Source organism: Balaenoptera ricei, chromosome X (genome assembly GCF_028023285.1).
Source record: "Balaenoptera ricei isolate mBalRic1 chromosome X, mBalRic1.hap2, whole genome shotgun sequence".
Lineage (NCBI taxonomy): Eukaryota > Metazoa > Chordata > Mammalia > Artiodactyla > Balaenopteridae > Balaenoptera > Balaenoptera ricei.
Genome location: NC_082660.1, coordinates 132,959,900 through 133,031,988, shown reverse-complemented (window position 1 = coordinate 133,031,988; position 72,089 = coordinate 132,959,900). Strand labels below are relative to the sequence as shown.

Genomic DNA, 72,089 nt, shown 5'->3' with positions numbered 1-72,089 from the left:
TCAGTGGATCAGAAAATGTCTCCTCATATTGGACCAAAATCTACCTTCCCTGACCCATTTACACAACCCAGGACACGGAGATGCTGGTTATCAATACTGTTATCAGGAAAACTTGTCAAAGAGGTAAGCAAGGGAAAGTTTTCTTTGTTTGTGTGTTTGTTTTCCTTGTTCTTTCTTTTCCTTTCTGTATATCTCACATTTAAATTACTTGCTGGGGGAGGAATATAAATAAGACTCAGTCAGACCTCATGAGTCATCGTTTCAGTGGGAAACAAAGCAGCCTTGCTTCAAAAAGCAATTTAATTAATTTTCTTACGTGCTGTGGAAATAAGCTTTTAGAGATGATTCAAACCACGTGAAATTGTCTAAAAATAAGCGAACAACGCAATTACTGTCTGTTTTTTTTGGTGTGGGAATATTAAAATAATAGGAAGATATTTTAAAGTGTAAAATAACAAGGTTTTCATGTAATATTAAAAGAGGAAAAAACCAAAGTGGATTCTTAGCTGGGTGCATGTCAAAGGTAAACAAAAGCAAACATGTCACCCATGAAAGACAAGGGTCAGTTTTAACAGCCCTGTTCTGACCTAGGAAGAGAGGACACACCTTCTATTCCAGCCTTTGGACTTCCCCTCTCTGCATCCCAGTTTCCTCTCCTGGAAAATGAGGATGAATCCTGTCGTACCAACTTCCAGAGGTGAGAGTCAGATGGAAAAGTGGATACGAAAGCACTTTGTAAACTGCAAAATGCTGGACCCGTATATGACATTGTTCCACTTACTCATGAATGACTCTGAACCTGTGGGTAATCGTTAGTCAAATCCATTTCACTTGCCTTCACTAATCAAGGTCGTTTTGTTGCTACAAAAGATTTGCAGGTCCTCCAACTGGCAGGCAGCCTAAACAATAAGATGTTTGCTCAAGTTGTTTTCCAGGAACTTGGAGTCAACTGTGTCTAGTTGGAGCTGAGCCGGTTAAGACTGGGCAGGGGTCTTCCCTGGTGGCGCAGTGGTTGAGAATCTGCCTGCCAATGCAGGGCACACGGGTTCGAGCCCTGGTCTGGGAAGATCCCACATGCCACGGAGCAACTGGGCCCGTGAGCCACAATTACTGAGCCTGCGCGTCTGGAGCCTGTTCTCCACAACAAGAGAGGCCGCGACAGTGAGAGGCCCGCGCACCGCGATGAAGAGTGACCCCTGCTTGCCGCAACTAGAGAAAACCCTCGCACAGAAACGAAGACCCAACACAGCCAAACATACATACATACATACATACATACATACATACATACATACATACATACATAAATAAATAAATAAATAAATAAATAAATAAATAAAAATACTGGGCAGGACCACTGACCCTCCAGCTGGGACCTTTTGTCATCAGAGGGCTGAAAATTCTACCCTTAGACCCTACTAAGTGCCTCCATCTTTGAACATGCAGAGGCCTGGAGCTTAGTTAAACCTGCACAGAAGGACAATTTCCACACTTTTTTCCAATCACCTTTCCCCTTGCTCCCCATGCCTCAGACCACCCTGCTTCTTTATTCTGCGTCCCAGAAATACCGCAAGCCCCTTGCCTTCAGGGAGGTGGATCTGAGACTTGCTCTCCCATCTCCTCGCTTGGCTTCCTTGCGAATAAACCCTGTCTTTGCTGCAAACCTCGGTGTCAGCGTTTTGGCTTGCTGCGTGTCTGGGCAAAATGAACCTGTTTTGGTAACAGCTCTATTTCTTCAGAGTAGAAAAACATCACTCTGAGTTATAGCTCTTTTAAGCAAAAACAGTCTCTGCTTTATTTTCTCACCTCTCTTACTTGAAAATATGGTGAAACAAGACATTGAGGCTTGCTCCTCACCTCTACATCAAAACTGCATCTGCCCCATCTCCTGGAATGACACCCAGTTGTCCCAGCCAGAAACCTTGGGATCCTGCTTAATTCAATTATTTCCCCCAATATCCAGTCCATTGGCTTGTCCTTCAAAATATATCCAGAATCCAACCACCTTCATTCTGTGAAAGGTCCCTGGGTCCGAGGCCCCATCATTTTATCATTTCTCTCCTGGACGATGGCACTGGCCACTGGCCTCCTAAGTGGTCTCCCCACATCCCCTCTTGCCCCTTCGAATCCAATCTTTTCAATTTTAACTTTATACTTGGAGCAGGTACTGTTGCCTGTTTGCTGCTCTATCCCTTCCCCCCTCCTAACTGAAGCCTTCTCCACACTCAGAAGATCTGACTACTTCTTCCCTCAGCCCCAGGATAGCCATGTGACCCACTTCTGACCAGTGGGATTTAAGGTGGAATCTGCTAGAAAGTTTCTGGGAAAGAATACCCTCCCTGTTAAAAAAGTGAGAGACACATGAGGCAATACCGCCACCCCTCCCAACCAACCCACCTCAACCTTTGGACGTTGTCATGTGATACGTGATGCTTGGACCATTTCATTAAATGGCAGGGGTCAGCAAACTCTTAAAGGGCCAGACAGTAGATAGTTTAGGCTTTGCAGTCTATCTCTGTCTCAACTCAGCTCTGCCCTTGGTATGCAAGAGCAGCCACAACCAATACGTAAACGAATGGGCATGGCTGTGTGCCAATAAAACTTTATTAATAGACATTGAAGTTGGAATTTCTTACAATTTTCACACAACCCAGAAATTCTTCTTTTGAATTTTTTCAACCACTTAAAAAAGTAAAAAATATTCTCAGCTCATGGGTCATATAAAAACAAGAGCAGGGACTTCCCTGGTGGTGCAGTTGTTAAGAATCTGTCTGCGAATGCAGGGGACACAGGTTCGAGCCCTGGTCTGGGAAGATCCCACATGCCGCGGAGCAACTAAGCCCATGCGCCACAACTACTGAGCCTGCGCTCTAGAGCCCGTGAGCCACAACTACTGAGCCCGCATGCCACAACTACTGAAGCCCACATGCCTAGAGCCCATGCTCTGCAACAAGAGAAGCCACCACAATGAGAAGCCCTCGTACTGCAACAAAGAGTAGCCCCCACTCGCCACAACTAGAGAAAGCCCAAATGCAGCAACGAAGACCCAATGCAGCCAAACATTAATTAATTAATTATTTTTTTAAAAAAGTGATGATATCATTAGATGTTTAAAAAAACAAACAAACAAAAAAGAGCAGGCCAGATTTGGCCCACAGCAGGCTGTAGTTTGTCAATGCTTAATGGGATAATTAAAAATCTATTCTTAGGTCTCTTTCTTATTCTCTTACTTGCAGCCAAGAGTACAATAGTTGATACAATAGTATTTTTCTTTTCTTTGTTCTACTATAAATTTGAATTTTGACATATTTCAAACACAGAAAATAATACAACAGACACCTATGTCCCCACTACCCAGATTTCACTGATGTTAACATTTTACTTTTAATTTTTATTTATTTTTATAATTTTTTTGTTATTATCTAACTTTAACAAAAATTTTATTGGAGTATAGTTGATTTACAATGTTGTGTTAGTTTCAGGTGGATAGCAAAGTGAATCAGTTATACATATACATATATCCACACTTTTTTTAGATTCTTTTCCCATATAGATCATTACAGAGTATTGAGTAGCGTTCCCTGTGCTATACAGCAGGTCCTTATTAGTTATCTATTTTATATATAGTAGTGTGTATATAACAAATATCATATGATATCGCTTATATGTGGAATCTAAAAAATGGTACAAATGAACTTATTTACAAGACAGAAATAGAGTCACAGACATAGAAAACAAACTTATGGTTGCCAAGAGGGAAAGGGGGGGAGGGCTAAATTGGGAAATTGGGATTGACATATACTTTTTTAAAAATAAATAAAGCCTTACCAAACAGCTGAAGGCCAAACCCTGCTCCCTTCCCCTCCCACTACAGAGGCACCCAGTAGCTGAGGTAGGTGTGTACTCTTCTATTCACCCTATGCACTTGCTTATCCACAAACAATACGCCTTATTGTGTGTTTTTAAACTTCACATAAGCGGTATTGCACTGCACGTAGCCTATTTTCAACTTCCCTTCTTCCCCTCAATATTATCCATGTTGATACATGTGGAGTTGGTTCATTCACTTTTGCCATTCTATGAATAAGTCACAATTCATCCAGTGGTTCCCCAGCTTGGGGGGAAGTTGGTCATTCGTCTATGATTTTCCTTGCACTCAAGGAGACTTATATGGGGGTGTTCACTGTAGCAGAGTTGTATCAGCAAAATAATGGAAACTAGCAAAGTATCCCGACACTTCTCCCCACTGTTGGTAAGGGAGCTTTCTAACAGCACGGGTTTGATCATGTCCTTCTCCTGCCAAAAAAACCTTTCGCTGGTTCCCTGTTGCCCAATCTCATGACCCTTAGACCTGTGCTTCTGCCCCTACTCTCTGCCCTTGAAGATCTGCAGCTCTGTTCCAGCCATATTGAACTCCCTTCCACCCCGGGGCCTTGGCACATGCTTTTCCTTTGGGCAAGCATGGCGCTCACGAGGCCCTCTGTGTCCTGAGCCTGCCACCTCCCCAAACCCCACACCCTCTTCCCCTTTCCCACCCTGGTACCCCACCTCCTGCTCTGCACTGTCCCTGACATGCCCTCCTCCCAGCACCTCTAAACATGGAGTACCCCTACTTCCTTGCCACTTCCCCTCTCCAATCTGGGAGCTACTCACATTCAGGAACCATGTCCTTCATGCCTCTCTGGACCTCGCCCCTGATTTGGCAAATGGAAGTTACTCACTAAATATATTTGATGAATTAATATCTGAATGAATGAATAAAAAGTCTGATCTCTATGGCATTAGCCCCCAGAAAAATGAATTCAAGAATTACACAGACTAGGATGTGTATGACAGAATCCAATCTAACTGACTCTTCCCCATGGATATTTAAAACCAGTAAATACTGCTATTTATAGCCTTTGAAGCTTCACTTTGCTTGATGATTCAACCAATTACTGAATTGCCCTAAGTTTCCTTAAAATTCATTTAAAACGATTTGGAAACATAAACAATTGACTCAGTTATCTACTTTCAGTTCAGGCAGGCTTCTTGTGAAAGTATGTAAATTTTTAGGAAGAAGAAAATCCATATCTACTAGGAAATGAATTTATAAAAAGGATGACCAGAGACTAACTAGTAACCTAACCCCGGGATAAAAGAGTTAATATAGCCTCCAAAAGGTGATAATCGGCCCCTTATTCACCAGAAGGATCTGTTCCAATGATTACACATTAGTGATTTTATTTCCACTACTTTGAGGAAAAGATTTTCTTAGTACCTTATGCCAAAGCAGAAGTCTATACATGGTGTTCCGTGAAGTTATGACACTAAATTTCTTGTGTCTCTCGTGGAAATCAATCTAACTGACTTACAAGCACAACATGAATCTAAAAGCATCTTGCTTACTAGAGACCAAGAGGCACCACAGAAAGGAATTTTTAAAATATCTTAATTTACCCTCTTTGAATCCCAGACCTTATATGCTGGGACCACTTGGAAAAGCAATGTTTCTAAATATACTATAGACTTCTCAAGCAGATGGCACAGAATATCATTTAACACTCTCCTGAACACTCAACATTATCCCCAGGGGTTCTGATTCAGAGGGCCTACTGAGATACTAAGGGGCTGGCCTGGGAGCTGGAGAATTAAAGTGTTGCCTCAGCTTTTCCACGGCTTGCTGTGTGACCTTCAGCAAGCTACTTCCCCTTTCTGGGCCTCAAATGCACAATGAAGAGTGAGACTAGATGATCGATCGTGAGATGGTTGCTTCCAGTTGTGTGAGGTATTTATCAAATTTTCAAGTACGCGCAATTTTCTGTTAGTATTTTACAAAAGGAATATAAGCAGTTACGTCCAATGCCTTCCAGAATTTGGTAGGCTAGAGAAGTGTGGATTAAATTAAGCACAAATGATAATTATTATACTTATTAAATATTGCCTTGACATATAATTGAATAAGACCAGGGTATGTTGAAATAATAAGCAAACTGTGTCTAATGACAAGGCCTTATTTTTAATACCCAAACTCCTGATGTGCTCATTTCGTTAAGTGGAAAACAATAATTTCAACACTCTTGCCATCGAGTATCCACTTCTACAAGTGCAGACACACAATTAACATACATGCATAAAGGGCTTTGCATCCACAAACTATGTATGAAAACTAGTCCAGAGTGCAAAACAAGCCCCCTAAGCCCCTTCAAATTACAAAGGCAATGACAATTAACAACTGATTCGGTGAAAAATTATTTCGTGCATTCAAAGCCTAAATTACAGACAGAAGGGGAGAGCATCAACAAAATAATATGGTTGGGCGAGATTGAATCCACAGGACATATTATACAAGAGGCCCTTAACCAGCCAGGCAAAGGATGGGCTTTCTCACCAGGTGAAGTTAATAAAAAGGCCCTTTGACCAAGATTTCCATGACAAAGCTCTGCTAATTTTCTCAAGAAGAATCTGCTCCAGTGGTGAGTCACTGCCCTTTTACTGGCATTATTCTAATGATATGAAGTAGAAGAAAAGGTCATAATTTAGATCAATGCCATCTTTGGATGACAAAGTGGGTGAGTCACCAAATGAAATTAATGCTGAAGCGTGGTTACCATTTTTGCTGTATATACTCTCCCCTGATACACTCTATGTACAACACATTCAATGAGGTATTTCAGGAGAGCTGGTTGCTAGGTTTCAGCCTCATTCAAAGCTCTTCATTTCAGCACAGAACAGAAATATGGAAAAATTTCAAGATGATTATATAAAATTTACCATGAGGCAATCAAGGGGCTCAGATGTCTCTATATTGACAGGGGCCATTATAGTGACTGACTTAAAATACAAAAGAAAAAGAAAGCCGTAGTTGAATCTTAGACATCACCCTTACTTTACAGAAGACACTGAGATTCAGAAAGGGAAGTGACTTGCTTAAATTGAAACATTTGGTGGCAAGAAGGAACCAGAACTCAGATCTTCTGTCTCCTTGACCAATGCACCTCCCCCAAATCGGGCATTCTTAATTTACACAGTTGACCCTTGAACGACGCACGTTTGAACTGCACAGGTCCACTTACGCACAAATATTCTTCACTAGTAGACATTACATTACTGCATGGTCCATGGGTTAACCCTCATCACGTTGTTCAAGAGTCAACTGTATATATTTAGTTAGTAGACTTTAGATTTTACAAACTGTTTCTTATTACTGGTAATGTGAAGCAACAACGAAACGAACAAGATGACTTTAAAAAAAGGGTTTGAAAAGTTTGTCAGGTTTTTTATCTTTATTAAAGCATTTGTTATAAAGATGTGCTTTAACACCTCACTAAAGAAGATATACAAGCAAAAAACAAACACATGGAAAGCTCAATATCATATGTCATTAGGGAATTGCAAACTAAAACAACAACGAGGTACCACAGCACACTTATTAGAAGGGCCAAAATCTAAAACACGGACAACACCAAATGCTGGTGAGAATGTGGAGGAACAGGAATTTTCATTCATTGCTGGTGGAAGTGCAAAATGGTACAGCCACTCTGGAAGACAGTTTCTTACAAAACTAAGCATACTCTTACCATACAATCCAGCAATCACACACCTTTGTATTTACCCAAAGGCGCTGAAAACTGAACTCCACGCAAAACACGCACACACATGTTTATAGCAGCCTTATTCATAATTGGCAAAACTTGGAAGCAACCAGGATGTCCTTCAGTGGGTGAATGCACAAGCTGTGGTCCATCCAGACAATGGAATATTATTTAGCATTAAAAAAAATGAGTTTTCAAGCCATGAAAAGACATGCAGGACCCTTCAATGCATGTTGCTAAGTGAAAGAAGCCAATTTGAAAAGGCTATATAATGTACCATTCCAACTATATAACATTCTGGAAAAGGCAAAACTATGCAGATAGTTAAAAGATCAGTGGTTGCCAGGGGTTGGGGTCAGGGGGGCAGAGGGAGGAAGGATGAATAGGTAGAGTACAGGGGCGGTTTTAAGGCAGTGAAGCTATTCTGTACGATAATAGTGGATACTCGTCATTATACGTTTGTCCAAAACGATAGAATGTACAACACCAAGAGTGAACCCTAATGTAAACTACGGACTTTGGGTGTGGGTTCATTGCTTACACCGAGTGTACCATTGGGCCAGTTTACAAGGGGCAGTCGGATAGATTCTCAGAAAATTCACTAAACATTCTTTGGAACATGAAAGATCATGACTTTACCCCAAAGAAGTTGATATTTAGTACAGAGAGAAGGTCTCTTCAAGCATCCACAACCGCATGGCATATTCATAATGCAAATAATTAAAGATTCAACATACCAATGCTTATTTTGTTAAAACAATTAAATACATTTTAATGTGTGATCAGGATTCAGGAAGCTTGTTCCTTGAGCTGAATGTGATGATTAAAACATCTGTCATTTCTGGTTAGAGGGGTCATGCCGTAACAGCATTATCACTTATCGTTATGGAACTGCCACAAATTAAACTTTTAAAGCCCACTGCGATAACAGAAAGCACACACACCTTCTAGAATGAAAACTATATCTCTGACATACGAAGAACCATGTGTTCAAATGATATCAAATATGAATAATGTGCATTCTGTAGCAAACACTGTGTTGAGGGCAGATTTGAGGCCTAATTCTTCGCAGGGCTGCACCTGCCCCCAGGACTCTCCCTCCATGGCAGATCCAGATGCCTCAGGGACTCAAGGAAACGGAAAGCACACATAAAAGTCAAACTCAGTGGAAAGAATTCTTACAAGGCACATAATACGGAATGACATTCATTCACCCAACATACGCACTGGACAACTATTCTGTGTCAGGCATAGGGGAGGGCACTGGGCAAACAGAGTGTGAGCAAAATTGGTTGCTGTGGTATCTGCCTGCGTGGAAATGCATGGAACACTAGAGCTCGCCCAGGCAGACACTGGGGGTGGGAGTCAGGCCCGTTGAGAAGCAAATAGTGAAGCTCCCCTTGAACTCTCTTAAGCTCGCCACTGGGCGGTTGGTGTTTTGAGAAGCCTCTTCCAGCTTCTGGTGGCTGCAGGCTTCCTTGGCTTGTGGCCTCATCACTCCAGTCTCTGCCTCTGTCTTCACATGGCTTTCTCCCCTGTGTGGGTCTGTTTCAAACTCCCTCTGCCTCCCTCTTATAAGGATACATGAGATTGCATTTAGGTTATCAGGGATTAGCAAAGATTATCCCACCAGGATAAATCCAGATAAACTCCCCCTCTCAAGATCCTAAATTTAATCACATCTTTCCTCATACAAGGTAAGATCCACTCTTTTGCCATTCACAGATTCTAGGAATTAGTAAGTGAATATATCTTTGGGGTGCCTGTGTGATAGCATTGGGCCCACCCAGATAATCCACGATACTCTCCTCCTCTTAAGGTCAGCTAAATAGCAACCTTCGTTTCATCTTCACCTTTAACTCACCATTGCCAGGTCTGGTAACATACTCACAGGTTCCAGGGATAAACGTGTGAACATTTTGGGGGAGTCATTATTCTGCCCACCACAGATACAGCATAATTGTTACGGGCTGAAATGTGTTCCCCCAAAATTCAAATGTTGAAGTCTTAACCCCCAGTACCTCAGAATGTGACTGTATTTGGAGATAGGGTTTTTAAAGAGATAATTAAGTTAAAATGAGGTCAATAGGACAGGCTCTAATCCAATATGGCTGGTGTCCTTGTAAGAAGAGACCGGGACACAGACACCCACCGAGGGAAGACCATGTGAAGACAGCCATCTATAAGTCAAGGAGAGAGATCTCAGAAGGAACCAACCCTGCCAACACCTGGATCTCTGCCTTCTAGCCTCCAGAACTGCGAAAAGATACATTTCCAATTGTTTAAGCTGCCCAGTCTGTGGTACCTTGTTATGGTAGCCTGAGCAAACTAATACAGTAACCAAATCAAGGGAGCTACTCTCCCATCATATTCACAGGTTTCATCCATATTCAAGGGGAAGGGACTGTACAAGCATGTATATAGGGAATGGGGCTCTTGGGGGTATCTTACAATTCTGCCTTCCACGGGGGCCTTACCCACCAGCCCTTTTTGCCAAGTCAGTCAGAAGAACTCATTTAACTTCTCTTGCTCATTCCATTTTACCGAGCTTTCTATTCCTTTCCCACTCACCTTTTTTGTTTTTAATTTATTTTCTTGATCACTCGACTTTATTAATCTTAAATTCTAGTTGGTTCAAGGCGGGCTGGGAGGGAAGAGTGAGCAAAGAGTGGAGGATGAGAAATGTGTCTCTAGCTATAAGAGAAGCAGAAATACTAGGAAAAAAAGGCACAGCGCTCTCAATCTGTCCTACATCCAATTTTCTTCGGAAATAAATGGAATATAGAAATGTGAACAGACTTCATTTTTCACAGCCCCAAAACATTTTCATTTTCTATTGTGAGTCTTTTTAAAATAACAAAGTCTGGCTATGCCACATACGTTTTTCTTTAAAATACATATTTGTATAGTTTGCACATAGCTGAGAAAATCAGATTCTGTTTCTACTCTCATTCTTTCTGCTTTTGTGCATGTTAACGGGCCAGAGCTGAACTTGATGATGTTACCGATAATTGCAGAATCACAGAGTACAGCACTGGAGAGTATTCCTGCACCGGGATGTCTGGCCACCTCTCGCCACTGTTGTCTTTGGGACATGTCTTCAGCGGGATCCCAGCTGAACAATTGCAATTGCTACCTTCCATGAGAATTCGTTGAACAGGAAAATCCTGGTGCCATAGCCACGAAGAGCACATCCAGCACACCCACACACTTTGCTCGTGTGCAGGCATAAAGCACGCCCCCTACGTGTACCTGTGTTTCCGAAGAAACACAGACGCAGTGCTGAAGGGTGGGAGTGGGGAGTGATTGAGAAAGAGGGTGTGTTTTAGGGCTTCAGAGCAGAGTGCAGACCCTGGGAACAGAGAGCCACAGATACCGATGGGAGAAAGAATTTGATGACCCTCCAACTGTTTCAGCCTTCTTCCCGAGGCAGAGCTGACCAAATTTCGTAGAGGGACTGTATTGGTATCTTGCCACCTACTAGGGCCAAGCCCTCATGCAGTTGTAAAGTCCTCTGGAAGATGGTCCCACCCCAGGCCCTGCCCTGCCCTGACCCCCAAGTGCATGCCTCTCACACCTCCATTCATATCTATGTGTACGTCCGTATCCACAGCCATATCCACATCCACGCCCGCAGCCATATCCGAATCTATTGTACATATACGTGTGTATACTGCACATTGCCTCATCCAGTTAACGAATCAGTTGAGCCCTGCAGCAAACATTGCTGGGAGCCTTACCAGCATCTAACCCCTCCCCCAGGGGTGGGCATTGAGTGCCCTGAGTTAACCAGTATAACCCCCAAGTGATTGGTTTGGGACTGGGCACTTGTCCAGGCATAAACCCACCAATGCTTGGCACTGCGTGGCCAAAGTGATTGTTTCACTGGTGGGCACATCAACTGAGTTACTCCAGAGTAAAGGCCAGGGGGGTTGTTCGGTGGTTGGATGACTGTCTGTGGTGTGCTGATGAAGCCCAGGAAGGGCTGCAGTCACTTTGTCCTCATGAGGGAGGGAAGCCTGAGGATGTTACCAACACACTGAGAAGGACATGCAGAGAGAATCGCAGAGAAATGGAGCAGGCACCCTGATTAACTGTGCCAATGGATTAGCCCCATCTCTGGCCTTTTGCATCGTTTGAACAGCATTTTCTGTTACTTGCAGTTAACCAAGAACATCCTTATTAAAACCAGTGCTAGACCCTGGGGATTCAGTGGTGAATAAGACAGTGCCTACTCTCCTGAGCTTATGCTTTCATGGAGGGAGGGAGATAATAAACAAATAAGATCATTTCAATCAACGTTCTGTGTTATGAGAGTGATGTGGGACTTGCGACTTTCGATTAGGCGGCCTCTCTGGGGAGGTGACTTGAGAGTTGAGACCTGAAGGGTGAGAAGGAGCCAGGGGAGAGGGAAGATCTAAGGGAGAGGGAAGAGCCGATGCAAAGCTGTGCGGCGGGAGTGGGCATGGGAGATCTGGGGAAGGGAGAGCCGGCTGCCCAGTGCTGAGCAAGGGGGAGCGAATGAAACAAAGGGAGGAGGCCTCGCTTGCAGGCTGTGCGTGGAGCCGGGATACCACTCTGAGGGAGACTGGGAGCTATTTGGAGGATTCTGAGCAGAGGTATGGCATGCCCGATCGATCGAAGATTCTTAAAGGAAGAAACCTTCTAGCTGCTTTGTGGCGAAATGACTACAGGAGCAGTTAGAGGAGTGAAGCTGGTCCAGACCCAGGCAGGGAAGATGGTGAGAAGCAAAAGGATACAGGGAGTTTCATCTCTAGCATGCATTCCCTCAGGGTAGCGCGATGCTCCTTTGAAGGGACGCAGCAACTGAGTCGCCAGGATGTGAGCTGCTCTCCACCCAAATCCTGTATTTTCTACGAGGATTAACCTAAATGCATCTTTAATGGGCAAAACAGCAGGGTGTGCGTGAAATGAAGTGGAAAGATGTCAGCGATGCGAGGAAAACTATTTGGGGGCAGGGGAGTCATACTATTAATGGAGCAGATATGCCTAGGAAACCCTCCTGGTTTTCTCCACTACTTCCTTTACTGTTCAGACCAAATTCACTTGAACTCCTGGGTTAGGTTTTGCCTCTCTCCAAAGACCACAGCGGTGAGGATTCCAAATAAGGTGAAGGCATCAGAGGAGCAGCAGTGGCCATTTCTTGGCACACCTAAGCTGTCTCCAAGTGGGCTGTTTCCTGTACTACAGTTTTCGGTTAACATAGTTCATTAATAGTGAAGCAAAGTCAATATGGATGGTCAAGGAGCCCGTAAATTTTGATTTTAAACTAAACCTTCAATATAGCATTACACAGGATTCTACCTTTGCCTAATAAAGTGCCTGCCATTTCAGGCCTGCTTTATACAAACATCTTCAAGTCCAGCATTAAAAATATCCATGTATAATTCTCCATCTCTAGCAGTGGTTCTCAAACCGGCTGCATCAGAGCACAACCTGTTATAAGTATATATTTCCAGGCCCCACCACCCCGAGGTTCTGACTCAGGTTTGGGTCAGGTCTGGGCACTCAATCCCACAAGGTGACTCCAGTGGTTTCTGCATTGTCATTACCTGTCTCCTGAGTTCCCTGGACATTTTACAATCTGTACTTTTGTATATAAATACAATTGTACGTAACCTGTACATTTTGATACTAAGATGTCTCAAATCTTTTTTTGGAGTGGATATTATTTATTAATGAGAACTAGCTGGAACCCTCCAAAGTGCAGCAAGGAGCTGGAATGAGTACAGCTGACCCTTGAACCAGCGGGGATTAGGGACACCGACCCTCCCCACAGTGGGAAATCCTCTAACTCCACACTCCCCATCTGCAGCTTCAACCGACCAGATTGTGTAGCACTGTAGTATTCACTACTGAGAAAATCCGTAAATAAGTGGACCCATGCAGTTCAAACCCGTGCTGTTCAAGGGTCAACTGTACAATCCACAAGTGGCCTAGAGGACAGAGGAAACAGGGCACTGCCATGAGGGAGTGGCGTGCTGGACACTGCCAGGAACTGACTATCCCTGTCTTTAATTAGCCACAGGTATTTCCCACCCTCACTCCTTCAGTGGTATTTGAAGCCCATTCGCCCCCAAATGATTTTTTTTTTTTTAAGGCACAAGGCAAGGAGCTGCTTTCTTTTCCCCACTGCTACCTATACCAATTCTGTCGGGCCCAGCACGGCCCTTCCAGTCTCAACATCCCTCACAGCCCCCACCCATTTGAGCATCTCTGGCCTACATTTACTGCATAAAAGCTTACCCTTGACAGCTCTATTCAGATTCTATACGGTATAAACAGAGAGGCAAACAAATGTAAAAACAATGAGGAGGTTAATAAACTTAACTATTAATTTAACCAGGAGACATCAAAGTGTAATTACGAACACTTTTTTAATGACAACAGACGGTAAATTTATACAAGTTACAGGTTAGAATATAATGAATACAAAATCCATCCAGATAACAGTTAGAAAAACATCACTCACAAAAGTAAATCTGATTCAAGTGGGTAAAGAACTCAAGCCCCCCATTTTGATAATTACACGCAGCTTTCAAGGTAGCGCATCTAAAATCTGCCCCTTGTCAGGGCGCTATTCAAGACTACAGCATATTCAGTGACTCTAGCGACTTCAAAGATTCTAACACTTTTAGCATCAAGGTCAAGAGAAATCTCATAACAGGTTCACTATGCAAAAAAAACGAGAAAATGTGAACGTTTTCTGCAAACTGTAAGGTGCTGTGCAGATGTTAGCTATTGCTATTATTACTGTTCAGTGAGATTTCACTGAACTTGAGAAAAAGGAAGACTAGTCTGTAACTGACAAATATGACCTATAGAACATCTTCAAAGGAACGCAGATATTACTTTCAAGCACACGTAGCAACAAAACAGGCAAGGAAAGTGTGGCCAGGAGTGATGGTAAGTTGAGGAATTCCAGAGTACTTTAATGAATATATGAAGGCTTAATCTGTTCACAGGTTACATGTAATATTTACCGTTAGGTTCCCAAAGTCCCTGAAAATAATTTATTTTCTCAGGTGACCCTCCCCCCTACAAAAAGGAAAAAGAAATCTTGTCAAGTTGTGAGTGTGCTGCTTCAGGCCAGCTCTTGCAAACCCTATCTTAAATGGAAGAGCAGAGGCTGCGTGAATCCACTTGTACCACAGACAACCCATTTCTAAAATGGCCTACCAACAATCTACAACTTCACTTGAGCATAAATAAAACAATAAACATGAACTTGTCTGCAGACAAGAAATATACACTAGATACATTTAAAACAGGATATAAATTCTTTGTCTCATGTACCTTCAGCTTTCATCTTTCCTTGGGTACACCCTATCTGTTTAACTGTTTTTACTGGTCTCCTTGGGTACTCTAGCTGTATATATAAAATTTATACAAAAACAGAAAATAAACACCAAACAAGTCAAGCAGTTGCTTTTTGGGCAAAGCTGATGAGATCTTTATGATGAAAATAATCTTACAGTATATTTCTGTTAGATTCCCATGAAACACAGGTTGGTTTTTTTTTTTTTTTCTTTTTTATGGAGGGTTTAAATTTCTTCAGCAATTCAAAACTGAATTCTGCTGTCACATGGAAAATGGTATCCACTTGAAGAGCTAATGACATCAGATGCATTCTACAGCAGACTTTTCATTTTTTAGCACAATGAGAATAAAGATTATATTCTGGGGGGCAAAATGGGAGGTGAGGTGAAGAAGGTCATGTGTTAAATCAGTAGCCCGTACTGACACTTCAAGTTACACTCCCTAATTGAGGTTATTCTTACAATCAGTTTTCAAACAACAGTGAACATATTCCTACCGTATAACATTTATATAAGGGCTCAATTGTAGCTTTCCTTTCTATACATCCTGAAGTATATACATTGTACAAGAGGAAATCACTGAGACATCTTGAAAAATAAATCTATTTGTCAAATACCATGTTATTTCAACAGCAGCAAACTACTCAGTTAACAGTTAAAACCCTAAGAAAATATTAACTGGTGTGAAAACAAGTCTATATTGTAATAACCCCAAACATCAACCTTAGCACCCGATTCTAACTTTCAAATGCTGGGTACCTTTTCCAAGAGGAAATTACATCTGCTTTTGCATGAATCCCCGGTTTAAATACTTGCAGAAACACACCCATGTTATCTACTCAGCAAATGTCTGAAATCAAACAAAACAATCCAACACTGGACATTAACGTTTTACAAATAGCATAAGATCCCAAAAGTACAAGAAAAACCTTGACATTATAGAAAAAGAAATTAGGTGGACAAATTCTAAGTACAACAAGGCATCTAAAGAGGGGACCATCTAGAAATCTACCATACAGTACACTAGACTCAATCGGGAGTATCCTATAATTTCATATTAAATTTGTACAATTTTATACCAAAACTGTAGTCTTTTTAAGAAAACATTTTACATTTAGAATAACTACTTAAGACATTTCAGCTCTAGATAACATTTAACTATAAGCAAGGATAAAAAATTGTCCTACAGTAATCATCTTTTATTTCTTCTCAACAATTAAATAAACACAAATGCCTTCTCTGCTTTTATGCCTAACTACCTCTCTACTCCTTTAGTCCAGTTCCACAACATCAAAAGTAGGGGTGAACAAACAAAATCAGTAATGGCAAACACTCACAGCAAGCGCCATTGTATTAGGGATAATCAATGACAGGAAATTTGTACAATGAGATATCTAGTTAAAAGAGTAACCTACTAGAGAATGGACTTGAGGATACGGGGAAGGGGAAGGGGAAGGGTAAGCTGGGACAAAGTGAGACAGTGGCATGGACATATATATACTACCAAACGTAAAATAGATAGCTAGTGGGAAGCAGCCGCATAGCACAGGGAGATCAGCTCGGTGCTTTATGACCACCTAGAGGGGTGGGATAGGGAGGGTGGGAGGGAGGGAGATGCAAGAGGGAAGAGATATGGGGACATATGTATAACTGATTCACTTTGTTAGAAAGCAGAAACTAACACACCATTGTAAAGCAATTATACTCCAATAAAGATGTTAAAAAAAAAGACTCAATAAATGAAAGCTATTACTATTTTAAAAAAAAAAGAGTAAAGGTAGAATGTGCTTTTTTTAAGAAAACGGCCAATAATCACTCATCTGAAAAAATGCAAATAGCCGCCAGGTAAAATTGGCAGAATTTGAACTTAAACCAAACTTTTAGTATCAAACTAGCAGTAAGAAATGCACACAGGATGTAAACCAAAATAGTGGATATCTCCAGGTGGCAACATTACAGGGAATTTAAATTTTCTTCCTGTTTTAATATGCACTTTTTGGGGGTGTGTTTTTAGATTGCACACAAGTAAGTACCAAGTGGCTAGAAAGAACACAGACCAAGGATACGAAAGTAAAACCACAGGGTCTTTTTCTATCAGAAAGGACCTCAAGGATTATCTAACTTAGATACATTACCTATCGATGTATCTGGGATATAACGGCACTGATTTAAAAGACTAGACTAGAAATTCCAAGAATACTTCCTGGATGATAAAAATAATCTATTTTCAGGATTGTTTACACTCCCTAAGTATGCAAAAATCAACACGTTTAAATGTAAATTCATTCATATACATTATTAAAAAGTAGGAAAAAGAAATTTAAAGGGAGTTTACACAACCTTGTAATTAAAGCGTTAAGTTCATTGTTGAATGACCAGAGCAAAGCAGACTGTTACAGAGTTTGTCTGAAAGCAGGAGGCTGGCCTGCAAGGGGCCTTTAGGGAGTAGGCTGGGTGCCTAGGCAGGTAGTTCTCTTTGCTTTGCTGTCTGCATTCTGCAATAAACCCAGTCCTTTTACATGAATGGGTGTGATTCAGCCTAGTTTCCCCATGAAATAATGTAATGAAAGATTTCTATTGACGAGGGATTACACTTTATGCAAAATTTCTCAGTGACATTCAGATTAATTCCAGTGTCCACAATTTAAGCAATTTCCAATACGCATTTACAACCCCAAATCCAATGACCTGGTATTTTCATGATAGTTAGGAAAAGTGTTCCAGCGAAAAATAAAGTTTAGATTTGCTCCACTATGTACATCTGGATATATCCAGAGGAGTAAAACTCAAAGCCAACCAAAAGACGAAATGCTATAAAATATTGTTTTGTTGTAAGATAATCAAATTCTTCCCAGAATAATGTGTAACTAATTTCACATACTTATTTGTAACCAATTTAACTTTTCCAAATTCTCATTTGCAAATGAGAGGCTCATACAGTTAAAACTGATGATACAAACCATTGTTTTAGAAGGATCAAAATTTACACTAGTCAAACGTGATTCCATAAGATTGATTTTAACATGTTCTTTCAACTTTATTAAAATCATCAATACCCCAAATGCATTTACCATTTTAAAAAAATCAATTTAATGCTATTAAAAGGTGATGTTCACTTTAATCCTGTTTGCCTTCACGCCACTGCCGTGAACCTTCATTCCAGGCCACATAAACAAAGAGGGCCAGCACCACGTGGACGGCGACCACTGCAACAATAGCAGCATAAAAATAGCTGTCCCTATTGGACATCCCAAAGGCGCCTATCGAGAGAAAAAAAGTTTCCATTTTATTCCAAAATGTATCAAAATACAAAAAACAAAGCATACTAATTTTTATTAGCTATATATTTAACTAGTCAGACAATTAAAAAGGAATGCTTTGCACAGTGATAAATCAAGTATTCACTTAAAGATTTGAATACCTTCTACACAAGAAGAACATTATTTTGAATGAAAACCACAATTGATCACTTCATCTAAGGACTCTGACATTAAAAAAGGGAGCTTTATTTTCTCTTCCTTCCAATGTCTTCCACCAAAGGTACATTCCCCCAAATTCCTCCTTCCATGTCAGGCAACTCTTGCTCTCAAAGGGCTGTTAAAAGAAAGGATCTGCAAGCTATTCCACAGAAAACCATAAGCAAATATGACGTCAAACTGAAATAACTGAGTGATGAAAGTTCATTTCATGCAACGTGATTTTTGAAAAGCAAAACAGAAGAAGCAAAATTAAGAATACCCAGTTTAAAGATATAAAGAAGTCATAAAAGCACAGAATCTCAAATATAGTTAAGGGAGAAAATGTCTTGTTTTATGGTCTAGGATTACCTTCAAAAACATAAGATTTAGTCGTGAAATATAACCCAATAGGTACAGTGATCATTAAAGCTGTGAAGAACAGGAGCGTCTTCAGAGTGGATGCTAATGAACTTTCATTTCTGGAATAAAGTAAACAAAGAGAAAATCAGAGCCTGCACAGCCATTTCCAACTACTCTTGTGTCCATAAATGCTATAAATACCCACAGAAAAGATGCTGGGAACACTGCCCCTGCCTTGAAAGCAGTGGCGAGAGGAAGAAGGGGCAGTGCCAGGGGCTCAAAATTAGAAGATCCTAGAAATCCAGCAGCAGATCCAGTGTGAAAGGAAGCATAAAGTGCAAAAAAGTGGTCTGTAATCTCCCAAGTGCTATGCAACTGTACACGATTTACAGAATTCACAATGGAGGTAGCAAGGGAGAAGATACACAGAAAACAACTAATGAACGTCCCTTCACAAAGCATCCTATCAGTGGCTAGCTGAATCCAGTACAGACAAGGTTTGAGAATCTCCAAAGAAATAGGAGCCTAGAACAATCTGAATGCAGCTGAAGGAAACTTACTCAAATTTCTTTGTAATTAAATAGCTAGAGTACAACTTAGACGGCCTTCACAACATGGATGCATTAAAAGTTTGATATCAAAACACTTTTCGTTCAGTGAATTCTACTCTTCCAGACTATTTTAAAATCAATGGAAATATTGCAATGGGAAAAGTTTTGTTCCAGAATACAATAAAATGATTCTGAAGAATGCAATTAAGCTTTTAAAATTATATGCTTAAAGAAAAACAAGTCAGATAAACTGTTACTTAAAACATTAGCAATGTAAACATTATAGCCACACCCGCTTGTCTATGCATCACCTAAGACTTCATGGAGCTACAGAGGGAGAGCTTAGTGGTGGCGCCAGACCACATGGCCCTCAAAACCTAAAATATTTACTAACTGGCCCTTTCCAGAAAAACTTTGCCAACCCCTGATGTATACTAACTATTCCAATTATGTTAAAAATGTGTGCACATGAAAAAGGACTCCAGATTAATACACAATAATAAAGTTATTTCCCCACTTTCAAATATTCCTTAATGTTGTTTTACTGATAAGTAGATATACGTCAGCATTTGTCCTAATGCACTGTCACAAATGAGCAGCACACTGACAGTGAAGCCGCAGTAAGCTTCCAGCAACCCTGGACACACACATACCTCAAACATACCACCTCACACATTACATTACGTTTAAACGCAGTAAGCCCTACAGCTTTTAACCTTTAGATAAAGTCCTTAAATCTAACCATCCTCACACTACCTTGTCAGGGAGGAAGAAATTTTCCTCTACCCTCCTGGGTTCTTCCGGCTGTTCTAAGAATTAAATTGACATGAGACATATTAACAGGAGAAAAATCAAAGTTGAGTAACATGTATACGTGCAAGAGACCCAGGAGAACTGAGTAACTCGCCAAAATGGCCGAAACCCTCGCCTTAAATACCATCTTCAGCTAAAGACAAAAGAGGATGTTGCGGGTAGGGGTTGGGGACTTCAAAGGGGAAGAAGGCAATTCACATGAAGATGGCAAAGCAAATGTTTGGTAAACAAGTGTTTGCTAGGCCATGCAGTCTATGGGACACAAAGTGGACTCCGGTCTCTATGCCCCATTTCCCCCACACCTGGCCCATATTCTTTGCAGGTATCTCTGGTGATAGCTCTCTTCCAGGAACAGGCCCTCTATCTAAATTTTTGTAGGCGATTAAGGGGAAGGTCAACGTTTCTTCCTGAGTCTTTTGGGCCTTGACTGTTTTCAGTTTGAAATAATCTGCACACCAAAGAGACACTTCGGGGTGGCAAGTGCTGCTCCCCTACAACCTTAACACACGTCTAACTTTATGCTCGTAGTCAACACTTGAACTTAATTCTTTCTGGTAATACTCAGCAAGAGGTTCGTTTTTATCTATATCTCTAGGAAGAATACAGCCCAGCCTTCAAGGTCCCCCCAGAATAACCTCTCTTCTAGGCACCTTTCCTGATTATGCCAGCTGGAACGATTCATCGCTCTGGGATCCAACCACACTTAGTTCATGCCTGTTGTTACAGCACTTAACATGATAGCTTGTGTCCTAGCCAGTCCTGCACATTCCTCTGTACCCCTAGACAATCCAGGCAAAGGAGTTCTTATAATTGTGTATACCATTACAGGAGAGGCTTCTGGCAGGCCACAAAGGAAGGGAACATTTCACGTTTATACCAGTGGTCTACAAACTTTTTTGACTGTGCAATCCATCATTAAATAAAAGTTTTGAGCACATACCCCCATACAGGCATAATGATTTTTAAAATAAATTATCTATACACATATTACTCATGCATCCTTTAAAATATAAAACACATGCAAAAACAGACACTAAAAAGGATAAGGTTAAAAAAATTTTAATTTATGCAGAAATTCTACTATTTTCTTTCCATACTTCAATGAATCATCTTTTAATACATCCCACTTTGGTGATCACTGAGCTATACATTCTCATCTAACATACATAAGCTCCCTTACACTGTTTCCTAACAGAAAAATTTTAGAAAAATTTATTGTGTAATGTTCATGAATAATATGAGTGTCTGCAGGAGTTCTATATAAAAAAATACAAAAAGTCATATCCAAAGAAAACAAAAACACTAATTTGAAAAGATACATGCACCCCAATGTTCACAGCAGCATTATTTACAATTACCAAGATACAGAAGCAACCTAAGTATCCATCAACAGATGAATGGACAAAGGAGATACGATATATATATGTATACACACACACACAGACACAAACATATCAATACATACGTATAATGGAACACTACTCAGCCATAAAGAACGAAATTTTGCCATTTGCAGCAACGTGGATGGACTTGGAAGGCGTTATGCTAAGTGAAATAAGTCAGAGACTGTATGATACCACTTACACGTGGAATCTAAAAAATACAACACACTAGTGAAAATAACAAAAAAGAGGCAGATTCACAGATATACAGAACAAACTAGTGGTTACCAGTGGGGAGGGTGGGAGGTGCAATACAGGGGAAGGGGAGTGGGAGGTACAAACTATTGTGTAGATAGGCTACAAGGATGTATTGTACAACACGGGGAATGTAGCCAATATTTTGTAATAACTACGTATGGAGTGTAACCCTTTAAAAATTGTATAAAAAATTAATACATACATACATACATAAAGTCGGTATTTGGCCAATTCTTTTGTGGACCCCAACAAAAAACTTGACCTTCATGGTGTTTCTTTGGGGAGTTAAAGTATGTGTTTTTCATATGGACACCAAGGGGGGAAAACCGCAGTGGGGTGGGGATGGTGGTGTGCTGAATTGGGGGATTGGGATTGACATGTATACACTGATGTGTATAAAATTGATGACTAATAAGAACCTGCAGTATAAACAAACAAACAAAAAAAAACAACTAATACTAAACTTTCTTTGGGTTATTTGTATGGAAATATGTTAATATAAATGTTTCAGACATTACATGAAATTTCTAAAAATCTTATATGTTCTTGTATAATGTTGTAAATCATAATTCTAGTTATTACTTTAAAATGTATATCTCAGAAGTAACTAAATTTCCTTGTCAATTGCATTATGAACTTTCATCAAATCTTTAACCGTGGTCATTTTTAAGTCTTTTGTCATTACAGACAGTTCTGGGTGTACTCTGATGCTTTTGCAAAAATGTTCCTATAAAAGGGTTTCATCTTCAAGGAATTCATGGAAAAGACTCTGACAAGTACAGGTTTCTGGTAACTGACTATACTGCTGAACTGAATGAATAAGCATTTTCAGAACTCTAATGGAAAACTGATGAATTCATAAAAGTGCTAACAAAAGATCAAGATGAAAAAAAACATTAATTACATGGGACTGAGTGAACTGATGAGGATGATTATAATTTTTGTGACTTTCTGTTTGAATAAAAAAAAAATCCCACAAGGACTCAGAGGCAAAAAACATACAAATCAATTTTCACTGCAAAGTAAAGGAGCTGTTACAATGGAGGATTATTGGACTGAATGTCAATATTATGACATAGTATGAGTGTGTTTCGTGTTTGGTAATTGCAATCATTGTTGCTTTTGTTGTGGTCATCCATTTACAGTGCTTGGTGTCAGTTTATTTATCTCTTGTAAAAATAAAATACAGTGTGTGTGTGTGTGTGTGTGTGTGAGAAAAATAAATACTTAAATAAAATAAAATAAAATAAAGTATGTGTTTTTGGTGTGCAAAATTCAGATCATCTAACCTGATAAAGAAACAAAGCTTGAGAACCTAGAGAAAGGGAAGGTTAACCGGTTCTCCTGTTCTTTAGATCATCTCTTGAATATCTATTATCTGGCCTGGCTTTGAGAAAAGTTTACTACAGAAAAGATGATATAATACCATAAAACTGTTTTAAAGCACACAAAATCACCTATGATCCTACCACGCGAACAGCATCTTTTCTGCATGTTAATTTCTAGCCCCACGCACTCTACACATAGCATATCTTAACAATTTGTAGCTTATCTCCAACTCCTTCTCACCTCTCTCTTTACCTCAAGCTCCAAAAATTTGACTTTCAGTCTCACAAATATAGGACTAAGTACAAAGTTAAGCATACAAACTTTTGAAAACTAGTTTTCAAACTTCCTCTTGTGTTTATAGGACATTTTCTCCTTGCCAGCTTGGGTATAACCTGTGATTTATTCTAAAACAAAGCTACTGATGTCATTCAACTGATTTCTCCTATGTGTCTGATCGGGTGTTACTGAGACTTGTTAGAAATGAAGAATGAGAACATTCAGAATTAGAACTGGCCTCACACGAAACAAATAATTCAGGATGAACCTTACTGTGTCCCCACTCTTAAAACCATCTAGAGTTTACCCACTTCATATAAACTTCTGCAGCAAACATTAAGCAGATAGAGCTTACCATGTTCCCTTTTAGATGGCAAGCAAGACTTCCACTGCAAGTAGATTTCACTGCAAATTCCATTAGGAAACACTAGAATCAGTCTAGGAAGGCTATACTGTATTCTAAGTGAACTTAATAAAAATACCTGTTGGTAGCGTCACTACTAGACAGTAATAAAAAAAATAAACAAACAGCTACATTGCCATTGTGAGAGTGAAAAAGATCACGGGACTCCAAAGATCACGGGCTTTGGAGTCAGTGGGCTTGGACAACTGCCAGCTTCAACACTTATTAATTGTGTGACCTAACCGTGTGATCTTGGGCAAGTCACTTATTCTGAGTCAACTTCATCGTTTTTAAAAATCAGGAAACTAAGCACTTTCTTAATTCTGATAATGTATGTAACAAAGCACCTAAGCTGAGCCTGGCACACACTGAATGGCGGCTAAAACCCTCCCCATCCTCTGGCCTCGTGAGGTATCAAGAACCACCCGCTCTCTCCTCAGGTTCCCTCTACTCGGCCACCAGCCCCCATCCTACTGACTCCCCAAGTGAAGAAGACTCAAATCAGGGAGAGCCCTTTCTCCCTTCCATTCGTTCATGCGTACAGCAAACATTTATTAAGCCCCGACGATGCAGGCCCTGTGGGGGACACGGAGACGGAGAAGGCCAGGTTCCTGTCCTCAGGGAGCTCACCCTGCAGCGGGGAAAAAGACTGCAGACAGCAAGATCGCAATATAGACAACAGCGAGAAGTGGTGCTAGGCCAGAAACAGGAGCTGAAGGCCCCCCGAACTATCCCCCAAGACCCCGGGTCCCTTGCTCCCGAGCGAAGGGTAGGGGCCGGGCGTGCAGACGCTGCAAGTTCCAACCCACTTCCCCTCTCTCCTGTAGCCCGCAGCTCCGGCCCCGAGGGTCCAGACCTCACGCCCACCCACCGCAGGTCAGCCCGGTCGGCCCGGGCCTTCCCTCCTGTCCCGCTCCCGGCCAGGGCCGGTCCGCCTCGTGCTCCAGGCCCCCGCCCGACCCCGGCCCTGCCCCGGACTACCTGAAGTCGCACGGCTGCACCGCGTTCAGCGCCGCTTTATCAAAACGCTCCATGGCGTCGCCACGCCCGCAGCAGGTGCTCAGAGGCGGGCTGGGCTCGGCGTCCGCGCTTAATCGGCTCCGCGGGAGACCGGTCGAGGCGCACCGCGCCGGAAGTGCCGGCGAGCGCCGGGCGGTGGGCCGCAGCGCGCAGGCGCGGCGCGCCGAGGTGACGCCGGCGCAGGCGCAGGCGCAGGCGCGGTCGCGAGCGTTCACGTGACTTACCGGCCGGGGCTGCGGGGCGTGCGCCCTGCCAAGAGAGGCTTGCGCTCCAGGAGCAGGCCGGGCGAGTACCCCAGCCACTCCACGTTGAGCCGGGACTTGCCTCGCAGCATGTTCTTCCGGGGAGGGCGGTGCTGCGGGCGCCCCCTGAGCGCGCGCGAGCACTTCTCGTCCCCGTTCCGGCCCCTGTCGCCGAGCTGTGGTTGCGAGGCGACTGGAACAGATGATCTGCGAGGAAGGAAGACCAGGCAGACGGCTGGGGTGCTAGGCAACCAAGCAGTTTCCGACGACAACAACAACACAAAAAAGTAGTGCACATTATTCCCCAGTCCTTGAGTAAACGCCTCATTAATTATTGCCCCCAGTGAAAGTCCAGCCGTGGGAAGCTGGGAGGAGTTAGTTTAACACTCACCGAGTCCGTAAAGCTAGGGAATGTCAGAGCTGAAAGAGCCCTTGCTGAGAGAGACTGTTCCAGGCCAGACGCTGGTGATCCCAGCTTCCACTTAAAGTTAAAAACATTTTGCAGCTGCTCAGAAAGCTGCCAATGAGACAACAGGGACTCAAATAGTAAGGGACAGATGGGCCTCCCGGGCTGCGCAACCCGAGAGATATATAAACGAAAAGGGTGCGTAAGCCTAGGGTCAGGCTTGACAAAATTAGGTTGCCACTGGCTGCTAATAAGAGGACAGCCCTTACATGGTCAACGCCTGGAAAGGGCCGCTGACCGCACATCTATTTTCTGCACCACATGGATACAAAGACCACATCTGAAATCACGACTAAACCAGCAGCTTAGAGCAGTGTTAGGGGCCGCGGACCGGAAAGCAGGAAGCCCGGGTCTGAGTTCAAATTACTAAATTTGTAATCCCTCACCGGTCCTCACCTAGACCCTTTGGGGTATAAGAACCACCTAATGCCAGAACTAGAGCAGAATTAGAGAGAATCTAAGCTCATGGGTCAGCAAACTGGCCAGCCGGCCAAATATCTCCAGCGTGCCTGCCACCTGTTTTTCTACAGCGCATGAGTTAAGAGAGGTCTTTCCGTTTTCAAATGGTTAAAAAAAAATCAAAAGAAGAATAACATTTCGTCACACGAGAAAACTACATGAAATTCAGATTTCAGTGTCCATAAATAAAATTTTATTGGAACCCAGCCATGCTCATTCTTTTGTATTGCCTATGGCTGCTGTCATGCTACAATGACAGCATTGTGTAGTTGTTTGTGACAGAGACTGTATGGGCCACAAAGCCTAAAGTATTTACTATCTGGCCCTTCCCAGGAAAATTTTGAGGACCCCTGCTCTAGCTAATCACCTTGTGATGAGGTCCTTGAACCCCTAGGGATCCATAAATGTAGTAAAGGGGGTTCTGACAATTTTTAATATTTTTAGAAACCTAATGAATTGAATGTATTTACTTGCCATAAGGGATCAACAGCTACTTAAAAACATCACCTTCATTTGATTTTGGCACTAATTATATCACACTGATGAGGTAATCCTGGTTATCTCATGAGAAAATACCCAAATTATTACTAAACTAAAATAAACTATACTATACTTGGCCAACTAAATGTTTTAAAACATAGAATGAACACAAGAGGGAGGGATCTTTGCTTTTTGACTTTGTGTATCTCCAATGACTAGAGAAGGGCCTGGCATATAGTAGGTGCTCAATAAATATCTGTTAAATAAATGGAGTCCACAAAAGGACAAAGAGCAAAGGGATTCTTGGTAGTGAAAAGATGGGGAATCAGTGATGTAGTTGTATTAGCTTGCTAGGGCTGCCATAACGACATACCACAAAGTGAGTGGCTTAAACAGCAGACATTTATTGTCACGTAGTTCTGGAGGATAGAAGTCTGAGATCAAGGTGGCAGCAAGTGTGGTTCTTTCTGAGGGTGATGAAGGCGAATCTGTTCTGTGCCTCTCCCCTAGCTTCTGGTGGTTTGCTGGCAATGTTTGGTGAGCCTTGTTTTGTAGGCGCATCCCCCTGATGTCTGTATTTCTCTTCACGTGGCGTTCTCCCTGTGTCTGTATCTGTATCCAAAGTTTTCCTTTTTATAAGGACACCAGTCATATTGAATTAGGGACCCCCCCCCCAGCCTACTCCAGTATGACCTTATCTTAACCAATTACAACTACAATGACCCTATTTCCAAGTAAGGTCACATTCTGAGGTACTGGGGGTTAGGAATTTGACATATGAACTTGGGATGGAGGGGGGCACACAATTCAGCCCATAACAGTATTCTAAACTCTTCCTTGTACAGATGAGGAAACTGGTCTGGAAGGGACTTATCAGGAGGCACACATATATCCTGTAGCTCAATTCTTGCCTCCCAGGATGGCACTTTAGCAGCCTCTGGGGCAGTTGTGTGATAACTCAATCAAGAACCATTCATAAATGAGATTTGAGGGGGGACAAAATGCCTGGCTAATCTTATTTGCATATCAGCGTTTCATATAAACTAAACCTCTGTACCTCTTTTTCTTGCTGAATTCTACACTCTACCAGGATTTACTGTGAGCTCACCTCACAGTAAATGGAGAGAGAACTTTTAGCATAAACTCAGAAACTGTAAGAGAGAGACAGAAATTAGCCACCCCTGTGGCCCCTGGACAAAGTCCTGAAACCTCCGACCTGCAGCAGCTGCTAAAGAGCTAGAGGCCAGTGGAGCCCAAACAGAGCTGTTGCCATGGGAATGAAATGGCATGTCAAGGGGCGTGGTCATTACGGAGGCATCCGGAACTAGCACCTCCAGTCTTCCCCCTGTGAATCGGAAAATGATTCTCAAACTGAAAGAGCCCCAGTCAGGCCCTTTCATTTTAGTTGAGGAAAGTGAGAGCTAAAGTTGGGAAATGACTTGCTTCAAATCCACTGGATCAGTGATGGGATTAGAGAATTCATATTTCCTAATTCTTCTAATAATTTGTTTTCCACTGTATCGTTTTATACTCGGTAGTATAAACCCAGTGACATGGAAAGTGTACACCCAAAGTACAATTTTTTTTGCTTGTTTTATTTTGGTTTTGGCCACGCTGTGTGGCTTTGGGGATCTTAGTTCCCCCACCAGGGATGGAACCCCCATCTGGCAGTGAAAGCACGGAGCCCTAACCACTGGACCACCAGGGAGTTCCCACAAAGTTCAATTTGACAACAATCCCCAATTTGCTTTACTGACTCAAAACCATAACACCCTCCCCCCGCCCAAATCCCCCTTTGTGTGGCCCGTGATGGGGTTGCAGAGGAACAGCCATACTTGAAACACCAACCCATACTTTCTGAAGGGATCTTTGCACAGCGTGGCGTCTTAAGAACTAAGCCTTGAAGAAAACAGAAATAAGCTCCACCCTACGGTTAACAAAACTCATTAAAAACATTTATATATAATACATTTGCTGGCTCCCTCGGCTCCCAGGTCAGGGCTGGCCCCACGTGGCCCCAAGACACCCACCTCTCCAGTGTGCTCTCCCCTCACCCCAACACAAACACATTGGACCACTTTGTAGGATATCCAAAACAAGCCGGTCATGGATCGAAACCTTCCATGTCCCCACCTGAAGTGACACTGCCCCCATTTCTGCCACCTCCCAAGTGCCATCTCTCCTTTCAGTATCCCCTGTGGCACTTCTGGCCTACGTGATAGTTTGCGATCTTGCTGTGGACAAGAAAATGCTGCCGGCTATCAAGCCATCAGCTGCTGTAGCCACCTCCACCTGGGAGCCCTGAGGGGCATTCAGGATGGAGAAAAACAGGATACTGGTCTTTGATAGTTAAGATGCATATCCAAGGAATAATTTCAATGAGCTTAGACTCTTGCATCTTCCCATACACGGAAAAGCACTAAATTGATTAACTTGAGATGTCTGGTTTTTGTGATTAACAGTAATCTTTTGATGTTCAACTACACTATTTTTTTTTTTGGCAAAAATTCCTACGTATCCTGGCTCCTCCCTTACCTCTTTGGAACAGTTCCTCTGAGCTGAGAGGCTGTTTACCTGGCTGTAGTCCTCAGTAAGGTCCCCAAATAACACATAATTTTGCAACTTTTAGGTTGCACTTTTTTTTTTCAGTTGACATCTTCTGTCACCTATTAGTGTCCTTGGGCTTCTAGTCATCCCCACTAGACTGTACACTAGTGGGGGAGAGGAGAGCATGGCTGGTGGCTTTTTCATCTCTCTACTGCCTTGAACATGTGCCCTCAGTCAGAGCTGCACTGAGAATCCTGCTAGGCCCACCTCTCTGGCTTCCCCCCTCCCACCCTCTATCTGCTTCTCTGCTCCCTAAACTCTGCTCTGAGAATATTAAAGCCAGAAGAATAAGAATTTACAAGATCTGTTCCCAAAACAATTCCCCTAAGAGTCCTTAGAGTACAGAGCTGACCCAGAGCACTTGAAATATTTAAGGGCCAATTTTCGTGCCTCCCCACGTGGCCTCCCACCCTCCAGGCTCTGAGCAACTCATTGTGTAAAGCCCCAGGGAATCTAGGTTTTCTTGCAAGGAATTATGTCCAGCACCCCCTTCTGGGGGACAAGTTGGTACTTCAGGCCTGAGGAAGCCAGAGGGGGTGAGAGAGGAACCAGCTTCCTGGAGAGGCCTGTCCAGGTGGGTCCATCCCTGGCCCTGTCAACCAAGAAGGCCAAAATTTGCACCACAAAACTGCGGCTCTTTTGGAAATCCTGATTTGGAGAAGTTGTATGCTCAGTCCTCTGATTCCAGGTCAGGCTGAGATCTGACTGCAGGAGAATGATATTTAAAAGAACTTTCGCCTGGGAAGTTCTGCTCTAAGAAGGCAGCCTGGCAGCAACCCACCACCCACTTTCCTTTAGGAGTGCCACCTTGACATTGGTGTCACACACTTTATCTGGACACATGGCACTGGCATCTGGCTTTCCACCTGTCCTAGAGCCTGGCCAAGACAGCCACCATTCCTATCTTTCCTCTTAAAAAAGGCCCTGAGCCCCACGAGACAAGTTAGAGCAAACATTGCCTCTGGAAATGTGTGAGGCAATGGAGGCTCACACCATCACAAAAGAAATCCTTCCTAGAACTGCAAGCTGCCAAGTGGTCATTCAGCCTCTATTTCCCCTTCCAGAAACGAGGAGCTCAGTGCCTCCCAAGACGGCCAAACTTTTGTTCTTGCCTCCATAAGTAGCCTGTGGATGGTGGCCTCCTATTAACCTTGCCAACACTTGTTGCTGACCACATTTCACTGCTGAAACACATTCATCTCACTGTCAACAAGGGCCTCAAATCATCTCTCTGCAGGTCTTCTCTGTCCTGTCCCAGGTGGATTTTTAGAGCCAAATGTGTATCCCCACATTGGTCACTGTGGCATCTCACCTCTGTGTCCACAAGGCCAACACACAAGAGCCAGTGGGGGAAACAACTGGGTTACGGTGGCAAGAACTAGACTTGACGCCAAGGACCTGCACTTGAATCTGGGTTCCTCTGTCACTTCCTTGCTGTGGGACCACACACAAGTCGATATCCCTTTCTGGGCATTCGTTTACTTCATCTGGAGATGGTCTGTTATGAGGATCTGATGACCAAGCAGGTGTAGTAGTCACTGGATAAACTGCAAAGCCCTGATGTGGCACAGGAGACAGAGAACTGGGCTGGGGGCAAAAAGAGCTGGGGGCCACGTGCAACTCTGTCTGCGACTCCTGTGTGCCCTTAAGCAAGTCTCTTCACTTCCCCATCGGTCAATGTCTGAACTAGATATGGGTGGGACTAAAGGCATATCCAGTTAGCTTTCCAGGATACGTGAAGAAAGGTGGCAGTTGGAGATTCATCTGTTTTTTGAGAGCGTTAAGTTCTTTTCTAAGAGCCAAGGCATCTCTTTGTTCCACGGACAGCTTTGTGATCTGCCGCAAGAGAGATTCCCAGGATGAAACATCGGAAGCTGCTTCAAAGGAATGAGAGCAGAGAGTCAGTACAGTGGGTGGTAAGCCTCTCGCACACTGGTAGCACCTGAGGAATGGCTGCAGGAACAGGCCATGTAGCCTGAGGAAGAAAAGGACGGGAAGAGCTCTGTCTTCAGGTGTTTGAAGGGCTTTCACAGGGAAGGGAGATGAAATGAGTAGGGAGTACAGAGCGGAGCAGGTAGAGACCTAGGATCCAAGGGCAGAAGCCATGGGGAGTTTGCTTCCTCTCATCCTCAAGGATCGCTTTCTACCTGTCAGACTATTAGAGCTGCTGCATGCAAGCATCTGCCCCCTTGGTGGGCTCTTCCCCTGGGGTGGAGGTGGAAGTGGAGGGTGGGTGCTCTTAGATGAGTAGTCCCTTCCTCCCCAGATCGGATGATTTTGTGTTGTCTGAGCCCTTGGTGAGATCAGGCCTATTTTTTATAGCACCTACTACAGATTTGTGTACACAGTTGGGCTTAGCTGAATGAGTGAATGAATCTTTCTTTCTTCATGTAACAGGGAAGGCCTGTAATGGGGTGTTATCCTTGGCCCCTGACATTGGGGTAATGATGGCGTCCCACAGTAAAACATTCTTGTGTGTAAATATCACTTAAGTCTGCACAGTGGTTGTCAAACAGTGAGGCCCTGACAGAAGCCAGTGCACCAACCTGGAAACATTTTTATGGTAATCATTTCCCTACAGAACTCGGAGCTTCAAAAGGAGGGCATTCAAATACTCCCCTAGAAAGTTGCAGCTGGAAGGAACTTTCAAGATCACAGAATCCAACCCTTTCATTTCCCAGATGGTGAAGCCAAGGCACAGGCCACGGGGCTGAGGGGAGGGGAATGGCTTCCCTGGCCCAAGTCCTGGCACATAGTTGGAACCTACCAGAGCCTTGCTGCTTGCCTGCTTGACCACGAGCCCAGCAAGGCGAGGGCAGAGTGGGTCCAGAGATCAGTCTTTGCCACCACCCAGGCAAGGCGGCGGGGCCCAAATGAGATGCAGAGGTGGCTGCAGGTAAGATGGTGATATACACGGGAACTGGAAATGAGATTGAGTGGACAGATGGGAGAGAGCAGGAAAGGAGGCATAAAAGAAAGGAAGGGGGAGGCCCTGTTGGGGAAGATCACCCTATGGGTCCCTGTGATGTGACAGGACCAAGAACACCAGCCCGTACCTCCCTCAGGTGTGACTTGGAAGCTCAAGGAAAGACGTCATCCCTGTAGAGGAGGGGTGTCAGCCAACACTGAACAGGTCCCTCTGTTCCTCAACTCGGGGCAGACCCTGGGCACCTCTTCCCTCGCTGACAAACACGGCTCACAAAGCCTAGTCTCTCTCTCTCCCACCCCACCACCCTCGGTGGAAGGTGGAAACTTCTGTCCCCAGTTTACAATTCCAACAGCCTTGGGGGCTCGGAATGCACTTCTCACTGATAATCTGGAAATCCCACTCATCTTTAATAGTTCAGCCAAAATGCCACCTCTTCAGTAAAGCAGTTTTCAATGTCAAGACCTAGTTCTTCATCCCCACCATCCGAGATGTCCCCTTCTTCGGCACTCACCTCGATCTGCTCTGCGTCAGTCTGCTCCTGGATCAGCGCTGGTGTACTGGGTATCGCGTCTCTCTCCCTCGCTCAGACCTCCCTTCCCATTGTTCATTTATTGAGCACAGAGGAAAGGAGGGGAGGAAGGGATGCTGAGAAGGAGGGATGGAGGCAGGGCTGTTGAGAAAACACATAGGCTTTCATTGTCCTGAGAGCTTCCTGGGGAGAGACACGCGTGATGGTGGCGGTGGTGGAATGGAAGACCAGATTTTCCACACGAGGGGGAACACTTCACAGTTCCATTCATTGATTCAATCATTCATTCACTTATGGAGTGCCTACTTCATACAAGGCGCTGTTTTGTTTCGTTCTTTGGTGGAGCACCCTAGCGGTTATGGGTAAGCCTGGGTTCAAATACCAATTCTGTCACTTGCTAGCTATGTGACCTTGGACAAGTTACTTGACTTCTCTGTTCCTCAGTTGCTTAATCAGTAAAATGGGGAACATAATAGCACCTTCCTCATAGGTTCTTGTGAGGATTATAAACGATTTAATTGATACTGAGTGCTTAAAACCTGGCTTGGCGCATAGTAAGCTCTATTTAAGCAGTGGCAATTATTTTAGGCACTGTGAGTATATACATCAGTGAACAAAACCGATGAAAATCTTTGCCCTTATTGAACTTAAATCCTAGTAGAGGGAGATGAACAATTAACAGCAACAACAACAAAGGAAATTGCATTAGGAAATGATAAATGATGTACAAGAAATAATGATAAATAATAAACATCAGGTAAGAGAAGTTGGGAGTAGGCAGGTAGGGATTGCAACTTTAGAGATGATGGTCATTATGGGCCTCATGGAGAGACTTGTGTAGTAACTGCATCAGCTTGAATCTGCAGCTTGGGGCTGGCCATCTCGCAGTTTTTCTAACCCTCACTAAGGGCCCCAGGGTTGCTTGCGCCCAGAAGCATCTTTTGGGGAGGCGATCCTTCCAGAGAGAACTCTTGGAGACCAAGTGCCTTGAGTTGCTGCTGAGTTACAGAAGGCACAGAAGCAGGCAAGGAACCGGGGCCATGGCCAGCACAGCAGGGTAGACACTTGTGGCCAAGTCTGGCAGCTGATGGGCCTCTGTGGAGCAAACATGACCCTGGCAGCTGGCACAGAGGTGGCTGGGGGAGCCAAAGCCCTTCAGCATCTTAGCTAATGAAGGCCTGCAGTAGGAAGCTTGGCTCTAGCCTTGCCACTCCCATGGGACCGCATCACTTTTTTCTTGAGCTGGGCTTCCTCTTACCTGGGAAGGCTGGTGGAACAGACTGGGCGTGTCCTGAATTTGCAGTGATGCATGAACTACAGAAGTTTCGGCTGTGCAGGATTCAGAGAGTGTTTCCTGCGTTTCTCAGAGGAATGACTCCTGAAAGAGTTGTAAGGTCAAGGCATATTCTGAGGGCAGGATTTATCACAAGAGTCCCCCTCGTTGGCATCCCCACACCCCAGACACACAAAGGCTATCCTCAAAAGTCACTTTGCCAATTCCAAGTCCCCTCTTTGCTTCCTGACTCAACTCTTCCCCCTCCTTCTGTTTCAGTGCTGCTCATGGTGACACAGGTGGTAGCCGTTTCACTTTTGCATTGTGTCCCTGCAATTGGATTGTAAGTTCCTTAAGATCGTGAACATTTTGGAGGAGGTGACAGATTTTAGAAGGATCCCTCGGAAGATATAGTCAGCCAACTATTCAATAAGTATTTATTGAGCACCTACTACGTGCCTGCGTTGTTCTCGGTGCTTGGGAAACAGCAGTGAAGAAAACAAACAAGTTCTTTCTTCACGGAGTTCATATTCTAGCACAGCGGTCCCCATCTTTTTGTCACCAGGGACCGGTTTCGTGGAAGACAGTTTTTCCACGGACCGGGGTGGGGGTGGGGGGATGGTTTGGGGATGATTCGAGCGCATTACATTTACTGTGCACTTTATTTCTATTATTATCACATTGTAATAGATAATGAAGTAATTATATAACTCACCATAATGCAGAATCAGTGGGAGCCCTGAGCTTATTTTCACTTGCCACTCACTGACAGGGTTTTGATATGAATCTGCAAGCAACTGATTTATTATGGTCTCCGTGCAGTCAAACCTCTCTGCTAATGATAATCTGTATTTGCAGCCGCTCCCCAGCGCTAGCATCACTGCCTCAGCTCCACCTCAGATCATCAGGCATTAGATTCTCATAAGGAGGGCGCAACCTAGATCCCTCCCATGTGCAGTTCACAGTAGGGTTCGCGCTCCTATGAGAATCTAATGCGGCAGCTGATCTGACTTGAGGCGGAGCTCAGGCAGTAATGCGAATGATGGGGAGCAGCTGTAAATACAGATGAACCGTCACTCTCTCACCCACCACTCACCTCTTGCTGTGTGGCCCGGTTCCTAACAGGTCACGGACTGCAAAAACCCCCATCACTCTCAGTGTCCTTACCCTGTTTTATATCTTCTTCATGGCAGTTATCACTGCCCAACATTGTCTTATATATGTATTATGCTTATTGTCTGTTTGTCCCGCTAGAACAGGGGTCCCCAACCCCCAGGCCATGGACCTGTACCAGCTGTAAATACAGATGAAGCTTCGCTCACTCGCTCGCTTGCCTGCCGCTCGCCTCCTGCTGTGTGGCTATGAGCCAAGCCATGTCCCAGGCCAAGGGAACAGTGAGGGAAGAAGAGCAAGTACAAAGGCCCTGAGACGGAAATATGTTAGTACAGTTCTGTCACCTTGCTAATGAAAAAATTAAGGTCAAAAGAGGGAAAATGTCTTTTCCAAGGCCACATATCACAGAGGGAGTGAATGAATGAGAGATCCTAACACCCATGGATGACCACGATGAATATTTTTATGTATTTTCTTCCAGATATATAAATATATGCACATGTGTATGTATGGATGGATGGGTGTATGTAACCACACACATCGTTTTTTCCTTAATTGCTATTTTGCAAACTTTTTTTCCCACTTAAACATATTCAAGGACAATTTCCAGTGTCCATAACCATTGATCTACATTGTGATTTTTTTCAACATAGTGCTTGTACCAATTTTCAAATTGTCTTTTTGTTTACTGAAATATAATTTACTTACAGTAAAATTCATCCTTTTAAAGTGTACATTTCTATGCATTTTTATAAATGTATACAGTCGTGTAATAATCACCATAATCAAGAGAGTGAATTTTTCCATTATCCCAAATAGTCCTCTCATGCCCCTTTGTAGTTAAATTGCCTTCTCCCACCTCTGGATCAGATCCCTGGCAACCAATGATCTGGTTTCTATCCCAGCAGTTTTAATTTTTCCAGAATATCATATAAATGGAATAACAGAGTACGTAGACTTTTGGTCTAGCTTAGTTCACTTAGAACAATGTTCTCTGCGATTCATTCACATTGTTATATATCAATAATTGTTTTTATTGCTAATTAGTATTCCATTGTATGGATGTACCTCAATTTGTTTACCATTCACTGGTTGAGGGACACTTGGGTTGCTTCCAGCTTTTAGTAATCATGAATAAAGCTATTATGAATATTCATGTACAGCTTTCTTTAATGGACATGTCTTTATTTCTCTTGATTATATACTTAAGAGTGGGATTGCTGGGTTTATGGTAAAGGTATGTATAACTTTATAAGAAACTGTTGTCCAAAATGTCTGTACCATTTTGTATTCCCACCACCAAACTATGAGAAGTCTAGTTGCCCCACATGGTCATTTCTTTATTAAATTTTAGCCACTCTGTTAGGTATATAATGATATCTCATTGTTGTTTTAATTTGCTTTTTCTCTAATGACTAATGATGTCGAGCATGTTTTCATGTGCGTATTTGCCATTCTTTGGTGAAGTGTCAGTTCAAGTTTTGCCCATTTTCTAATTAGGCTGTCTGCTCACTGCTGAGCTATATTAATTTCTTAGGGCTGCTGTAGCAAATTACTACACACTTAATGGCTCAAAACAACAGAAATAAATTCTTTTTAAATTTTTAAAATTTTATCAATATTTTTTATTGAAGTCTAGTTGATTTACAATGTTGTGTTAATTTCTGCTGTACAGCAAAGTGAGTCAGTTATACATATATATATACATTCTTTTTTAAAAATATTCTTTTCCATTATGGTTTTATCATAGGATATTGGATATAGTTCTCTGTGCTATACAGTAGGACCTTGTTGTTTATCCATCCTATATATAAAAGCTTACAACAACAGAAATAAATTTTCATATAGTTCTGGAAGCCAGAAGTCCAAACTGAGTCTTCTGGAGTGTCAATCAAGGTGTCAATCAAAGTATCAGCAGGGTGGGTTCCTTCTGGAGGCTCTGGGGGAGAATCCATTCCTTGCCTCTCCCAGCTTCAGGTAGCTGCCTGTATTCCATGGCTTGTGGCTACAACACTCCATTCTCTACCTCCCTGGACACATTGTGTTCTCCTTTTCTGTAGTCAAACTTCCTCCTGCCTCTCTTTTACTAGGACACTTGTGATTACATTTAGGGCCCATCCAGATAATCCAGGGAAATCTCTCCATCTCAAGATCCTTAATTTAATCACATCTGCAAAGTTCCTTTTTGTCATATAAGGTGACATTCATAGATTCCAGGAGTTAGGCCCTGGCTAAATTTGGGAGACATTATTCAGCCTACCACATGAGCTTAGAGAGTTCTTCATGATTTTGATTCACTGTCCTTTATCAGATATGTGCTTTGCAAATATCTTCTCCCTATCTGTGGCTTATCTTTTCACCTTCTCAACATTATCTCTTGAAGAGCACAATTTTTAAAATTTTATTTTGATGAAGTCCAATTTATAAATTATATCAATTTTTTTTCTATTGTGGTTTGTATTTTGTGTGTCCTGGCTAAATGATCTTTGCATAAGCCAAGGTCACAAAGATTTTCTCCTATATTTACTTCCAGATATTTTATAGTTTTGGGTTTTACATTTAAGACTATAAGAATTTTGGGTTAATTTTTGTAAGTGGTGCAAGATATGGGTCCAAGTTCATTACTTTGCATGTGGATGGCCAATTATTGTTCCAGCACCATTTGTGCTGGTTTTTACCTTTGTACCTTGTCAAAAACCAGTTGACTATATCTAGTTATTTCTGAACTCTGTTGCATTCAGTTGATTTGTGTCAGTCCTCTCACCAATACTACACTGTCTTGATTACCATTGCTTTATAGTAAGTCTTGAAATTTGATGGTGTGAATACCCCAATTTGGTTCTTCTTTTTCTAAATTGATACTTCTGTTACTGTTTACTGTATTTGTCTTCTATTTTACAGAAATACAATTGGCTTTTTGTATATTGGCTTTATATCCTGTTCTAGAAGCTTTTTTGTAGAGTCCTTGGGATTGTCTACATAGACAATCATGTTGCCTGTGAATACAGACAGCTTTATTTTTTCCATTCCAATCTGAAGGCTTCTATACATTTTCCTTGACTTATTGCATTGACTAAGACCTCAGGAGTGATGTTGAATAGGAGTGATGAGACTGAGCATCCTTACTGTGCTCCCAATCTTAGAGGGGAAGCATCCAGTCTTTTATAATTAATTATAATGTTAGGAGCATCTTGTTGTTGTTATTGTTTGTTTGTTTGTTTTGTAAATGCCCTTTTCAAGAAGAGAAAGTTCCCTTTTATTGCTGATTTGCTGAGAGTTTTATTATGAACGAATGTGTGATCGTGTGGTTTTGCTTCTTTAGACTCTTAATATGATGCATAACACTGATTTGTTTTTGAATGTGGAGACAACTTTGCATTGCCAGAATAAACATCACTTGGTTTCTTTACATATTACTTGATCAATTTGCTAATATTTTGTTGAACATTTTTTGCACTGTGTTCATGAGGAATATTGGGTTTTAGTTTAGGGTTTTTTATTTTTTTTGTATACTGTTTTGTCTGGATTTGGGGTCAGGGTAATGCTGGCTGGCATTATAAAATAATTTAAGACGTATCCCCTCATTTTCTATTTGCTCAAAGAGTTCTTGTAGAATTGGTATTACATATCCCTTAAACTTTTGATAAAAGTTGAAAATGAATTCATGTGGCTTATCTGTGGGAAGATTTTCAAGTCAGAATTCCATTCAATTCATTTTAATAGATGTAAGGCTTCTGGTTATCTATTTCTTTTTCAGTAAATGTTGGTAGTTTGTGTCTTTCAAGGAATATGTCTCTTTCATCTAAGTAGTGAAATTTATGGGCATAGTGTGTTATTTATAGTCTTTATTATGCTGTTAATGTCTGTAGTATATTGTCATTTTTCTAGTTGCCTGATATTACATTATATAAAGTATCAAAATTTATTTAACCATGCTGTTATTGTTGAACTTTTAGGTTACTTTTGTTTTTTCACTGTTATGAATATGATCAACACATATGTATACACAGCTTTGTAGGGATGTCTGACTTCTTCAGGTAAGTCCTAGAAACAGAGTTTATATTTGTATCTATTGCTCCATAAAAATTACCCCCAAACTCAGTGGTCTAAAGCAACAAACATTCTGTCTCCTCATTTCACTTCACAGCGAAGCAAAGGAGTGAGAGATCAGGAGAGGGCCAGCAAGGCAGAAGCTGCAGGCTTTTTGTAACTTAATCTTGGAGGTGGCATCCCATCACTCTTGCTGTATTCTATTTATTAGAAATGAGTCTCTAGATCTGGCCCACACTCAAGGAGAGGGGATTACACAAGGACACAAACACAAGGAGGCAAGGATGTTTAGAGAGCACTTTAGAGGCTGCCTAGCAAGGAATGTTGGCTGAGGAGGTACGCAGAATCCTTTCATGGTTTGTTTGCTTGTTTGTTTGTAAAGAATTGTCATTATGGGTTCAATTCCAGCTCGTTTTTTCCTTAAAATTCTTCGAATGCCTAGTTCTTGAAGATATTTTTAAAATAAAATAATGAGTAAATAGAAAATATTTATAAAGTATGTACAAGATTTTTAAAAATAATGACTCAACATTATTTTTTTAATAATTATTTTTTAAATGATAGCCACATAATTACCACTCAGTTTATTTTTAAAACATGTATCCTTTTCCTTTCCCTCTCAGGGCCAACCACTATTCTATTTTGTTGCTGTTGTTGTTTATTCCCTCGATTTTCTTTTTTTTTTTATTAATTAATTAATTTATTTATTTTTGGCTGCGTTGGGTCTTTGTTGCTGCACGCGGGCTTTCTTTAGCTGCGGCGAGCGGGGGCTGCTCTTCCTTGTGGTGCATGGGCTTCTCATTGCGGTGGCGTCTCTTGTTGCGGAGCACGGGCTCTAGGTGTGCAGGCTTCAGTAGTTGTGGCGCACGGGCTTAGTTGCTCCGCGGCATGTGGGATCTTCCTGGACCAGGGCTGGAACCTGTGTCCCCTGCATTGGCAGGCGGATTCTTAACCACTGTGCCACCAGGGAAGCCCTCCCTTGATTTTCTTTGAATTTAACACCTGTATTTATATCTAAACAACATATTGCTTACTTTCATTTGCTTTTGAACTTGGTACTGTACTGCATACATTACTGTGATTTGTTTTTTTGCCAAAAAGGATGCTCCTGAGGTTAATCTATATTGTTGCATATAACCGCATTTCATTTATTTTCTCTGCTACATATGATCTGATTGTATGCATCTACTGTAATTTATTAATGCTTTCTACTGGTGGTGAACATTTGTAATAAGCAAAATGTAGTTATGAATATTCCTATACACCTGTATGTCTCCAGGTGCACACGTGCACAGGTTCTCCTCGGAAATAGACGTTGCCATCCTTATGGGTGTATGGTATGGACTGAACTGTGTCTCCCCCAAATTCATATATTGAAGTCTTAACCTCTCGTACCTCAGAATGTGACTGTATTTGAAGATAGAGTCTTGAAGAGATGATTATGACACAATGAGATCCCTAGGGTGGGCCCTAATCCAATATGACTAGTGTCCTTATAAGAGACGGAGATTAGGACACAGACAACAGACAGACTGAGAACACAGGGAGAAGGCGGCCGTCTGCAACCCAAGGAGAGAAGCCTCAGGAGAAACCGAACCTGCCAGCGCCTTGATCTTGAACTTCCAGCCTCCAGAACTGTGAAACAAGAGCTTTTTGTTGCTGAAACCACTCAGTCTGTGGTATTTTGTTATGGCAGCCCTAGGCAACTAGTAGAGTGTCAGTGTTTTGCTGTAACTGAAATTTGCATTTATTGAGTGAGCATCTTTTCATATGTGGATGGGCTATTTGGCTTCCTCACCCATGGAAAATGGCTAGTAATACCATTTGCCCATTTTTTGTTGTTATTATTATTGTTGGGTTGTCTTTTTCTTGTTAGTTTGTCGACTACCTCTCTATATGTTCCAGACTTTAATCATTTGGCCATGTATGTATTGCAACCTATACCTTCTCAGTGTGTCGCTTCTCTTTTCACTCAATTTTATACCATCCTCACTGGTCTATGCTGGCATATCATGTGTTTTATTTTTTTAATTTTAATAATATAATGAATATTTGTGAACTTGCTGCCAACTCAAAAACTAGAACATTAATGATAACATAAGTTCTCCTATGGCCTCATCACCTATTCCATCCCTCTGCCATTCATTTCCTCAGAATAATAATAGTAGCTAACCCTTATATGGTTCTCACTACCTGCCAGGTATTGTTTTACACACTTTATATGCATTAGCTCATTTAAACCTTACCATAACCCTGTGAGTTAGCCACGTTTTACACACAAGGCCACTGAAGCACACAGAGGTTAAGTTACTTGCCAAGGTCATGGCAGCATTTGGTGACAAAGTCAGCATTTGAACCCAGGCAGTCTTCTCCTTAACCATTTTGCTATACTGCTGATTGATAATCACTGTATAAAATTTTGTGTTTCTAATTTAATTGACTTTTAAACATTTTTACTACATATTTATGTATGTCTAAATAATATACTCTTTAGTTTTGCTTGCTTTATTAGCTATATTTAAAAAGTGCCATACCATATGCTGTCTCAGGAGACAGCATATGGGGTTATTTTGATGAACAGAAGCTCTTACTAGTAGCATATTTTAAATTATTAGTCTTTTCCCTTATGGTTTGTACTTTTGTATCTTGTTTAAGAAATATTTCCCTACTCCAAGGTTATAAAGATTTCATCTTGTATTACCTTCTAAAACATCTATAGCTTTGTCTTTCATTTTAGTGTTTTTTAAAGCTTTTCCTTTGAGGTAATTTTAGACTCATAAAAATTGAAAAAAATAGTACAGAGAGTTCCTGTACTCTTCACTCAGCTTCCTTAAATGTTAATAATTGTCTAACCACAGCACAATTATTAAAACTGGCAAATTGACAGTGGTATGATATTATTAACTGAACTACAGACCTTATTAAATTTCACTACTTTTCACATGCAGGCTTTTTCATTTTGATGTATAGTTCCATGAAATTTGACCCCATGTATATAGATGTGCTTAACCACCATCACAGTCAGTGTACTACCTCCAACTACCCTCCCCTCACCCCAACCCCCAGAAACCATTGACGTGATCTCCATCACTCTAGTTTTGTCCTTTCAAAAATGTTATATAAGCAGAATCATACAGTATGTAATCTTTTAAGATTAGCTTCTTTTTCACTCAGCATAATGCTCTTGAGCTCCATCCAAGTTGTTGTGTGTCTCAATAGTTTGTTTGTTCTTATTGCTGAGTAGTGTCCCATTGTATGGATGTACCACATTTTCTTTTTCCATTCACCTACTGAGTGACATTTATGTTGTTTCCAACTTTTCACTAGGACCAAAAAAAAAAAAAAAGCTACTATGAACATTCATGTCCAGGTTTATGTGTGAACATTAAGCTTCATTTCTCTGGGATGAATATACAAGAGTGGGATTGCTGGTCACATGGTAAATGTACATTTAACTTTATAAGAAACTGCCAAAATGTTTTCCAGAAAGTGGCTGTACCATTTTACATTCCCACTAGCAATGAGTGAGTGATCCAGTTTCTCAATATTCTTACCAGCATTTAGTGTTATCACAAAATTTTATTTACTTTTTATTTATGATTTTTATTTTAGCCACCTGATGAGTATATACTGATGTTTCATTGCGGTTTTGATTTGTGTTTTCCTAATGACTAATGATGCTGAACAACTTTTCATGTGCTTATGTACCAGCTACATTTCCTCTGCAGTGAAGTGTCAGTTTAACTCTCTTTGCGCAATTGAATTGTTCACTTTGCTTTGTTTTGTTTTGTTTTTTAACTGCCAAGTTCAGAGAGGGTTTTATATTTTCTGGATACAAGTCCTTTGTCAGATTTGTGATTTGCAAATATTTTCGCCGAGTCCATAGCTTGTCTTTTTATTCTCTTAACAGTGTCTTTCACAGAGCAAACATTTTAAATTTTGAAGTCCAATTTATCAACTCTTTAATGGTTACGTTTTTGGTGAAGTAGAGCAGGTTTTATCAGAAGGGTTCTGTCCTGCAGAGCTGCCCTCTTCCCATTCCTGAAGAGGACTGGCCAGAAGGAATAGGCTTTTCTTAGGACGGCTTTTGTCTGCATTTCTGGGTTGTGGCCTGTTCTAGCACCTAAGCTATGAGGCAAAAAAAACAAACAAACATCTAGAGAACTCACTGCTCGGCCATCCCTTGAATCCTGAGACCCCTAGTCAGTCCTCCCTCCGTTCTTCACCTCTCAGTCTTCTGATACTTATCCCTAATTTCCATGGCAATTAGTGGGAGGAGTAGGGTGCACTGCATTTAATCCATCTTTTCTGGACCTGGAGACCCACATTTAAGTCTTTAGTTCCCAGGGAATTTATTTTTGTGTGTGGTGAATGGTAGGGATCCAATTTCATTTTTTCAGAATCAGTTGTTTTGTGACCATTTTGCAAATAGTCCACTTTCTGCACCCCAATGATCTATAAAGATGGCTCTGATATCTGGTAAGATCATGTCCCTCACCTCGTTCCCTTCTTCAGAAATGCCTCTTTTTTTTCAATTTTTAATAAATATAGTTGATTTACAATGTTGTCTTAGTTTCAGGTATATAGCAAAGTGATTCAGTTATACATATATATATATAATTTTTCAGATTCTTTTCCATTATAGGTTATTACAAGATACTGAGTATAGTTGCCTGTGCTATACAGTAGGTCCTTGTTGATTATCTATTTTATATATAGTAGTGTGTATATCTGTTAATCCCAAACTCCTAATTTATCCCTCCCCAGCTTTCCCCTTTGGTAACCATATGTTTGTTTTCTATGTCTGTGAGTCTAGTTCTGTTTTGTAAATAAGTTCATTTGTATCATGTTTTTAGATTCCACGTATAAGTGATATCATGTGATATTTGTCTTTGTCTGTCTGACTTATTTCACTTAGTATGATCATCTCTAGGTCCACCCATGTTGCTGCAAATGGCAATTATTTCATCCTTTCTTATGGCAGAGTAATATTCCATTATGTGTATATATATATATATATATATATATATATATATATATATATATACATATATGAGAAACATCCTATTTATATATATATATAAAACATCTTTATCCATTTATCTGTCGATGGACATTTAGGTTGCTTCCATGTCCTGGCTATTGTAAATAGTGCTGCAATGAACATTAGGGTGCTTGTATCTTTTTGGATTATAGTTTTCTCCAGATATATGCCCAGGAGTGGGATTGCTGGATCATATGGTAGTTCTATTTTTAGTTTTTTGAGGAACCTCCATACTGTTCTCCATAGTGGCTGTACCAATTTACATTCCCACTGACAGTGTAGAAGGGTTCCCCTTTCTCCACACCCTCTCCAGCAAGAAATGTCTTGGTTTTTCTTGGCCATCTGTTCTCTCATCTAAAGTTTTGAATCTGCTTGTCAAATACCACGAGAAAAATACGTTGAAATTTTTATTAGAAATGCATTGAATCTGCAGGTTAATTTGGAAGAGAATGGTCATCTTTGCATTGTGGAGATTTCCAAACCATGGACACAGTATATTTCTTAATGTATTTAGGCCTTCCTTAATACCCTTGCATATCTCTTGTCAAATTTATTCTTATTTACCTTAAATTTTTGATGCTAGGAAACTCTGAATAGTTTGGAAAATTAGAAAATTATTGGCACCAATGAAAGATTTCACCAAGGTGACTGGGCACAGACTAAATACGCAAAAAGTCAAAGCTTGCTTATAATCTGGCAATAATTACTTTGAACACATAATAGAAAAAAGCTCCTATTCACAAATGTAATACAAAATATATAAAATATCCAGGAACAAACCTAACCTGAGAGATATATTTGTCAGTAAACATTTGCAACAAACATTTTGGACCAAGGGATAATCCCCTTAACCTAAAACATTATCACTAGTCAACAAGAAAAATACTGATTCTCCCAGGAGGAAAGTGGGTAAAAGATTTCAATGGGATGTACCCACAAGAAATTACATAAATGAATAGCAAACATAAAAAAAATCCAACCTCACTTGCAAAGAAAGAGATTAAAAACAATGATATATTTTGTCACCCGTAAGTCTGGTAAACATTTCATTGGGTCTTCACAGTGTGAGGAGGGAAGGAAAACATCTGTCTCCTATGCTGCTGATGGGAGTATAAATGTGCATGTTACTGTAGGACACTTGGCCACATACATCTAACAGTTCTACTTCTAGACATTACTTCTAGGGAAGTCATCAGATTGGCACGCCTCACTTTCTTTATCTGCAAAACGGGGGTAATAGTGCCTTCGTCGTAGACTTGTTTTGAGCATTAATGAGACCATGCCCTTAGGGCTGCTAACCTGTATGATTCTTTGGGGAAATTCATAAAAGGTGTCCGCACTCTGGGCATGAACTGTGTCTTTTCCAGGCAGATGTCCAGGATTCTTTGCCTGCAGAGTAGAGAGTGGGCTTGATGTAACCACCTACTTTGTCCCCTGGCTGGCACCTTTGTTCCGTACACCTATATGATGGCCCTAATATCGTTTTTAGCAAAATGCCTAGCATTTAATGATCATGACATATCATCTATCACTATGTTCGAGGACGTTCAACTCAGTGATATTATAATGGTGAAAAATTGAAAACAAAATAAATGTCCAACAACATGGGAATAGTTACATTAATTTGGCTCATTAATATAATGGAGCTGTTTTAATTCACATTTTTGAAGAATGTTGAATAATATTGGGAAATTCTCAATAAATATTAAAATATCAAGATCCAAGCTGGGTAATGAGTGTGATCCAAATTTGTAAAAATCCCAGTAAATTTATTTATTTTTTATTTATTTACTTATTTATTTATACCAAAATGTTTACAATGGTTCACACCGGTTGGGAGGGTTAGGGCTGACTTTTGTTTCATATTTTACCCTTTCTCATGGTTTTACAACGTGTCTGGGATGGGTGGAAAAAGTCATTTAAGAGACCTCTTCCCGAGAGTGTCATGGACATATATACACTACCAAATGTAAAATAGATAACTAGTGGGAAGCAGCCGCATAGCACAGGGAGATCAGCTCGGTGCTTTGTGACCACCTAGAGGGGTGGGATGGGGAGGGTGGGAGGGAGGGAGATGCAAGAGGGAAGAGAAATGGGAACAGATTGTATATGTATAACTGATTCACTTTGTTATAAAGCAGAAGCTAACACACCATTGTAAGGCAATTATACTTCAATAAAGATGTTAAAAAAAAAAAAAAGAGAGACCTCTTCCCTCCCTACCCGCCTTCCCTGTCCTGCGGATGCTCCGCGAGGGCCCCGTCCGGTCTGGGGGAGCGGGGCGGGGGCTGGCTTGTTGCCTGGCTCCGAATCCTCCTTAACCTCACGCAGTCTGAGGCCGACCGGGCCGCTCCGCACATTCCCACATCAGGAAGAGCGCTGTGCTTTTCGCCAAGTCCCGGGACTACCAACTCCTGGAGAAGCAGAAGCGAAGCGTCAGCGTCCGCCTGGCGTGGGAACCGGCTCCGGAAGGCGGCGAGGGGCGGGGCCACTCTGCAGGGCCCCTCCTCCCCTCTGGGTTCTTCCGAGGTCATAAAAAGGAAGAAAAACTAAATCGTAACCCAACTCTGCGAAGTGTGCCGAGGAAAACGTGGACAGAATCCGTTCATGCAACAACAATCCCGTCCCAAGTCTCTATGAACAAAAGCGGGATACGCTTACTAGGGTATAAGGGGAGACAGGTTTGGGGGAAATCAGATGAATGGACTGGAGCAATTGCCCAGGAATGATGGACCGAATCAAGGAGCAATTTCCCAACCATCAGTGCGTGGGCGGAAATAATGGCCCACCTCCAATAAGAGGATTGAAAACGGAAGCAGTTTCTTTATGGATTCATCAGAATAAAAAAGGTCTAGCCAGCAGGCAGAAGAACAAGGAGACTTGGAGAGGACATTCTGGAATCAGACCGGGTGGGTTCAAATCACCTCAAACTTGCTAGCTGTGTTCCTTGGGCAAGATACTTGACCTCTCTGTGCCTCTGCATTCTCATCTGTGAAATGAGCAGAATAATAGAGCCTACCAACCCCCGGAGTTGATATGAGAGTGATCCGCACTCCTGCTCATGGTAAAGTGCTCGCACCGGGTCTGTCCTGGGGTATGGGGCCCATCAATGGGGTTGGCTTGCACTGGGGCAAAGTGCCCTCTTCCCCTGCTCTACCACCACCCGCGGCCAGTTCCCAGGGCCTTGATCCCAGCGCTTCCCACTGGAAACCAAGCCCGGCTTTCTCATCTCACCTCTGAATCTGCTCAGAGGCAGACTCCTGGGTGAGGTAGAAAACCCAATGGTCTGGAGATCCAGGCCCTGGGTTCCAGGTCCAGCCCTGCCACACTCTTCTCTTGATGTTGCTTTGGCAGTAATAGCTGCAATCTGCTTATCTCCCCAATGAGGATAATCATCCTGCCCTTCATCCCTCATAGGGCTGCTGTAAGGATCAAATGACATAATGGAAAGGAAATAATTTTGTAAAGGAGGGGTGATTAGTCTACGAAACGCCCAGGGAATATTTTCGCATACAAATGGCCTCAATTTTGTATTCAAAGGGTGTTCTTTTCTGTATAATATTTTCCAGAGTACTTATCTGGTTCTGAAGCACTGTAATACCTAGTCACACGGATTTGCAATCATTTGCAATTGGTTACCTCTCTTTTTTAATTGAAAAAAGCTGGTTTGTTGTTTGTTTGGTTTTTTTCAGAACCAGAGCTTTGTTGCATTCAGCCTGTATTTCTACCCTAAATCTCTCTGTCCTTGAAATTATCTTGGGTAGGGGACTTCATTTCTTGCCCTATCTCGTCTTCCACCAGAAACCCATTCAGTAAAACAAATGGAGGATCTAATCCACATCTGCAGCAGGACACTAATCCCCACCCGTTGGGGACACTAATCCCCAGTGGACGCCGCAGGTAAAGCTGATGCTCCTGCCTAGGTTGCCATAGGGATGAAGCAAGGTAATGGGCACAGGAGTGCCAGGCAGTGAGTGGAAAGTCAAGAACAACAGAATGCCGGCAGTGCAGCCACTCAACCTGGGTGCAGCGCTCTGTACACTTTCTCCAATTTGATCAAGTTGTCTTTGGGCCAGTATTTCAGTTTTGTCCTTTATGTTATGAAGTTTAATGGCCATCTCCTTTAAACAAATTACTATGGACAGCTTCCTTTGAAGACACATTTCTTTAGTGAAATCCTGGGGCCAACAGTGTAAGCTTTCTTTGCGGGCCCCCTACTTTTCCCAAAGGGTCCCTTACTTTTACTGGGAATTATGTCTGGCGTCTTTCCCGTGTAAGTAAAGTGGATTTGCTATTATGAAACAGGAAGGCGGGCCACTCCCAGGGACCACCTGAGTGACCACCTGAGTGGCACAGATTCGTTGGGTTGGACTTCTCCAATAATCTGCACTTCCCGGGACACACATACAGCCCCGAGCTATTTGGGCCTCTCTCCACAACAGAAGTGATGGCACGTGTTGGGACAGGAACTGCTTCCGGGCTATTCATTTTCTGGGCGGGGTTGTCACGAGCACAGAGCCTGTCCCCAAGCTGCCACTTTTGGCTGCTAGGAATCATCTTGCAACTGTTTCAACAAGCTTCCTAGTGTTTTAAATGAAACGACTGTGTGGGATTCTGGCTTGACAGTAAGCAAACAAATAGAACACTGCTCATTTTTTACAGAACTTGGTGTCTCAAATCTCAGGCATGTTGAATGGTGACACCTGTTTGATGTAGCGACTTAGATATTGAGTTTAAGAAAGAGAGTGCTTAACCTGAGCAGGGACTGTTCAGGGTGTCCTACAGCCATGAGGCACCCACGGTAACCTTCACTGATGAGAGGGGAGTGCCTGCCCCACCCACCAGGGAGCCCAGGCACACTTGGGCAGTAATGACGACCTGATGAGGAAGCTTGAGAATCAGGGTGGGGAAGTCATCAGTGCTAGAGCATCTGACTCCAGACTCCATGCTCTTAACCACCATCAGGGGACACATCAGGCCCCAAGAGCGGCCACAGGGAAGCTTCACCTTGACATCTACCAAGCCCCGCAGACGGTGCACATGTCTGCGTCCCACAGAGCTTGCCTATGGGAGGTGGCCAGTAAATGCCCGTGGCATGCAGGAGGGCCTTTGTTATTTCCCTAGGCATGGAGGAATTTCGCAGCGTAGAAGGTCCAAGCCGGAAGGACCCGTGGAGGTCATTTAATCCACTCTTGTCATTTACAGATGGGAAGAGTGACAGAGGGACCTGCCTGTGGACACACTGCAACTCAGGGGCAGAACTCAGGCTGTCCTCACTCGTGCTTGATCCAGGACTCATGGAGGGTACACGTGGCCTCGGTCCTGGGACTGGACAAAGACAGAGGACAGCAATGGTGGGCGAGAAACATTGGCGGCAGTTCAAGAGCCAGCCTGCTTTTTGTAATTACAGTGAACATGCCATTTATCATCCAAACCGGGGTACTTTTGAGCGTGGATGGGGAAGCTGTTTAATAATTACGCTGGGACAGCAGCACACATGGGCCTGTCTCTAGCAACCGGGACATATGCTCACCCTAATTAAAATGGATAAGAACGACGGCGATGGTAAGAAGATCAACCGCTGCAAAAATGCTCACTAACTTCCGGCTCTGAGCTGAGCCCTTTGCATCCACTAGCTCGTTTCATCCTCCCACAGACGCTCTTCATGCTTGAGGAAACTGAGGCTCCAAGACATTGAGTCACCTGCTCGAGGTCACACAGGGAATGAGGGCTGAGCCTCGACAGGAACCCAGGTCTTGCCCGAGTCCAAAACTGATACTCGTTTCACACCCTTGGGTCACCTCCCTCTTTGTTCATCCTTTCTGCACATGAAACGTTTCCACACTGGCTCAATGTGGTGGGAAGGGGATCTGGAGAATGCTGGGTGGTGGGAAACCACTAACGTGGGAGCCCGGTGGGCCCGGCTCCGACTGGTGTCTTCCACTACCTCCCTTTACAAGCTTGGGCAAGTCCGCGTCTCACTACGCCACACACTCCCACTCCCAGGCCTCAGCTTCCTTTTCTAGGCCTCTCATCCAAGGCCTTCTACAGGCAGGACCCTGGGGATCTTTCCAGCTTTCTTTCTATCTCTACTTTCAGGCTCCCTGCTCTTCAGCTAAACTGGCCCCCGTGATGTTCCCCATGTACACTTTGGGCTCCCCCAACACTGTGCCTGGCCTCTTGTGCTGCCACGCCCTCCCCCACCTAACGCACTGCAAAGCCAGCCCCCTCCTCCGTGAAGACTTCCCTGATTCCTCCAGGAAGATGGCACCTCTCCCTTCTCTGAATTCTCATGGCCGCTCATGTGTGTGTCCTTTGTACCTCGTCTCAGAGTCAGCCGTTTGCTTTCGCCTGTCTACATACTCCTAGAGGACAGGGTCAGTATCTGACTGATTTTTGTGTCCCCCCCCGCCCTGCGCCACCAAAACCACCCATCCCACCCTGCGCACACCCCGCACGGTGTCTGATCCATCGTGGCATTCATCAATGTGCCTTGAATGGATCAATCAACGAATGAATGCTGTTTCCCCTCCGCGCCCCGCCCCCCCGCCATGGCCCATGGGTTCTAGAGACAGACGGTGGCATTCCCAGTAGCTGTCCCCACCTGTAAAACGGTATGCACTTTATAGTGTCACCGGGAGAAATGACTTAGTGCATGTAATAGCCTTAGAACAGTACCTTGCGCACAGTAAGGGCCTGTTCTTACAATCTTATTTCTTATTTCTTTTTCTTTCTTTTTTTAAATTTCTCACTCTCATAATCCTAGTCTCTCCACATGCCCACGGCCCATTCTTGATTTGCTTGACTTGATCTGACCCGCCTACCCATGCTTTCCCCCAGTAAAGAGAAGCAGCTCTCAGAGATCCCAGAGGGACTCTCGCAGGGGTGGGGAGCTCTTCCTTTACTGCAGATAAATGCTGTGTGGTTGCAGCTGTGACTCCTTCGCTTGGGGTCTTTCCTCTTCTGGAACTCAAAGCTACAGAACTCAGTCCAAACACGAAGCAAGACTTGAGTGATACAGCCAACATGCCCGATGCTTCAATATTACACCTGGGGCCAGAGTTGAGCCACAAACCTCTTGATAATCGTGTGCCATCCCTGAGATGAAATCTGGCCCTGGGGCTGCCGTGGGAATGATGCCAGACAAACACTGGCTGAGAGGTGCCAACTCGACACACCGCGAGGCACCCCTGAGTGGAACCACAGGCGTGCAGGGACAGAGAGAAGGATGCCCACACCCAGACAGAGGCCTGCTTGGAAATAAGAAGAGCAGCTCTCAATGCACCGCAGATGGAAAGATGGCCAAAAGACAGATGACAGACAAGAGCCACAGAGAGACCCAGGAACGTTCTGCCACAGATAGGTGGTGGAATTGGGTCTTTTCCTTACTTCTGCTTTTATGTTTACTGTCCACATTTTACATAATTAGTATGTATACATTTTATGATGGAAATAGTCTCAGTAAATAGAAAAAAGGAAAAAAAGAGGGAAAGGTAAAGTATCAGTGAGTCAGGATCAGATTTGCTGGGTCTTAGGTTCATGTCTGCCACCAGCTCCCTGCTGGCCTTGGCCTTGGCCCTTCTCTTCTCTGGGCCTCCTTTCCTACCTCTGTAAAAGAAAGCAGGTGAACTGGGCCACCCTACAGCAAGCTTATGGTCATCATACCCAGAGGACAGATCACTGGGGTGTAGGTGGACGGAGAGCTTTGTCCTGCGTCTTGGCAAGTGATCAAAAAGCAGTTTGTTTGCTGCCGTAACTGCTGTTATGATTGATTTCGTTTCTAGTTTGATTGTTGTCTTCTCTAAATGTCACTGGAATCCCAGCTAGACCTTCTTCTCTGACGCTGGCCTCCTCTCCAAGCCCACCAGAAATCCCAAAGTCCCTGGATCTCTTTTCTTTACTCATGGAGTAAGTGCATCTTTTCTTCTGGACCTCAACAAGCCCCGACAGCTCTCTAGAATCAAAGGTATCTCCCTAGTAGTAGGGAGCCCAAATCCATATGAAAGTGAAAGTGAATAAACAAAATTGTCTCCCTCTCTCCCTTCCTTTCTTGATCTTTTTTTCCCTATTTTTTTCAAGAAAACATTTTATTGTATTTCCATTACATGTGTAATACATACTCGTTGCAGAGCAATCAGAAAACAAAGATTTGGGTATATCTGTACATGATAATAACATGCAGCTGTTGAAAGGCATGCATTTTTTTTTTTAAGCCTAAGGTAGGTCTATATGTCTTGACGTGGAATGATGTTCATGACATATAGTTTAGTGAAAAAAGCAAGTTACAGCACAGTGTATATATTGTGATCCCATTTGTATTAAAATACACATATATCTGTTTATACGTATATACATAATGTCTGGAAAAATATATACCAACACGTCCACAGCAGTCCTGTCTGGGGAGTGTAGAGGTGAGAGGGAAAGCCTCTGTATACTTCTGTGTGGTTTGAATTTTTTACAACAAGCCTGTATTACTCTTGTAATTCAAAAAAGAAATCTAAGAAAGTAAAAGAAAAATAAAGGCCAGAGAAGAGCTAGTATGGATATTTCTACATTGAAATAGAAAGAAAATTATATCAAAAGCCAAAAGGAAAATAGTCATGTATAATTCTTACTTCCCCACCTGGAGGCAATCACTATTAATATTTTCTTGCATAGCTTAATCTATTCTTCACTCATATTATACACACAGTACTTTTATTTACATAAAAGAGATTATATTATGAATACTATTCCCTTTTAACCTGCTTTCTCACCTAATAATATAGCATCGACATCTTTCCAAGTTGAAAAAAATGCATCTCTTTTCATTTTCAATGGTTGTTATACTTAGGTTGTATCCTTTTTATGCCTCTATTTTTAAAAAGGCTACTGTCAGCATCCCTGGGCAGTTAAATCTTTGCGTGCATCTAGTATTATGTCCTTAGGATAAATTCCTAAAAATGAAACTGCTGGGTACATGGATGTGTAATGCTTGTCAAGGATTTTAATCTGTGACAACAAATTGCTTTCCAGAAAAGCCTTGCCGTTGCTCCATCCCTCAGCAGCATGTGGGCCAACCTGGTCTCCACATAATCTACCCCCTCCACGAGTTAGTTCCACTCTTTGAAATTTTTGTTCATTTGGTAGTTGAAAACAAATCTCTGTGCCGTTTTAATGATCATTCCCTTGATTACTCCTAGGGCTGGCCATTTCTTAATGTTTCTCAGTCATCTGTTTGTCTTTAGATGAGTTGCTTATCATGTATTTTTCCAATTTTCCCACTGGGATGTTTGTCTTTTTTCCTTGATTTATAAAAGCTCCTTATATATTAAGGATATTCATCACTGTTTTTCATATATGTCATTATTTCCAAGTACATTCTTATGGTTTTTAACTTTATCTATGATTTTCTTAATGCACAGAAGTTTTTAAACTTTGAATTAAATTTATCAGTCTTTGCCTTTATAGTTTCTGTGTTTGGTGTCATATTTAGAAAGTCCTCCCACTCCAAGTCTATACAAACATTTACCAATAATTTCTTCCACTGTGACATTAAACTCTTCAATCCGTTTTTATTATTTGAATGTTATTCAAGTTTTATTATTTAAGTTTTATTATATAAGTTTTATTATTTGGATGTTATTTGAAAGCATGGTGTGAGGTGGAGTTTCAAATGGCCTTTTTTGAAATGGCTACCTAACTGTCCCAACACCCAAACTGGCCGTCCCTCCACTTCGGTTCCTGGCAATGCTATCTTTCTCTCATCTTCTGAACAACTCCTGCATGGGGGTGACTTGCAGGACGTGTTTTCCTGTTTCTACCATTTGGTGAAGACTAGAGGTTTGGGGGTGGCTCCTGGCTTTCTCCTGAGCTTTCTATGTCATGGTGGCCGTAAGAGGATGCATTGGAGGTGGGGTGACAGCTACAGGAGACAGGCTCCGAGGGGACTGAATGTACAGCCACACACCCAGAAGTGACCTTCTCCAAATATAGTTCAGCCAGGCACACTTCCAAACCTCCAAAGTACCAGCCACTGCCTGGCAATCCCCCGGAGTCCCCATTCAGAGACAAAAACTCTCTCCACCGGCTGGCGCTGGCGGCCTCTGGGTGGCACTGTGGAGCTGTCCTGTGTCGCCTGGAGGGTGCAGGCTGGAGGAAGATGTTCCCAGGCTCTCTGGGCACCCTGGCCCCTGTGGGGCTCCAGGAGCCTGGGCAATAGGATGCAGTGAAAGGCCGCTGCTCCCCAAGGCTACCAGCTTGGCTTCGCTGCTGTCCTTGGCACGGGACCCCGTGCTGCTTCTTTAAAGGGCGGGCTCCAGAGGCAAGGCCATTACAAAGGCATAACAGCCAACGCCTTTTATAAATCACCCCAGCAGCAGCAGCAGTAGGGGCAGCTCACTGCCTAGTGTACTGCCTCGAGGACCAGGCCAGATGGGGGAAGGGCAGGGACCAGAAAGGGGTGGGATTGGTAGGGACACCAACAGATGCTCAGTGAGATGCTCATGGCAACACCTGCATCTTCACAGTTCTGTGTTACTTTACCGGGTCTTTCACAGCCAAGATCTCCTTTAGGGAAGGCAGCTCTAGGCTAAATCATCTCTGCTTTCTAAATATCTAAGGATAGGGCTTGGTATATACAGCTCAAGAAAAAGTGTTAGAAGAACAACTGGAAAAACCCCTTTATGGGAACCTGAGCAAGTTCCTCTTCCTCTCTGATGGATTTAAAAACATTACGGTGCGCCAGTTCATCAAGCTGAGGTCCTGGGAAGAGCTTTCTAGATGGAAAGATCTGGCACGTTCTCGGGAGTGTTGGGAGAACGTATGTGTATCTAGGCACAGGTTACAACGTGGCTAGCAGTCTAGGGAGGAGAAGGCTGGAACGAGACCGTGCTGGATGTGGGAGGGTTCCCAGAAGGCAAAGGAGCAGATTACTGCTGCTTTTGAAAAGTGCCTTGGAAAGTTCTGTCTGGCTGCAGCAGGGTGCCAGCTTTGGGAGGCACAGGAATGGATGAGTTGAGGGCTGCTGAGAGCTGTTGCAATTGTCCAGGCAGGAGAAAAGGCAGCTCCGCTGGGATTAGAGATATACTTAGGAAGTAGCCCTAGGACTTATTGATGGATGGAATTTGTAGAGCGAGGAAAAGAGAAGACTTGAGGATGGTATCTAGGTTTTCTCTTGAATATGGCCTCCCCAGCAATACCTGGGGAGGAGGGGATTTGGGAGTGTTATTGGAAAAAAATTACAGTACTTTCTCTGTACCAGGCATTGTTTACGTGCTTTATGTACAGTAATGGATTTAATACTCCTAACAACCTGATGAGCTAGGGACCACTGTTATCATGCCCATTTTACAGATGAGACATTAAGGCACAGAGAATAATTTGCCAAGGTCATACAGTAAGTTAACAGAGACGGGATATGAAACCAACTGATTTACTCCAGGTTCAGTGTTCTTGACTACCATGCTATACTACCTCTCCATACTAAGGTGCTTGGGAATGAGGACTTGGGTTTTGCTCAGGTTAAATTTCAGATGCCTGTTAGACATCCAAGTGGAGAGGTCCAGAACACCGATAGATAACAGGATTACCTGAAATGGTGGCTGTGATGGGTATGTATGTCTCCTGGAACCAAAAGAGGCCTCAGTAAATGTTTATTTTTCCTTTTTCATTGGAGTATAGTTGATTTACAATGTCGTATTAGTTTCAGGTGTACAGCAAAGGGATTCAGTTATACACACACACACACACGCACGCACATATATATATATATTCTTTTTCACATTCGTTTCCCTTATAGGTTATTGCAAGATATTGAGTATAGTTCCCTGTGCTATACAGTAGGACCTTGTTGCTTCCATGTCTTGGCTATTGTAGATATACTGCAATGAACATTGGGGTACACGTATCTTTTCGAATTATGGAGAAAAAGGAATCCTCCTACACTGTTGGTGGGAATGTAGATTGGTGCAGCCACTATGGAGAACAGTATGGAGGTTCCTTAAAAAGCTAAAAATAGAGGTACTATAAGGTCACAGTCCTCTGGGGAGGATGGACTTTTGAATAGCCACTTTCCATGCACGCAGATGATGAGTTCTATGATCAGGGAAGTCCAGGGAGTTGTGGGAGCAGAGAGGAGCACAGTGGTTAAGGAAGGCCTTCTGGAACAAGTGACAGATAAACTGAGTCTTGAATGATCAGTGGGAGGCCAGCAAAGAAAGAGAAGAAAGGAATTCCAGCATGTGAAAAGGCACAATGGAGAGAGAGAACAAGGTAAGATGAGGGGGCATGTTGCACAAAGGATCAGTGGTGTGAGGCTGAGGAGGCCCACAGGGCCAGGTTGTGTCCATCCTTTTTGCCCTTGGTGATGAGTTTGGATCTTATCCTCAGGACCACAGAAAGCCCACCAAAGAGTTTCAGACAGAGGGCAGATATGGTCACATTTGTGTTTCTAAAAGGTTCATTCTAAAATAGGATAACTCCTATGGAAAAGAATTTGGCAATATTTAGCAAAATTGCATATTCCTTTACCCTTTGAGCCAACGATCTTACATCTATGATTCCATCACAAAAGTACACTGACAAAAATATGAAATTATATGTGCACAGGCTCTTTATTGCAGCACTGTTTGTAATATCAAATGTTTGGCAATAACCTAATGTCCATTAGTGGGGGATTGGTTGAATAAACTGAAGTCCATCTACATAAAGCTGTACTGAAAAAGAATAAGGAAGGTCTTGATATACTGCTATAGAGATATCTATAGAGGATATGTAGCTGAGTAAAGCAAGGTGAAGAAGAATGTACATGGTATGAAATCTTTCATGTAAAGAAAATGAGGATTTGCAGATATATCTATATATCTTCAAAATATATCTCTCTATATCTTCAAGTCCCTGTTATATATATATATATGTATATGTATATATATATACACACACACATATACATATATATTTATATAGATAGTGACGTATAGTATATAGTAATATATATACACACACACAGTAGTGAAAGCATACCCACACACAGACACACACAGTAGTGAAAGAATAAATGAAAAAGTAACAAAAAGTGGTTGCCTGTACGTGAAGAGAGAAAATGGGGAGAGGAGACAGTGATGAAAGTTACACCTCTTGAAATCTAACTTGCTTAATAGTGTTGGATTGAGAATCGTTTAATATTTCATATAATTTTAAAACAAAATTAAATCAAAGAGAAAAAATCAATCCCTTAAAATTGAAAACAAATTCAAATAAATAAACCTATCTGTATATCAAGTTGATGGCATAATCATACAAAACAGAATAATTTGAAGATTCTGAAACACAGTATGCTGACTGCATATCCCTGGTGGAATACATACTGAAGACAAATAAATGGAAAGAGGTATTAAATTGCATTCAGTCTTTTGTTAGTGGTTATGATGGTATTATTATTTTAACACAGACATACATACTAGAATAAAACACATTATGTATATTTAAACAAATTATATATATTTATATATATACATATATAAAGCAAATAAGTAAAAATATTCATGTTATTAGGAACAATGATTTTCAGCATAAGAGAAAAGAGATCTTATAAAATCAAAGAATTTAAGTAAAATTCACTATAATCTTTCTCAGGAATTGAAATTATCAGTATGAACTCTTTAGTTTTGCTTTCGAAAAGGTGCATATTTCCTTACTCTATCCACTGAAAAGGCAAAGAAACAATGCAATCCAGTAGTAAAGAACATTCTTAATGTCCAGCTTATGGTCTTTAAATATTATTTCCCACTGAAACATGCCAGGGATCATTAGAAAAATGGTTGATTTCAGGGCTGTGGCAGAAAATATGCAAGATGAGCTGAAAACATCTTGTGGTACCTAAAATTATCAAAGATTACTTAGAGTCGAGTCAAAAGGTCATAGGAGGAAATTCACTTCTGCTAATGCCAGATTAGCTTCTTGCAGACCAACCTTTCTGCAGAGAACAACTAGAATAGTTGAACAAAATATGGAAAACAATTTCTTTGAAGACACTGGGGAACTACCATGCAGTGAAGATTTGAGAAACCAAGATGCCGTAGAGAAGGGACACACACAGGGGTGAGCCCAACATTGGGCACCACTTTTCCCCTCAAGGCATTTGCCAGTTCCAAGCAGTGGCTAAGAGACAGGGGGGCTGAGCAGGGTTCCCATAGTCTTTCAGGGCTGGAGGAACAAACATTGTCAGTCAGGGCCCCCCAAGGAGGAGATGTCTGGTAAACAGGCTCTAAGTTGGGATTCCCAAAGGGCTAAAATTAGGATGAGGAGTGAACAAGAAAGTTACCGGGCTTCCCTGGTGGCGCAGTGGTTAGGAATCTGCCTGCCAATGCAGGGGACACGGGTTCGCGCCCTGGTCTGGGAAGATCCCACATGCTGCGGAGCAAGTAGGCCCGTGAGCCACAACTGCTGAGCCTGCGTGTCTGGAGCCTGTGCTCCGCAACGGGAGAGGCCGCGACAGTGAGAGGCCCGCGCACCGCGATGAGGAGCGGCCCCCACTCGCCGCAACTAGAGAAAGCCCTCACACAGAAACGAAGAACCAACACAGCCAAAAATAAATAAATAAATTTATAAAAAAAAAAAAAAGAAAGAAAAAGAAAGTTACCAATCCTCACAAATATTGAAGGACAGCTTTGAGTTGGCTCAATATCTCTCTAGACTTAACTGATATGCTCCTATACACACTACCTGCAGGAAGTCAAAGTAAACCTCTCTCCAGGAAGATGACATCATCCAGTTCCTCAGATTATCTCTTTATATATTCATATATAATGTCTAGCATTCAATAAAAAATTATCAAGTATACAAGGAGATAAAAATCACCTGGCCAAGAAGCAAAAAATAAACAATAGATATTGATCCACAGAAGATACAGATTTCAGAGCTACCAGACATGGATTTTAAAATAACTGTGATTAATAGGTCCAAGAAATCACATGGCTAAATGTCATCACATGGCTAAATGTCATCACATGACTAAAGATTATCAACAGAGAACTGAGAATCATATAGAAGAATTAAATGGAAATTCTAGTACTAAAAATTACAATAATAAAAAATTAACTGTGCCATCTACAGGTGTAGCGGCAGATTAGATATAGCTAAAGGAAGGTCAGTAAAATGGAAGAGAAATTAGAAGAAAAAAATTCATACTGAAGCATACACAAAAAATGAAAGGGTGAAGAATACAAAAAAGTGTGTAAGAGATATACAGGGCATGGTTAAAAGGCTCTTTGCATTATTTTCCAGAAGGAGAGAGACAATGGAACATAAAAAGTATTTGTAGAAATAATATCTAAGAATTTTCCAAAACTGACAAAAATCATCAAGCAACAGATTCAAGAAGCACCACGGACCCCAGGAAAAACACAAAGAAAACCACACCTAAGCACATCATAATAAAACTTGAAACCAAGTTTTCTTTCTGTTGATTTTCTTTTTGTTGAAAGCCAAGGACAAACTGAAATATTAAAAATGATCAAAAAAGATGCATTGCCTCAAAGAAACAATCATAAGCCTCATAGCAGACTTCTCAACAGAAATACTGAAAGCCAGCAGAAAAGGGAATGACATCTTCAAAGCCTTGAAAGAAAAAACTGTCAACCTCAAATTTGATATAAAACAAAGTTTCCTTCAAAAATGAAGGTGGGGGCTTCCCTGGTGGCGCAGTGGTTGAGAATCTGCCTGCTAATGCAGGGGACACGGGTTCGAGCCCTGGTCTGGGAAGATTCCACATGCCGCAGAGCAACTAGGCCTGTGAGCCACAACTACTGAGCCTGCGCATCTGGAGCCCATGCTCCGCAACAAGAGAGGCCGCGATAGTGAAGAGGCCCACGCACCGCGATGAAGAGTGGCCCCCACTTGCCGCAACTAGAGAGAGCCCTCGCACAGAAACGAAGACTCAACACAGCCAAAAATAAAAAATATAAAAATAAAATAAAAAACAAGAAAGTTAAACTGAGGACACACCTCCATTAAAAAAAAAATGAAGGTGGAAAAAAATGAAGGTGAAATGGAGACTTTAAAAAAAAAACAGAACATTTATCACAAACAAAAATGCACTAAAGGAAAAACCTAAAGGAAATACTTTAGGCGGAAAAAAACTGAACACAGATGGAAACATGGAGATACAGAGCAACAGGAAAGGTAAATGTATGGGTAAATCAAAATTAAGATGGACTCTATAAAACAGTAATAGCAAAATCCTACAACATTTAAAACATGTACATAGTTGAAATATAGGACAGCAGTAGCACAAAAGGTGGGACAAGAGTAAATAAAATTAGTGTGTTCTAAGGTCATTATTTTGTCCACAGTGTAGTACAAATAGGCAATAATGCTAGTCTTTGATGTCTCAGAGAGATAGCTCCAGGGCAACCACTAAAAGAGTAGTGAGTTGTACAACAATGTGAATGTACTTAATGCCACTTAGCCGTACACTTAAAAACGGTGAAAATGGTAAAATTTTGTGATGTATATATACTTTACCACAATAAAAAAAAAAGAGTAGTGAATGAACATCTACAAACTTCAGAGGGGGAAATGAACTAATAAAAATACACAGGGAGGGGGAGAGATGGGGAGGGAGAGAGAACAAGAGTGATAAAATAAATGTGATGAAATGTTAACAATTAGTTACTTTGGCTGAAGGGTATACAGAAATTCTTTGTACTATTCTTGTAATTTTTCTGTAAGTTTGAAATAATATAAAAATAAAAAGTTAAGGGGAAAAAAAGTCTTCCTACATCAAGAATGCATAGATCAGTGTTTCCAAGACTTCAGAATTTCACAGATAAGGAAAATTTCACAAACGTATTGATATATACAGCAATGAAAATGAATAAACTGTGGCTACACAGAACAACATCACTGAACTCACAAAAATTTAACAAAAGAAGCTAGGCTGAGTGGTTATTAATTAACATATGTAAGGTTCGAATGTAGGCAAAACTGATCTATGATATTAGAAAATAGTATAGTGGTTACTTTGGGGGAGAAAGGAGGAGGTATGGTGATTAGGAGGGGTCATGAGAGCAGCTTCGGGTTTGCTGGTAAGTTTCTTTGGTCCTGGATGATAGCTACAAGGGTATGTAGGCTATGTTTTAATTAAAAAGCTTTTTTATAAAAGGACAACACAAGAGAGTAAAAAGCAGAACAAATAAAAATAAATAGTAATAGCAAGATTTAAACCTCAAAATATCAGCAATTACTTTAAATATAATTTAGTTGGTCTACATACCCCAATTAAAATATGAAAGTTGTCAGAATGGGAGAAAAAAAACTTGCTCACAAACAACACTTTAAAATGAAAGATATAGAAAGATTGAAGATAAAAGGATGGAAAAAGAGACACTATGCAGAATATAACCAAAAGAAAGCTGGTATATCTATGCTAATATAATTTAAGGTAGACTTTAAGGTAAGAAAAATCCCTGGAAATAAAATAGAACATTACATAAAGTTTTATCTAGCAGAAACACATAACAATTCTAAACTTGCATGTACCTATTAACATAGCCTCAAATATATACGAAGCAAAAACTATAGAACTATAAGGAGATACAGACAAATCCACAGTCATAGCGGGAGAATTTAATACATTTCTCAGCAACTAATGGAATAACAAAACAAAATAAAATCAGTAAAAGTATACTAGATTTGAACGGCAGGGTTAAAAACCTGACATAATTGGCATAGGTGGAACAATTTACACAACACCTGCAGAATGCACATTCTTTTCAGGTGCACATGAAATATTTGCCAAAATATACCATGTGTAGAACCATAAAACAAATCTCAAAAATTTTCAAAAGCTTGAAATAATATTGAATATGGTCTCTTACTATGATGGAATTAAGCCAGATATGAAAAAAAAGAAGTCCCCATATGATTAAAAATTAAGAAACACAATTCTAAATAACCTGAATTTAAAAAGAAATAATGAGGGAAATTAGAAAACATTTAAGTGAGTGACTATTAAAGCTTGGCATATTAAAACTTGTGGGATGCAGCTAAAGCCATGCTTAGAAGAAAATTGTAGCCTTAAATGCACATACTACAAAAGAAGTCTAAAAATTAAACATGCATCAAGGCCAGAAAATAAAGAGAAAATCAAGTACAAAGAAAATAGAAGGAAGCAATAATAAAGTTAAGAAGAAATTAATGAAGCAGAAAACAAACATACAGTGGACAGAATGAATAAAGACTGACCAAGAAAAAAAGAGAGAAGGCACAAATAACCTATATCAGGAATGAAAAAGGGAACATTATAAATTCTACAGACATCCAACTTGAAGAGGTTCCCATTGGCCAAAAATAGGACGATTTTAACATAAAAAAGAATAATTACTTGCAATGGATTGAAACATAACTAATAAATAAAATCTCACAAATTTATGATAAAATCTCTTAAATACTCTTGAAAAAATAATGAATCCCAATTCTAATCATGCCTCTGGCTTTATCACTAATTTACAGGAAATAAGAAGAATAAATACCTTAAAATGCATGATCTGCTGAATCCAGAAAGCAGGAAATTCTATAAGATAAATGACCCAGTTTCTTAAATAAGTGAATAACATGAAAAAAAGACAGATAGCTATTATAGATTAAAAGAGACTTAAGAAGAATACCAGCTAAATGTAGTATAGTAGGATCCTGATTTGAATAAACCAACTGTAAAAAAGACATTTAGGCAATCGAGGAAAAATGAATATGAACTGAGTACTAGATAATAATAAGAAATTATTGTTAATTTTATTGGTTGTGATCACAGGATTGTGGTTATGATTTTCAAAAAAGTTCTTATCTATTAGAAATACATCCTAAAGTACTTACAAGTGAAATGATATAATGTCTGAGATTTGCTTTAAAATACTGCAGCCAAGCAACAACAGCAATAACAACAAAACCGTATGCATGTGTGTGTGTGTGAGAGAGAGAGAGAGAGAGAGAGAGAGAGAGACACACACACACCAAAAGAGACAGACAGACAGACACAGACAGACATAGAAACACAAAGAGAGAACAGTGTCTGCAAACAAGAACAACAAGAAGTTAATAAATGTTGAAGCTGGGTAATGGACATATGAGGGTTCATTATGTGTTTGAAAACGTTCATAACAAAAAGTAAAATAAATAAGTAAGTAAGTAAGTAAGCTGCTCTGCCTGCTGTGTGGTGAAGAGACTGATGGGGGCAAGGATGGAAGCAGGGAGACCAGTTAGGAGACCACTGTAATAATCAAGCTATATAACATTGGCTAAAAGTCATGTTCATTATAACGATTTATTTAGGCCACTTACTATTTGTGGTTATAATAAGTGCCCTCAGTAAATGCTCATTAATCACCCAATACATGTCACATTAACTTTGTAAGTATCATGTAATTACAATAGGAAAACCTACAAATGAATGGTCAGTCTTCAGGGTTTGTTGATAATTAGAGATTTCTGCATAAAGTAGGTGTTTGGACAGTTAGGTTCTCAAACTTTTTTGACCCCAATTTTGGTAGCCACCTCCAAGATGGCCCCTAATAAGCCTCATCTGTTGGTATTCACACCCCTATATAGTTGCTTCCAACATTGTATCAATGTTGGTCTGTATTACCAGCCAAATATGGCAAAAATGATGGTATGTGATTTCTGAAGCTAAGTCATAAGAGACATTGCCATTTCTTCCTTGCTGTCTTGGGTTGCTTCTTCTGGGGGAAGCCAGCGCCATATTGCAAGGGCACTAAAGCCACTCTATAGTAAGGACCACCCAGCAAAGAATGAGGCCTTCAGCCAATTAGCCATCACCAACTTTCTAGCCATGTGAGTGCACCATCTTGGAAGCAAATCCTCCAGTCCCAATCAAGCTTTCAGATGATCGCAGCCCTGGCTGACAACTTGACTGCAACCTCATGAGAGATCCTGAATGAGAACCATCTAAGCTCAGTTACCCCTAAATTTCTGACCCTCAGAAATGGTGAGATAACAAATGCTTGTTGAATTTTTATGCAGCAATAATAACTGATACACCACTCACTGTAAGAAATAAATTGTACATCATGACCCAATACACACATACATATATGTATGTAAAAATATAATAAATTCCATGAAACCGAACAAGATCAACCTGATATCTTCATTATATTTTACTTTTTAAAAATTGCTGATCATTGCCCACTAAATTAATTCTACGATCCTTTAGTGGGTCATCATGCAAAGTTTGAAAAATGCTGGAATAGAGGACATTACCCCTGTAGTTCTGAAATTCTATGGCTTCATGTAGCAGGAGTATATGCTCATAACATGAACAAAATAGAACATTGGCTTCAAGGAGTAAAACATATGGGCATTTCAATAAGAGTCAGTGGAACAGATGGCTGGGTAGAGAGAGGTTCTTCCCACTCACAGAGGCTGTTCTATTCTCTCTACTGTGTTTCCCATTGCCTCAATCTTTTGAACCTAAATCCCTCCATGTTAGTTTTAGATCCTTTCCTATGGAATAACTTGAACTTCTCATACAGGTGTGTCTTTCCTGCTTGGACGTATAATTCCTCATCTGCACCACTGGAGAGATGTCAGTCATCTACTGGGGTTTTTGTCTTGTCCTTGGCTTTTTATTGGCATATGTCAGGCAATGACAGCCTGCATTCACCCATCCCTCAGTCAATTAGGGGGAATTCCTTGAAGGATGCAAGACTCTCTTTCCCATGCACTATCTGAAAGGAAAACATGAAATTAAAATTGTAAACCAATTGTTGACATCCAAAGGAAATACTGATCTTCAGAGAAAGAAAGGGAGAGAGAGTAAAGGAGAGAGAGCAAGAGATGGGGTGGGAGGAGAGGAAGGGAAGAAACAAGCAAACCAATTTGCCACAGTATAGCATCCATCACCTGGAACATAGGAACAGAGGTATTTTAAGATTTGTACTATAACCAGGCAGAATCATACAGCTGCTGGGAGCTTGAAACCCTGCAAATTTTAAAAAAATATAGAACCACAAAGTGACAAAGCGGAAGGGGATATACCCAGTTTACAGATGGAAAACTTGTGGCACAGCTCTCCAATTTCCACTGTCAGACAGATTTTTCCTCTGGAAGAACTCCTGGGCAGGAGGCCAGCAGCATGGCCAAGAGATAGATGAGTGGCTGGGGAATCTGGGCCTTAAGAGACAGTTAATCCTAAAGCCAGCACCCAATTTTCAAGTTTCCTCCTCCTGGGGGATGAACTGGCCCCCACTTGCTCCCATCTTCAGCCAAATAAAAAGGACACAAACAAACACACAATATTAAAAAGAAAAGGCCCAAGAAGTGAGATTCCCAAAGGATTTAGGGCCTAAGCCACACAAGAATTCCCCCATTTGTCTAATTGCTCCCAGAAGCCCTGTTTCAATCTGTGTCTGGACCTGAAAAAAACAGCTAATAACCATTTTACAGATGCTCTTCTTTAGAGGAGGAGATTTTCACAAGTGTGCAATTGATTGTTAGAAACTAATGCAGTCACATAATTGTACAGTCTTAGGTAAACAAAAGGTCATACCCTTCAGATGCTTGAGTCCCCTCCTAAGAGTCCTACCATGTGGTTCACCAGCCTGGGCTTGAACTCTTCGATGGCAGGGAGCTCACCACCCCCTGGAGTTAGCTAGCCAGATAACTCTAGCCTTTGGGGATCATTGATATGGAAAGAACTGTAGTCATTTGTTGTGTATTCATCCAACAGTGAAAGGACTAGTCTCTTCCTCTTGGAAAGAATGCCATGGACTTTCTTGGCCTCTGTATCTCATCTGTATGTGTAACAGCAATGTACCTCCAAAGCATTGTCAGTCTGTCTCATCAACCAACTGAACAGCAATCAGTTCCAGGCTGGTCCCAAGTCAGTTCTTTGCAAAATAGTAGATGGCTTAATGGAATTCAAACAATTAAAAAATATTTGCACCTGGCTTATGCATTACCATTGTGCCTGAGACCATACCCATCACTGTAAAAGATAGGGCAGCTTTGGCACTTATTAGGCACATGGTAAACAACGGTAGTTATCACTCAAGCAGTTTGTCCTTCACTTTATACATGAGGTTCACAGAAATACAACCCAATTTCCACGCTTATTTCTTTTAAAATGGGGTCCTCACTTCAGCAAGGATTATTAAGTGCTATTCATGGATGGTATTGCAGTCATTCAGGTACTCTATGCTCCCTGATGAAGATCAGCAGCATTCAGGGGTTCTCAATGGGGACAAGGTCTTCTTATTAACCTCAATGTCATTAGACCAGGGAAGGGGGATGACAGTATGGCCCATGAGGTCCTTAGACGATGAATCATAGTTGGGGAAGAAATGGTTCATTCCAGTCTGGCCCCAGCCATCTCAGCATCAGTCTATGATTTTATGCAGCTTTCAAACATCTAGAGGTGGAGGCAGTTATCAGGAGCTAGGTATTTGCTAAAGAGTGAAATAGAATATTAAGAAGGAAGATTTGGAGATACATAACCAAACCTGGCTCCTTACTGTACACCGTGAAGCTCTCCTGCTTCTGTGCACTTGTCTTTCACTTGAATGATTTCCCTTTCCTCTCACCAAGTCTAAATCAAATCACATCCTTATTTGAAGTCTCAATTCATAAGCCACTTCCTCTTTGAACTCTCACTTAATTGCCTCAGTAAAAAGCGAGGATTTAAAACAAAAAGACAACCTATGGGCTGAGGGGAAATATTCGCAAATGATGTGATTGACAAGGGCTTAATTTCCAAAATATACAAACAGCTCATACAACTCAATATCAAAAAAAAAAAAAACAGAAAACAACCCAATCATAAAAGGGGCAGAAGACCTAAATAGATATTGCCCCAAAGAAAATATACAGATGGCCAAGAGGCACATGAAAAGATGCCCAATATCGCTAATTATCAGAGAAATGCAAATCAAAGCTACAATGAGATATCACCTCACACTAGTCAGAATGGCCATCATCAAAAAGTCTACAAACAATAAACGCTGGAGAGGGTGTGGAGAAAAGGGAACCCTCCTACACTGTTGGTGGCAATGTAAATTGGTGCAGCCACTGTGGAGGACAATATGGAGGTTCCTTTAAGAACTGGAAATAGACCTACCATAAGACCCTGCAATCCCACTCCTGGGCATATACCCAGAAAAGACAAGAACTCTAATTTTAACAGGTATATGCACCACAGTGTTCATAGCAGCACTCTTTACAGTAGCCAAGACATGGAAGCAACCTAAGTGTCCATTGACAGATAAGTAGATAAAGAAGATGTGGTATATACATACAATGGAGTATTACTCAGCCATAAAAAGATGAAATAATGCCATTTGCAGCAACATGGAAGGACCTAGAGAATATCATACTAAGTGAGGTAAGTCAGAGAAAGGCAAATATCATATGATATCACTTATATCTGGAATCTAAAAAAATGATACAAGGGAACTTATTTACAAAACAGAAACAGAACCACAGACATAGAAAACAATCTTATGGGAACCAAAGAGAAAAGTAGGGGAGGGATAAATTAGGAGTTTGGGATCAACAGATACACACTACTATACATAAGATAGATAAACAACAAGGACCTACTGTATAACACAGGGAACTATATTCAATATCTTGTAATAACGTATAATGGAAAAGAATCTGAAAAATAACATATATGTATAATTGAATCACTTTGCTGTATACCTGAAACATTGTAAATCAACTATACTTCAATTTAAAAAATGTTTTAAGTGAGGTTTCCCTTAGTGACTGAAAAGTCCTTAAGTAGGGCTCAGCTTTGAGCACATGAGCTTGAGGTGCTTAAGGGACACATGAGTTAAGATGACCAGAAGACAGCTGAGTATATGGATCTGGGTTCTCAGAAGAGAGATCTGGACTGAAAACACAGATCTGAGAATCACTAGCATGAAGATGGTAGTTGAAACCATGAGAGTAGATGAGAGAGATTGCCCAGGGAGAGTATGTAGACCAAGAAGAGGAGTGTGTGCCATGAAAAAGTTGTATTCCAGTGCAAGAAAGGTCTGTGGGCTAGCTCTGAACAATGTGAGAACTGAATAAGTAAAAACTCAGGCAGCTGCACCCTGGATTGTGAATAGTTCTAATAATGGTAACACTAGCTTGTGTACACTATGTGTTAAGCACTCTGCTAAAGATTTTGCATGCGTATCTCAGAGAATTTTCCAATTACTGCCTAAGGTAGACACTAATATCCCCTCTTGATGGATGAGGAAACTGAGGCACAGAGAGGTCAAGTAACTTACTCAAGGTCACACAGCCAGCCAGGGATGAAGCTGAGATGTGAGCCCAGGTCTGTGGGAGTCAGAAGTCTGGTGCCTTGACAGCTGCACCATACTGCTTCTCACCATGCCAGTTGCCTGTTGCCATGTTGATTATGTTATTATTGCATCTGACGGAGACAGGCATCTGTCACTGAGATCCAATTCAGGGATAAGACAATGACAAGAAAGCAAGAAATGCTATCTGACAGATGAGTAACAGAGAGAGAAGTTCCATTCACAAGATTATCCCTGTAACAAGGCTTCAACTACCCTGAGAGTCACTTCCAGGCTCCCCCAATCCCCACACATAGACCACTATGAAAATGTGGCTCTCAGGCTCCCTCAATTCTCACAGCTTAGCTGACCCCCGTGTATAGGCTGGAATGAGTAGATGACAGCAGGAGATAAAGTGAAGAATAGTGTTCCACGAAAGAGACCCACAAAGGCTTTCTCAAATCAGGTACACTTTGTCATTTCTTCAAGACTTTGCTGAATTTTGAAATAAAATGTATGTCAATATCAAAAGAGAAAGCGGAAATGTGTTATGAGCTACAGACTTCCCATTTCCCCCTGGTACGAATGAACCACTGCTTTCCCTGGGTTCCATGGCACATTGTTTGTTTGTGTCCCTATTAACGGCCCTTCTCACAGTCTGCCAGGGGTCCCAGTTATTTGTGTCCCTGGTAGTCTCCCTCAATACCTTATGAGCCCCAAGAGGGAAGAACTCTGCCTTCTTCACCTTGACAGCTCCCACAGAAGCTACCACTGTGCCCTTTACGTGGTGGGCAGGGGGAGGCACTAATCAATGCTTGTCGAAGCAGGGAAAAATGTGGTTGATGGCTATAGTGCTTGTTCTTCCTGAAATAAGTCAATGGAAAACCTATCCTGACTCATGGGGACCCCAACCCCCATGTCTCCTTGACCCTTCCTCTACTCTTCACCAGCTTCCTCTGCTTTCCCCAGTCACAGCATTACCATATCACATCCTCACTGTCTACTTACTTGTTTGTCTATCCTATAGACTAAAAGCAAATTAAGGGCAGGGACCCTGTCTGATCCTTCTCTGTACCTCTAATACCTCGAACATGGTGCCTTATGAGTGTGTGATGAATGAATGAATCACAGGAAGAAAGGAAGGAAGGAGGGATGGGAGGACAGAGGGAGAGAGGGAAGAAAAAACAGAAAGGTGAAAGGAGGGAAAAAAAGATTACCTGAGGATTCTGTCATTTGGATTGGGACAAGGGTAGTGCCCATCCTTTCCCAAAAGAGGGGAGCTAAAAAAGAAACTAGTTTAGGTGGGAGGAGGAAGAAGTGACCGATTTTTCTGCAAGAAGAAATACTCCTGAACTTTGTAAGAAAATGAAAGATTGCCAGTTTACAAGTAGAAGTGACTGTGAATCCTTGATTATACAGCGGGAAAATCATACAGAATGGTTTGCTACTCCATTAATGTTAACACCTGGGATCCAACTTTATCCAATTTAGGGTCCCCAACTTGAGGAGAGATTTTTACCCACTCAGAGTACCTGGAATTGATCTAGAGTGTGTGGTGACATGTCTGTTACCACTTGTCTAATACTTACTGCCACTTAACAATAAGTCAGTTTCTTCTTTTAGGAATGTGCAGGGTTAAGCATAGCGTGAGTATTTCAGAGATATTTAATTATTGATTGACTGATGTGCAGAAATTGCTCCAAGAAAGAACACATCAAATCCTAAACGTAGAGAAAGACGACAAGGGGGAAGAGTGCCTTGGAAGTCAGTTTAAAAAGAAAGTGCAAATTTAAAGGGAAGAAAGTCAATGAGATAGCAAGAGAAACTGTCCACTTGAGAGCATCGATGCTTCATTTTTCCTGCAATTGGATAGAAGGAGGATCCTGACCAAGGTGTTCCCTTTGTTAATGAAAAATCAAATAAGAGGAAATGAGCTTTCACTGAAGCAGTCCTCATTTTGATTAGACATAAAGGAGAACTTTCTCCAAGAACTCTAAAAAGTTCCCCTAAAGAGATCATGAATTCTTCAGCTATGAACATCTTCAAAACAGAAACAGTCCTTCACACATTCTTGCTGGTTCAGCCTGTCACTTTCCTGAAGTAAGTGTTGTTTGGGAGGGAGCATCTTAGTATAGGGACAGTGCAATGCACTGACTGGAGGAATCTAAAATGCCAGAGTCTAGGACAAAATCACCTACTTACAAATTCCATGTCCTTGACCAAATCCTATAACTTTGCTGAAATTCTGTTTATTCACCACAAAAATGAGGACTCTATACCTTACAGTGTTGCTGTGAGATCAAGTAAGAGAATGTGTATATAGCGCTTTGTAAACTCTAAAGCAATGTGTGTGTTCATTATTATTTTGAATTCTAGAGGTCAAAATAATAATCACCACCCTTATCTCAAATTCACAAAAGCAGACAGCCAAGACAATCTTTTCAGACTAAAGATTAAAGGGCAACTCCCTTGTCTTGACACAGAAAACACCCCATGATATGGCCTCTTACTTCCTATGCAGCCTTATCTCTTCTCATGACCCCACTATCATCAAACTTGATGCTCCAGCTGTATCTAAATAACTTGTAGTTCCCTAAGTGTACTGAAGCATCAACTTCTTCATGAAGCCCTCCCTGAATGTGCCTTTCCAGGTGCATAGACCCTCTTCTCCTACGGGCTCTCTATGTGTATGCAGAGGTCTACCAGGGCACCTCCAATGGACTTCTCTGTTTACCTGTTTATTTCCTCTATTGGACCAGAATCCCTTTTTGGCCTTCCATCCTTGAATCTTCCCAATTTATCTCTGGACCTGCCCAATGTAGGATCCAATGTATGAGTGCAACACAATTCGTTTTCATTTGCTATTACTCTGCGTAGTCTGTACTTTTATACCAAAATATTTACCAGTTTCTTAGCTTATCATTGTTTCTTGAACTCCACCCTTTCTTCCTAAGTTTAATTTTCTTGCTGAAGTTCATATTTTAGTAGGTCTTTGAGCAAAGATCTATGTCTTTGTCTTAATGTTTTGTGTCCACTGTGTAGAATACCCTGTCATGTAGTATGTTCTCAATAAGTAAAGAATGAACAGTAAACTCTCTCAGTCTTTATTTGTATGACTGTTCCAGGTACTTTATATTTCCATATATATTTTAGAATAAATTTGTTAAATTTTACCCAAAAAAGCCCGTCAAAATTTTGATTAGGATGGTGTTGGATCTATAGATCAATTTGAGGAGAAATAATATTTTAATAATATTAAGTGCTCCAATCCATGGACATGATATATCTCTACATTTATTTAGATCTCTTTAATTTTTTTCTGTAATGCTTTATAGTTGCAATATGGAGGACTGGCATAGTTCTTTGTTAAATTTATTACTAAGTATTTTACTGTCTTTGATACTATTATAAAAGATATTTTAAAAATTGTAGTTTTCCAATTGTTTGTTGCTAGTTTATTATGTATTGTCTGCTGCTACAATTTTGTATTTTGGTCTTGTATCTGTGAGTTTGCTAAATTCATTTATTAGTTCTAATAAGGTTTTTTAGATGCCTTAGAAATTTTTGTGTACACAATCTTCCTGCCTGCGGATAAAAACAGTTTTACTACTTTTCTATTCTTTTTGTTTTTTCATTTTTCTCACCATTTTGCACTGCCTAAGACCTCCAGTGCAATATCAAGTGGAAATGGTTAGAATGGACATATTTGCCTTGTTCCTGATCTTAGGGGGAAAGTATTCAGTATTTTACCATTAAATGCAGTGTTTGTTGTTGGTTCTGAATATATTGGCTTTATCAGATTCTATGCTATCCTGATTTGCTGAGTTGTTGTTGTTGTTTTAAATA

The 72,089-nt window shown here is 41.5% G+C and overlaps 1 protein-coding gene across 3 annotated transcripts; it reads right to left on the bottom strand.

The window, feature by feature from the left end:
• Positions 1-13,953: 13,953 nt before the first annotated feature.
• Positions 13,954-25,579, bottom strand: VMA21 (vacuolar ATPase assembly factor VMA21). 3 transcript variants are annotated; one of them, XM_059911004.1, is made up of 4 exons: positions 25,398-25,579; positions 24,989-25,249; positions 18,742-18,851; positions 13,954-18,174 (listed from the first exon to the last, which is right to left on the bottom strand). In XM_059911004.1, the coding sequence occupies exons 2-4, from the start codon at positions 25,096-25,098 to the stop codon at positions 18,032-18,034; spliced, it is 363 nt and encodes a 120-aa protein (XP_059766987.1). In that variant the 5' UTR covers positions 25,099-25,249; positions 25,398-25,579; the 3' UTR covers positions 13,954-18,031. The 3 variants fall into 3 exon arrangements, with proteins under 3 accessions (XP_059766987.1, XP_059766986.1, XP_059766988.1); XM_059911003.1 differs by having other exon boundaries at positions 24,989-25,213; XM_059911005.1 differs by lacking the exons at positions 24,989-25,249; positions 25,398-25,579 and adding an exon at positions 24,726-24,899.
• Positions 25,580-72,089: the final 46,510 nt, after the last annotated feature.

What these genes read in the sequence shown, in the direction of transcription:
- VMA21 (XM_059911004.1), bottom strand. Translation starts at nt 25,098, where the DNA reads ATGCTGCGAGGCAAGTCCCGGCTCAACGTGGAGTGGCTGGGGTACTCG. An exon ending in ACGCCCCGCAGCCCCGGCCG is followed by an intron (nt 18,852 to 24,988) that starts GTAAGTCACGTG and finishes ACTTTATTCCAG; the next exon opens with AAATGAAAGTTCATTAGCAT. An exon ending in TAAATCTTATGTTTTTGAAG is followed by an intron (nt 18,175 to 18,741) that starts GTAATCCTAGAC and finishes TTCTCTCGATAG; the next exon opens with GCGCCTTTGGGATGTCCAAT.